This window comes from Antennarius striatus, chromosome 18 (genome assembly GCF_040054535.1).
Source record: "Antennarius striatus isolate MH-2024 chromosome 18, ASM4005453v1, whole genome shotgun sequence".
Classification (NCBI taxonomy): domain Eukaryota; kingdom Metazoa; phylum Chordata; class Actinopteri; order Lophiiformes; family Antennariidae; genus Antennarius; species Antennarius striatus.
This window is the reverse complement of record NC_090793.1, coordinates 9,644,022-9,715,135: the sequence shown is the minus strand read 5'-3', so window position 1 is coordinate 9,715,135 and position 71,114 is coordinate 9,644,022. Positions and strand designations below refer to the sequence as shown.

Sequence of the window (71,114 nt, the reverse complement as noted above, 5' to 3'; positions counted from 1 at the left end):
AAGATTCGTAAGGCTTTTTCAGCTGGTTTAGCCAAACATCCACAGAAAAAGAGATGAGCAGGAAAACGAGACGAACAAAATGAGAATAATGTATTCTACGCTACGAAAACATCGACCGAATTAAAAATCAATTTGGGTAGGTAATCCGTTTTTCAAGCTTCACACAAAATTCGTTTTTAAATTACCTTGTTATTTTTTAAATTGACTATTGGGAGAAATACAGCGTTAGCAAACAATTGGCTGGTCGCTGGGTAGCATGTTAGCCAACATTAGCTTCTAACAGGCTCTGTCAGGCAAATACCACAGTGGCTAGCTGGTAGGTTTTAAACTGGAGCTAGCTGTTTATCGGGCTCCCTAGCTATCCACACACTACCGTACCTCAATATTGTTGTGGTGTTTTCTGAAACTGTTTTATTTGGGTTATTTTCAGTTTCTCCACTCGGCTTGTCACTATGAAGCTAACGTTGTCAAGCTACACTGAGGTCATGCACTCGCACACAAACTACTGCGGCCTATACACAACTTCCTGCGTTACTTCGCTAACTTGGTAGTTTGATGTGCACAGTGTATCGTTCGATATTCCAAAACAGGCAAATAACTTGCATGAAACACCGACTTAGTTTTCAGGGTCTGCTTGCCCACTGTTGGAGTCGACTACGGTCGTATAATTTACCGTTAGCTCCATTTGCAAACTCGAGCACATTTGGTCATATAGCTAATTACCTTAACATTTCTTCAAAATTTTGGAATGATGACAGCCGGTGAGAAACTTAAAGAACGGTGTTGTTTAGTCTGTTAATGTAACTTTAAAGTATTCAGTGGTCGCGTTTAAAAATGACGAAAAAGTAGTGCAGCTTAATTATTGGAGTGCGAGTGGTAAGACAAGGCCATCTTGGTATAGCAAAACAGATTGAAACTAACTTTATTTTTAAAGACAACAGGGAGCTTTGCCTTAGAAAGGAAAATAGTTATGATTAATTTCCATGTCCCAGTGAGAGACAGTCTTTTTTTTTTTTTTTTTTGGTGCTATAGAACTTGATTTTATGAAATGTAAAAGGTTTTCAACTTGTTGTCACAAGTTGAAAACCTTGTTGCATAGATATCCCCAGCTTATAAATAATCTCCACTCATAAAGAAGTATGATTTAAATATTGAATTTCACTGTCAGTTACTCTCCTTGCATGAAACCACTTTTTTGTCTTTAAAAACACAACTTAAAACATATTTACAAACATGTGTTTGAGTTGCGGTTCTGTGGGCTTTTTAAATTAAGTAAATTTAAGAAGCATTTTATGTCATGCACAGTAATGGTAAACTGTTTTGTGGTTACTCAATCAGTAACTATAATGAGCCCTATCAGATGTGGGGCTTCATATTGGTTTGTGTTGCTGTAGGAATCAGAAAAGTTTCATTGCGTAAGTTGATGTACTCAGACAAGTCGTGACAGTTTATTCACTCAGTTTCTATACAAATGCTATTTTCGATATCTAGAGAACTCAAATTTTTTACATGTTGCATTTACAGATACCCTGAAAAGTTTCATATCCTGAAATTGTTTTCACATTTTGTGCAGATATCCTGAAATTTGTGGTGTGTCCGTACTCTTGACTGGCATATTATATTCAGACACCATCAGTCATGTGATGTTAGGTTGACATCCAGTGATGAAGAAATGAATGTCCTGGGGTCAAGATGCCCCTGATCATTTGTATACAGGTCAATGAAATTAAATACTGGTATCAGCCTGAAATCAATATTTCTGTGATGGCTGATATGAAAATTGAACTTTGTATAAGCAATACAAACCAAAGACTAAGTGGTTTTCCTTTGCATTCGGATAACTGGAGAAACTTGTTACTCTGTCCAATTTGGTGGGATATGGGTTGCATGGACCGAAATATCAGAAAACTGTGAATATACAATAATGTCCATCTTTTGTAGTTCATGTGTCCTTTAAGAAATACAGTTTTGAGTTGCTTTTTACCTAGCTGTAGTAGAATGTGTTTTCTAATTAGCCACATGATTTTAATGGCAGTTGTAATGAAGAATGTTGAATTAGGGTAATAAATTGTCAACCTAATATTTGTTGAAAATTTTAATTTGACGCACATGCAGAAATACTGCATAATGAAATAAAAATGATACAGTAAGTACATTTTTCACTAATTATTAAATCACATGTTTGTGTAAAATCCTCAGTTCAAGTTTTAGTTTCCAGTTGTAAAATCGTGTTTTAGCTGAGGCCAAAGATGGTGTGTGGGTAGATGCTGCCTCTTGTGTTGTGCAGGTCTAAAGCTTTCTCATATGTAGCCTATACAACAGGATCGATTTCTGCTCTGAGTTGCTCATTGTGACTGAGGACTCTGGGTGAGGAAAAAAAACACGTTTGACATGTTTCAGCGGATGTTGTTAAATGAACAAAGCTAACTTCCGTCAGGACAACATTGTTTAATTTTATTACAGAATCTATATTTGGTGAGTGTTGCATCTGCTTATTAAGTTTGGAGAAATGTAATTCATTTGTTTGTGTCAGATGATACCATTTATACAACAAGATAAGTTCTCAGGCAAAGACTTGATTTAGCTGAACTCAAAGAAAGTTGTCATACACAGGTCAGATATATTTGTGAGTCCAGTGGTTGTTGTAGATTACTGTCAGTGTTTGCCATTTTTCGATAGTCATCAATTTTTATTGACATCAGATATCCCGTGTGGAATGCCTCTAATTATAGTGGTTGACTGAAATCAAAAGACCAGTGTCTGACCAGACTTCAAGAGACCTTTGTATTTGTTTGCTAAGCCACAGTGGTACTGTGACATTGATGGTGAAATTTGAAATATTCTTATAAAATTCAAAGGAAAAATAGTGTGAACTGAATTAGGGATGTTTTATGTGAAAGTAAATTTGAAACACAGTAAAACCCGCTAAGATTTTTCATGGATATGGGCCATTTTGTCAACTTTCAAAGTTCATGTGTTTCCCATCCTTTATTAATGACAGCAGGAGACATTTGTGTAAATACTCTGCAAAGTCAGACATTTCCACAATCTTCACCATTATCTTTTCCTCTGTCTTGTGTGCCAGTATCATCAGTCAGTGTTAACTCACTTATTTATTCTAGGGTGGTTTATTTTAGACTGTTAACTTTGTTTTTACTGCTGGTATTTCATTTTTAGTTATCGTTTCAGGTTTTGATGGTCTTAGATGTATTCATTTTTTTCTGCTTTTTCTAGCGGGTTTTCCTTTCTCATTGACCACAGGAATGTTAGCAAACATGTTGTGGAAACTAATGGCAAAATAGAGAAAAAAGCATCAATGAGTTATCACCGGTTAAGAATTGGTCATTAAACCCTTGAACGGTGAATTACTTTTCTGAAGGTAATTGATACCAGAGAGCCAAGCGACAGTGTGAACATGCAGAATGTACATAAGAAGCCTTTGTTGTACCTCTACTTCTTATATTGGTATTGTATTATCACATCGAGAGAAACGAAAATTGTCTTGAATACTTTGTTTGAAGAAGTCGCTAGGTTGGTCTCTGAAGAAAAAGAGTTTGTTGGGTAGTGGCGCTGTCATCAAATATAGTACTGACTTAACCAGTTCAAATTTGGCCAGATTGGTGGAAAAAACATTGTTATAAATTTCATGCCTACCAGCACAGAATCCTTGGATTGAACAGAAAAATAACAAAACCCTGTTAAAGTTTGTAAATTGGTTGTGATGTAATCTGTTGCCATAGTTTTGTCTTACTATAATTTTCAGGCAGGCACAACAAATGTAATAATTTATTACAGTAGTCCAACGATACTCGAGGTTAATGCGTTCTGGGGCTAGCCGCGAAAAACAAAATTCCGCAACAAATTCCTCTACTTAAATTATAGCAACCAAATATTTTTTTTATTATTTACGGTAATTTAAACTTTAATGAACCATCCCCATTCTGATATTAAACCACCTTATATCTGTATTAGCTTTTATCACAGTCTTATAAACTGTTTAAAACACTTTTGTATTGAAGAAAAGTTGCAGGCGGAATCGTGAGTCTCAGAACGCAGTGCACACACGGATGCTGTCACCCAATAGCATGCGCATGCAGTACCATGTGACTACCGACTAAAAAACTGTGATGTAATGAAGCCATGCATCTTGAAGCGTGAACAAGCGAGGCATAACTGTATTTTGCAATGAAATCAATTTTTTTCTGCTTTTAAAAATTAAGAATCATAGCTCAGCGGGATCTGTGTCTAAACAACCAAGATGGTGTGATTCTTTTTCAATGAGGTGAAAATGGACTGGAAGGAAAACAATGAAGTGCAGAGCAGTGAAGGAATGGATTTGAATAGATATGGTAGTTGCAGCTTTATTTGTAGCTGAGGAAATCAGAAACTCCAGAGAGCATATCCTTTCCTGAGGAAGGTCAGCCTGGTTTTAGGCTAGATAGGTTGAATGTTGTGGATTGGTATGGTACTGGTACAGTTAACAAAAAATACTTCTAGATTTACAAAACAAGTTACTTAAAACCTGATAGCAACACCCTAACTATAATAAAAGTTTGTTTTCCACTCACAGTCTCACTTGTTTTTGACTTTCTGATTATTTTGGTAACAACTGGTCATAGTTAACTGAACTTATTTTGACATCAATTTGTCTTGTCTGAAATGTTGCTCTGTTAATTTAAAATTGAAAAAATAATTTCAATCAAATAATCATCTACTGTTTTTTTCTGTGTAATTTTTTCAGGTATTACATTGAGAGTTTGACACACATCGGTCCTCACGTCCAATGGCAAAATCTTCACCAGGTGTTGAACTGGAACAAGTTTCTGCATGACATTGGACAAATATAGAGGCTCCGCCTATACAGGCTATCAGATATAAAAGGAAAACCTCTTAACTTTTTTACGCTTTGATAAACTCCTTCGTGCCGTTATAGCCTACATTGGTTTGGTGTATATGGGTTTTGATCTGACAGCAGACTGTACTGTTGGTGGGCTGCTATGTATGAGCCTAAAACCAGCATAGCTTTCAAGTTTCATTTAGCATGTTAGCGTATGGTTAGCTTCATATGGTGACAGGGTATTATTCTCTACTCCATCACCATCTCTGGCCCCTACAAGGGGGTGAATACTAATTGGTAGTAGTGCCCCCTGAACCTTACCATCTTTTCATTCCTTGTTTATTCCTTGTCCATTCTTCCACCCAACAATCATCAGTTTCTGCTTTTGCTCCACTTTCCACTGCATGATATCTACTTCATCTCATATCTGTCCCAGCTCTAATATACAGTGGTCCCTCGCTTTAACACGGTTCACCTTTTGCAGCCTCACAGTTTCACGGATTTTTTAGTGCAATTTTGGATGCCTTTTTTTTTTAACACCACATCGTTTTCTGTGTGTTTAAACGAGAGAAAAGTATAAAAATGTTATTGCCTGTCTGAGAAAGGTGTATAAGGTGTGTAGTGAGGGGTTTTACAGCCTTAAAACATCTATAATACAATTGTAAAAAATAAAGTTGACTACTTCTCGGTTTTGGCCTATTACGGCTTATTTTTAGAACGTAACTCTTGCATTTAACGAGGGACCACTGTTTTGGCACAGCTCAGTCTGTCAAGTCAAACTCCAACTCCAGTGTAATCCATATTTTGGCCAAGCTTAAACTGTACAAACTTCTAACGCCAAGCCGCCAGGCAGTTGTTTTGGTAGTTTCTTTGGTTGCATGGAATCAGCTTAAACGTGGAGAGACCAGGCTACCACAAACTGATGGACTTTGATAAGCGAGGTATAGGAGGGGGTGGGGGTGGTGGAGGGAAAGGGGAGACAGAGGAGGGAAAGCGGATGTCTGGGAAAACGGGAAGTCGAGCGGCGCATGGTGGTCGAGGTACCAGCTCCAACTCCGGGGTTCTCATGGTCGGACCTAACTTCCGGGTCGGAAAGAAGATTGGCTGTGGGAACTTCGGAGAGCTACGCCTTGGGAAGAATCTGTACACCAATGAATATGTGGCTATCAAACTGGTAAAACTCATCTCTCTTTGTAGTCTGTAATATTGTAAGACAGCACCCTTAATTTGTTTAATAACAAAGAACAGCAACAGTTTCACATCATATCACTAGACTATTACATATCATTAAAGGTTAGATTAGACAGTCCTGCATAAAACAGCTTTGTCAGACAAATGTGTATTCATTTTATGTATATTATCTCAAACAATTGTAACTCAAACATTAACCTCATTTTTAGGAGCCTATCAAATCACGCGCACCCCAGCTCCACCTAGAATATCGTTTCTACAAACAGCTGGGGAGTTCAGGTAAGATTTACAAGAAAAAACTGCTTCCACACTAATGCAGGAGGTTCCATTTTTTTCTCTTCATCTATCATTTTAACCTACGTTGGTACAATATGAATTTTCTCTGTCGTTTGACTTGTTTTTACCGTAAATCAGTAGTGCTGTAACATTCTCAAAATGACTTGGTGTTCAACTTTACCAATTTTTTCAAGAGTTTCAAACAACCAAGCCAGGGGAAAAGCTGCATTCTGTAGTATGTTAATCATATAGGATAAACTCAAATAGCCGAGCTAGCTTGCTTGGGTTCGATAGTCCACATAAATAAGACAATGTCTGTATTTAGTTGACGAATGATGAATAAATCAAAGAAATTGGCAATGAAATGTGAAATTGAGCTTCATGTTTAAAGAACTCCAATTGTGGACTAAAATTGCTGGGCTTGCACAAGAGTTTAGGCCACACCAGGAACATGATGAATAAACAGCATGAAAATGTTATTTGCTGTTCACACGAGATACCTCTATAACAGTTTTAACATTATGTTTCTGTGTGCAAAGCATAATACAGTTTTATTATGAAATTGATTTGGAAAAAAAAAGTATAAATTCCTTACATCTATGGAAAGGACCAAGCTGGACAAAAATGAAGAGGATTTACTAAGATGTTCCGGGGGTTTTTTAAATATAGAGATGACAATCAAAATCAATTAACAGATTCACCACTGACATTAGGAGTTGTGATATGACAGCCTTATTGAAGAGCATGACTGGTTTATGGCTACAGTGAATAAGTGAGAGCTTGTTCAGTGTAGGTTCTAAAATGCCAATATCCTTTTTGACTATGTACACGATTGTTACCTGATATGAATGCACAGATGACTATGCAGTAAGTAGGAGCCATATGAACTAGGCTGGCATTGGTCCTTTATCTTGCCACACTTGCGTTGTACGCAGTGATGTCGCTCTCAAGGGAATACATCCCTTCAGACTGACCTGCACCAGACCTGTAAACTGGCAACCACGATACTACAAAAACAGAACTGAACAAATTATCTTCCTTAATCAAAGACACATAACAGAACAAATTGTTTGCCTGTAAAGGAAAAATGGCAAAATTGTTGTTGCAACAATCCAAGAAATTTTGTCTATTATAAGTTCAAGAATAGTAATAAATAGAAGGTGACAATACATGAAATTGGAAAGAACTTCATAAAATGTCCCACAAAATGTATCGTCATAAAGTCAGAGATTACTGGCAGGGCTTTGTAGGCATCAATGAAGAGGCTGCATTGTTTTGACTGAACATGTCATGAAAGTTTAGAAACATGACAGCAGTTTCTGTTTGCAAAACTAATAATTGATTTGGCATTCTGTGTCCTGCCATTGACATCAAATTGTTCAATGTCAGAACTAAATAACAAAGGTCACTAGAGCACTCTTCAACTGCTGTGGAAATACTTTACTACTATAAATGGTTATTCAAAATTTTTGATGTATTACCTTTTTTCTGACATGCTCTATTACATTTTTTTATTTTTACCTGTCACTCCATGGTCGGTAATTTGGGGTTGAAAATGTTTTCCCTTCTTGCGATTTTGTTCTGCTTTCAAATCTTTTTTGTCCAATTTGCGTGTAATGGAAAAAATTATGGAAACAGTAATTATTTTTGTTTGCAACTCAACATGTGTTTGTTTTATTCAGAGGGTGTACCACAGGTGTTTTACTTTGGACCATGTGGGAAATACAACGCTATGGTTCTGGAACTGCTAGGACCTAGCTTAGAAGATTTGTTTGACCTGTGTGACCGGACATTCTCTCTAAAAACTGTACTCATGATAGCTATTCAACTGGTAAGACAAATGCATTGAAATCCTTTCATCTGTTTTAAAAACCGTTGCAGTTTATTGTTGGATGTCTTTCATTTTGTGTGTTCTTCAGATAACTCGCATGGAATTTGTTCACACAAAAAGCTTGATCTACAGAGATGTAAAACCAGAGAACTTCCTGGTGGGCCGACCTGGTTCCAAACGGCAACACACCATCCACATCATAGACTTTGGCCTGGCGAAAGAATACATAGACCCAGAGACCAAGAAACACATCCCATACAGGGAACACAAGAGTTTGACTGGAACTGCAAGATATATGAGCATCAATACACACCTGGGGAAGGGTGAGCTGCTCCTGTGGTGCACTTACCAATCATAGATGGCTTTTTATAATCTGTAGGATCTGAACACACACACAACTTTTGTCGAGCGTAATCTAAAACATAAATAATATATGTATCATAAAGGATTCTGAGTTGGAAGTACCAGACTGGCTGTATAATCCTAGTTTTATGTCATGATTTTGCTCTGTTACATTAGAACAAAGCCGGCGGGATGACCTGGAAGCTCTTGGCCACATGTTCATGTATTTTCTCCGAGGGAGTTTACCTTGGCAGGGACTCAAGGTGAGCTTACAGCCGACCAGCTGTCCTGTGTGTTCATCAGTCATTTGAATTTCTTCTCCTTTAAAGTATGGAGTTGAATAACTTCCTCCTTGTTTCTGTGTCATCAGGCTGACACTCTGAAAGAACGTTATCAGAAGATAGGAGACACAAAGAGAGACACACCTATTGAGGTCCTCTGTGAAAGCTTCCCAGGTTTGAACACACAGACACAGAAGAGTGTAACCTTAGAACGGTTGTCTATATGCTCAGGCTAACGTTTGTTGATAAAATTATGTGTCTCTTTGTATGGATGTGTGTATGTAACAGAAGAGATGGCCACCTATCTGCGGTATGTGCGTCGGCTTGACTTTTTTGAGAAGCCAGACTATGATTATTTGAGAAAACTCTTTACGGACCTCTTCGACAGAAATGGATACATCTTTGACTACCACTATGACTGGACTGGAAAGCCACTGGTTAGTGTGCAATGTTTTTTTACATTCACACTTGAAGATGTTTGAGTTAAACTAACAGCTATGTTTAGGATGAAGCAATGAAGAGACCAGTTAAATTAGTGGCACCTCCCACCATTACCCAAAAATGTCACACATGAAGTCAATATGAAGAAACATTAAGTAGCCATTTGTGTGTTTTATGTATCTCTGTTCCCATGTTGACCTCACTGCTCGTAGCCCACTCCTATTGGTCCCGTGGCCAGTGAAACGCCACTACAGACGAGCAACCGAGAGAAGGCACCACAGACCAAAAATCAGGTACTCACATTTGTTGAACATCTTGTCTGTTTAGTGTTGTAATTCACCACGTGTCATAGAGCCTGTACATTTGGAACAAATCCAGTAAATCAACTTCAATAACAGCCATTATTCCGTTCGAGTGAAAAGGTAAATCTCTGTCTCTCTCATCCCTACTGTATTCCTTAAGAACAACTGCTTGGTTAACCATAACTATAAAAGCTGTATTCATCATAAAATATGTTTTAACTGAAGGGGTCTAGTGTCTCCCACAAAAGGAAAGAAAAGATCTATGTTGTGCCTTTTTACTTCCATTATTTCCTGGCTGGTTGGCCTTTTGCATTGTTGACTTCCTGCTTTCTTTGGCAGTTGTCATGAAAGACGGCAGACAAACAGAGATGCAGTGACCCAGACTAGGGTTACCTGAACCAAAAGTTAACATACTGAAGTCTAGTCATCCATTATGACGTCATTTTCTTATTAGTCTTTGAACTGTTGATGAATTGGAGGACAGTTCAGTGTTTGTTGCCCATGTAGGCTCAATATATAATATAAATGGAAGTGTCTATGATGGCTTGGATCCACTGCAGTTATTTTGGATTTTGCTTTTACAGTGTCTGATTCTGCACTGAGCTCATAACTAACAGCTTTTGATTTTTGTGTTTCACAAGATATTTTCTCAGATAAGACATGGTGTCCTCACCAGCTTTATTTTCTTTACAGGTATTGCATCAGGATAGTTGATGAGCTCAATGTCAGAATTTGGCGCTTCATTTTCTTTTGAGATATCCTAAAATTGAAGGATGTGTGCATACGTAGTCTTGCTGTAACACCACACATGACGTCCATTAGAAAAAACTCTTATGAGTAAGGAACTGGCGCAGGTTAATGTTGACCGTTATGGTGCACATTACCATACTTTAAATATAAATCCTTATTTTGATTCAATGCTGTTTGCCCTGAAGTTGTTACAAAATGTTATTAATACAATAAAACCCTGTAGTATTTCATTGGAGAGGAACTTTTGGATATTTGGTTATCTTTGTATAACTGGAAAAAGGTATGGCAAATTCATTGATTTACAAGTTTCCCATAGAAGCCCAAAAATGTAACGGTTTCCATAGTTTCAGTATGAAGCCTTCTGTTATTTATCCTTTTGATGTTAAAGTGTACAAAAAGAAAAGTTTATTAAATGGTTGTTGTAAGGAATACAAATGTGATTATGGATAGTGAAGCTGCTACAATTCCATTTATAGTCTCAGTGAGAGGAGCTGCTGGCCTGGTCCCGTGTTTGATTTTAATATTGAATAGTTTTGAAGTATTGAACCCTGGCGTGACCGACTTGCCTATTTTACAGATTGTGATGATACTCTATCCAGCCCACCCATTATGTAAAATCACAACAGCGCAGTTTTAATTGTTTAACAATTGTAAGGTTGCATTGTTGGCCTGTTAGGAAGATACTCAAGTGCACCTGAGTGCTCACCCTCCTGTTTACTGCTCCACCAAATAGTTTTTACTTACTATTTCGTTTCTCTTTCTTTTTTCACTCTTTGTTCATGATGTCATCACTGTACCTGACCTTTTCACTCCTCTTATCTGTATTCTTGTCTTCCTATGGCTCTTTCTTGTCTCACTTTATTCTACCCTGCTTCATACCCTTTCCTTGACCACCCTCCCCTTAAACATCTCACCTGTCATAATCTTTTCCCTTGTTCACCACCACCACCTCTTTCTACTATTCCTGCCTTTTTGTTTCTCTTGTGATTGGTTTCCTGTCTCTTAGTCTCCAGAGGGGAAAGGCAGTGAATCCCAGCCCACTCCAGTGACCAATCGAGTGCTGCTGGGCTCCCATCTCACTGCTGATAGGCTGGGCGGGTCTGTCCAGGTACTGAGAGGATGAGTTAGCTCTGGTGGCTTTCAGTGCATTTTCCAATTATTTATCTCAATGCCTGCATGGGCATCATTTTCTCTGTAGTAGGGTAGACCAAAAGACTGTTTCCTCACAGTGTCAGTAATTCCCACATGTGGGACTGTTGTGATACAAAGTCCAAATTAACATTTCTAGTAAATACAAGACCTGAGGCTCCAAAATGTAATTCACTTCAAGCTATTGTGAAAGATATTCAGATGTGCAGCAGTATGTACAGTATTGGCCCGAGTATAAGACGGTGTTTTTTGCATTGAAGTAAGACTGAAAAAGTGGGGTTTGTCTTACATTCGGGGTCTAGACATTATACCCATTCACAACGCTAGATGGCGCCAAATATCTTTAAAGTGAATGCTGAATTTAAGTCCCCAGGCCAAAGTGAACCCCTGTCACGAAGAAGAAAAATAGCGGCAAGAAAGAAAAGAGAAGAAATTAGAGAAGAGATAACAGAAAATGGAGAAACGTAGCGACAATCTGGAGAAAAGTGGGTCAAAGATCGGCCAGGTTAACCGGCAGCTGAAGAGAAGTTATGATGCAAACAATGTTTTTCCTTATTCAGATTTATTTCAAGACTACAGTTACAGTTAGACTTCACTTTGATGGTTAATGCAGTTATTGCAATTTTGTTGTTTTATCACAGAAGATTGGTTATTTACATTTCACACACCAGAAGCCATTCATTTACAGATGTGATCGCACTTTAATTTACATATTTAAATACTCAGATATTAAGATGTGATAGACAGTTTTTGCATGATTTGAATGAGGCAAAATAACATGCTTTTTCTCTCGAATATATTGTTATAATCATTTGTTTCAGATGTACTGTAATTATTTTCAGTATAAAAATTAAATTTGGTGTTCAAAAAGTCTTTTTTCAAACTTGGGTCTTGAAAAAGACGGGGGTTGTCTTATAATCAGGGTCGTCTTTTATTCGGGCCAATATGGTAATTTGAGGTGAAACTGAGGCATTCTTAAGCTTTTGGATGACATTATTGTTACTTTATTCTTGCTAAAAGATGAGACTGTCTTTAAATAGGAAACAATACTTTAGGTGGTAAGAGTGTCAGAGTGATGACTCTGAAGCTAGAAATCAAAGGTGTGATGTTCAATGTTGTTAGTGGGTATGCTCCACAGGTAGGATGTGGGCTGGAGGAGGAGAAATTCTGGTTGGACTTTGGTGAAGTGATGCAGAGCATACCTAGAAGTGAGAGAGTTGTCATTGGTGCAGACTTCAATGGACATGTTGGTGCACAAAACAGAGGTGATGAGGAGGTAATGGGCAGGTTTGGTGGTTGAGTTTGCAAAAAGGATGGAAATGACTATAGAGAATACTATAGGGTGATCTATAAGAGTGGAGGTAGGAGCACACAGGTAGACTACTGCCCCTAGCAAAAAGTATGGAATTACCAGTCTTGGACGAGCACTCACTCCGACATTTTATTGTGTAGAAAAAACTCAGATAAAAAGCATGAAAAAACTCCTTGGCGTTCAGAAAAACTAAACGAAATGAAGAAAAAACATTGTGGTGGTCGTTAAATGTTACTTTTATAGAGCAAGTTCAGGCACAGTCCATGCCGGCGTAGTCCTGCCCTCCCCCCCGTTGTCCTGTGTGACACTCCAGTGACCCCTGTAGAGTCCTTCAGCTTCCTAGGCACCACCATCTCCCGGGAGCTCAAATGGGAGCAGAACATCAGCTCCCTTACCAAGAAGCCTGAGCAGAGGATGCATTTCTTGCGGCAGCTGAAGAAATTTCCTTGTATATACCAACCATATACCTCACCTTGAATGTAAATTGTAAATAGTGTTTTTTTTAAATATTTTTTATATTTTTATTCTTTATTGCTTCTTGCCACCTTTTAATGCACCCGACACCGAGTCAAGTTCTTTACCTGGCAATAAACTATTTTCTGATTCTGATTCAGATTCAGCAGTGTATACAGAGACAGACATTAGTTATTGAGAAGTGGGACACTGAGAGGACTGAGGAGAGTAGGCAGGACCCCAGGGAGATGCCACATAAGGTGAAAGTAGAGGTAGCAAAGGCCAAACAAGGGGCGTATGATGACTTGTATGCTAGGTTGGACAGTAAGGAGGGAGAGACTGATCTATAAAGGTCGGTAAGACAGAGAGACAGAGATGGGAAGGACGTGCAGCAGGTTAAGGTGATTAAGGATAGGGATGGAAGTCTATTGACAGGTGCCAGTAGTGTGATGGGAAGATAGAAAGAGTACTTTGAAGAGTTGATGAACAAGGAAAATGAGAGAGAACAAAGCCAAGAAGAGGTGACTGTTGTGGACCAGGACGCAGCAAAGACTAGTCAAGATGAAGTGAGGAAGGCATTGAAGAGGATGAAGAGTGGAAAGGCAGTCGGTCCTGATAATGTACCTGTGTAGGTATGGAAGTGTCTAGGAGAGGTGGCAGTAGAGTTTCTGACTGGGTTGTTCAACAGGATCTTAGATAGTGAGAAGATGCCTGAGGAATGGAGGAGAAGTGTGCTGTTGCCCATTTTTAAGAACAAGGGAGATGTGCAGAGTTGTGGCAACTACAGAGGAATAAAGCTGATGAGCCATACAATGAAGTTATGGAAAAGAGTAGTTAAAGCTAGACTAAGGGCAGAAGTGAGCATTTGTAAGGAGTAGTATGGTTTCTTACCAAAAAGAGTACTACAGATGCAGTATTTGCTTTGAGGATGTTAATAGAAAAGCACAGAGAAGGCCAGAGGGAGCTGCATTGTGTTTTTGTAGATCTAGAGAAAGCTTATGACGGGTGCCCAGAGAGGAACTGTGGTATTGTATGAGGAAGTCTGGTGTGGCAGAGAAGTACGTTAGAGCGGTGCAGGACATGTATGAGGACTGTAAGACAGTGGTGAGGTGTGTGTAGGTGTGACAGAGGAGTTCAAGGTGGAGGTGGGACGGCATCAGGGATCGGCTCTGAGCCCCTCCTTGTTCACTATGGTGATGGACAGGCTGACAGACGAGGTTAGACAGGAATGTCCATGGACCATGATGTTTGCAGATGACATTGTGATCTGCAGTGAGAGCAGGGAACAGGTGGAGGAGAAACTAGAGAGGTGGAGGTTTGTCCTGGAAAGGAGAGGAAGGAAGGTTAGCTGCAGTAAGACAGAGTACATGTGTGTGAATGACAGGGACCCAATTGGAAGAGTGAGGTTACAGGGAGAATAGGTCAAGAAGGTGGAGGATTTTAAGTACTTAGAGTCAACAGTCCAGAGCAATGGAGAGTGTGGAAAAGAGGTGAAGAAGCGTGTACAGGCAGGATGGAACGGGTGGAGAAAAGTGTCAGGTGTGATAGAAGAGTTTCAGCTAAAATGAACGGAAAGGTGTACAAAACTGTGGTGAGACCAGCGATGTTGTTTGGCCTAGAGACAGTGTCACTGAGGAAGAAGACAGGAGGCAGAGCTGGAGTTAGCAGGGAGGAAGATGCTGAGGTTCTCTCTGGGAGTGACCAAGATGGATAGGATCAGGAATGAGTACATCAGAGGGACAGCACATGTTAGAGTTTTTGGAGATAAAGTCAGAGAGGCCAGACTGAGATGGTTTGTACATGTCCAGAGGAGAGATAGTGAATATATTGGTAGGAGGATGCTGAGTTTTGAACTGCCAGGTAGGAGACCTAGAGGAAGACCAAAGAGGAGGTTTATGGATGTAGTGATAGAGGACATGAAGGTAGTTGGTGTGGTAGTTTGGTTAGATGGAGGCAACTGATTCACTGTGGCGACCCCTGAAGGGAAAAGCCACAAGGAAAAGAAGAATGAATCATAAGAATAAAAAAAAATTATAAAACATATTCAACTAGTGTAGTGCCATCAGTGTTTCAACACACAATGATTTCATATTTGACTGCATGTCACTTTTCCTGCAGGTTGTAAGAGTAGTGTTGAGTTATCAGAACCCTGTAGTGTCAGATCAGTATTTTTTACTGAAGCATTTAGGTTGCAGCATACTGCTTTTATTTTGTACCTATCGTGAGCAGTTGAAAGGATGACTAACAAATGTGTGTTTGCATTTTTGTGAGGCAAATATGACTACTCAAATTATTTTCTCAGGTATGTCCCATCATTTAACTAAAGGAGAAATATAAAACATATCCTGATGAATAATGCTGTGATGACATTACTGTGAGTCCCAATGTTGGATGTCCATTTAAAATACTCAACAAGAATCAATGTAATCAGAGACTGCAAAATCCCGCAACACCCCTGTATTCAAAATTTTCCCCTGACCTACTTGCATAGGGCAAAGATTAAAGCTAGTGCTCTGACCTAATTTCATTGATCAGAGCAGTAGCTTTGATCTATGGTCTTACTCACACTGCCCTTTTCCCTCCCTTTTCTATTTTATCCAGTTTCTCAGTGTACAAAACTTGAAATTTTAAAGTTTTCTCAAGGTCATCATCTCATTTTCATCCCCTTTGTTGCCCGAGTAATGTGCTTTTTGTTTCATCTTTCTATCTGCAACGGTTGCGAAGATATTTTGGTGGACTAATGGACAAATGGACAGACACAAATGCTGACAATGAAAGAGGACATTACAATACATCACCACTTTGAAGCGGGATGTTAGCGGTGGCTGCCCTACAGATGTCAGTTGAGGTGTAAAAATGACTGGTGATGAAAATGAGTAGGATATAACAAGTTAAGACTGGATTCTGCTGTCTGTGCTCCAGTGTTCTCCTTTCCAAGGGTTGCACTAATCGTGTCTAGTTTATAAAGCTCGCAGAGCGTCACGTTGTCTCCTGTGTCTAAAATACCCTCCTCTCTTAAGACACATGAGAATGAAAATATTTTCCAGCAATATTAATTTGCGTCAAACAATGAATGAGGTGTTGTGGATTGGGCACAGTGATCTTGCTGAGGCACCTTAGTTAATAATTTCCTTTACATGAAAACATCCCCACTCCCACTTTTCCATAAAGCTCTGTTTGCCTGTTTATTCTAAATGTATTAGTGAAGAATGCACTTCTTTGGGACCCCAACAACTCACATGCCAAGATTCAAATGGATTAGATCAATGGTTCTTTTGATAGATGTATTACACACATTCACACATTGAATTATAGTAAGAAGAAAAATAATTTTAAGAATTACCTTACCGCACTAGTGTGGGGAATCACGTTTTCTCCTTATGGTGTGTTTTTCATTCTTCATAATGTGGATTTAACAACAAAATCTTCATAATTCTGATTTGATTGATCCATACTCACCCATCTAATCTTCAATTTTTCTTCTTCTAGGTGATGAGTTCCACCAATGGTGAGCTGAATACAGACGACCCCACTGCAGGACACTCCAACGCACCAATCACAGCCAATGCAGAGGTGGAAGTGGCTGATGATACTAAGTAAGGACACATGCACACAGACACATTAGAGCGGTATTTCTCAAGTATGAAGTCACTCCACAAAACCATTTCCTGAAAAGTTAGTGTAAAATGAAAATAGAAGCAAATAATAAAAATGCAAAACAGTGACATTATATTTAATTGAAACTAGCACAAAGACATTTCAAATGTTATGAAAGGGAAATTTCATCGTACCAGCAGTACATTTCAAAAAAGATTGGGAAAGTTAGGAAGAACTAAAAGAAGGCACCAGGTACAGCATCTCAAAATTGAAGTTAACAGACAACAGGTTCGTGACATGCCTTGATTTAAAAAGCAGCATTCTGAGAGACCAACTGTAAAGTGAAGATGTTGATCGGTTCACAACTCAGTGAAACACTGCACGAGAAAATAATACAGCATTTGAAGAATGTTTGGATTTGTAAATTACAGTATTATTTAAGTTTGTCTTCGCAATGGAACCATATTTGAGTTACAAAAAATGAATCTGATATTCTCATAGGAAATTATTACCTAAAAAAGCTCAAATGATGTTTGATGTCATTGTTTTCAGTGGTCAGGGGACAGAGTTTAATATAGGGGTTCTGGAGACCGAGGCATTTCAAACTTGTGATTCCTTTTCACAATTGTTTTGCTTTTCTAACAACCTTGTTCAGATTTCTAAGCCCAACAGCTATTTCTTCCAAAGTGGGATAGGATAAATATCACCTGCCTTTTGATATTTTGGTATATTTGAATAAGCTCACTTGAAAACCTCACGCTGTCAAGCTTTTTAACTCCACCCACCACCTGTCAACCTATGTGTGTGTGTGTGTGTGTGTGTGTGTGTGTGTGTGTGTGTGTGTGTGTGTGTGTGTGTGTGTGTGTATACTGTGTACGTGTGCAAGCATTTGGAGTTAAACAAAAATAACCCAGTGGACTGCCATCACTAATATATATGTGTTTTGCATACTTATTTGCTGACATTTTTATTCACAGGTTTTCCGCACAATGCCACACACTTCAAACTCATGCCAACTAATGTTTTAGCATCCAGTAGATGTCGTCCTAGAGCAAATGAAGCCTCATGAAGCTTCGAACCGCAGTGAACCAATTGGGATGAAAAGCTTCAATGCTTCATGGGGCTTCATCTGCCCATCACTAACTATACATGGACTTCCCAGTTAACATAATTTTAGAGTGTCATAACTGTCCCAACAATTTTCATGTTTTTGTGCAGAAAGTCCAAACAACAGGAACGACACACAAAACGATTTCTGAGTGAAACTAGCTGGCTAGCACGAACAGTCTGTCCAGCTATGGTTTCTGTTTGGAATGGGACAATCGATGTAATATCCAAAAAGCTCCTCAGGCATCTGACAAAAACGCTGTTTAAGTAACTACATACAGTTCTGTTCATCTAGTCAGCTAACAGAACTATCACTTCTCTAAAATTTCTTTTCCAATTGCTCCTTCGACAGGTGCCTTTTCCTTTAACGTTAACTCCTTCCCCAATCTCATGATTAGTTAGCTTTCTTTCTCCAGTTAGCCTGTTAACATTCATCTACGGCTTTGCAATACACGCCCAGCGCAATCCATGATTTGTGAACACAAAACTGTTACGTCACCACATTGATTTTTGACTACGTTGGGTGCGCTTGGTTTATAATACTTTACCTTATAGTACATTTGTTTTCATGTTTGGTATGAAGTCTGATATTGTTTTATCATGGAATTTCCACGGGTTCCACTTGTTTATTTTAGAAAATTATACAAAACAGGGACAACTTGACAACTTCAGTAATGTTCCTATCTTTCTGATAAAGATGGACCTGCATATTGGTTCATAAGCATTTCATGCTATTCATGATCTAAGTGCATGTTTGTGTTTGGCAGGTGCTGCTGTTTCTTCAAGAGGAGGAAGAGGAAAGCTCTCCAGAGACACAAATGAAGATGAAAATGCCTCATCTTCTTTTTGTCCTCTCTCTTTAGACATCTTCATGTAGGTTTTTTTTTCATCCCCAATCAAACATCTCTGCTTTCGGAGGTCCTGTAATATTCCTTGTGGCTGCTGAACTGAATGGACTACCAGGCAGCAGAAGAGTCTTTTTCAGCTGGTCTACTGCTTTCTTCTGCCCTGGACTGAGTAGGCAGAACATATTACCTTTAGATCTGGACTAACTGAAGCAGCTGTGATGTCCTCACGTATTTACCAACTCAAAATGGATCAACATAAACTGTGACAAATGTCAGCATTTGATGGACTGTAAAATCCAATCTGATTGGCTGACAGATAGTCAGCTGGTTTACTGGCAGATTGGTTGCAAAGCAAATGGAAAACAACCAAACGCGTGTAAACATGCTGCACAGTCTCTCAAAGCTAATCATAGAGACATCGTGGGCGCAATGAAGCAGCTCTTGCACATAGTATAGAATTTTTATTCCCTGCATTCAATAGAAATGTGCTGTCAGTGGCCTGGTCTATTTCCTGGAATAGACTGGGCTTGGTGTACCTCTGAGAATCACTCACTCTCAAAGGAAAACCTCACAGCAACCAGACTGAAAAGTTTAAAGGGATAATGATGACACACCCCCTATTTTGTAACTAAAAAGACTCTACAATTTCAAATGTCTTTTTCTGTATTTGAGTTGTTCAAAGAGTTTGCATTTTGTAGCTTTGATTGTGCTCTTCAAAATATTTTTTAATAATTTGTGTTTGTTTCTTTTATCCCTCTTTCTCTCTGGGTTGGAGGATGGAACGGCGGGTAACTCCATTAAAAACCAAAAAAAAAAAAATCTAAATAGATCCTTATTTATGGGATTGCTATGTAGATCAGCTGTGAACACATACTATACAGCGAATATCTGCTGCTTCTCTCATTTAACTTATCCACTACTAAAAGTATTCCACCTCTAGCTCACTGTTTATGTAAAGTTCGCGCCTTGAGTGATGATGTGATGAAATCCCTCTCAATCTTGTACCCTGTATGAATAGCATGTGAAAACAGTAGTGTTGACAACAGCAGCTACATACCCAGAATATTCGCTGTTCATCAGATTTCAATCCATCCATCTGGGTCACGGGGGCGACAGTCTGAACAAGGATGCCCATTAATCCCTCCTCCCAGATACTACATCCAGCTCTTCTGAGGGGATTCCGAGGTCTTCACCGAGGCCTCTTCTTGGTAGGACATCCCCGGAACACCTCCCCATGGTGGCGTCCAGGAAGCATCCGGAACAGATGCCCGGGATACCTCAGCTGGCTCCACTTGACGTGGAGGACCAGTGGCTCTACTCAGAGTTCGTCCCAGGTGACAGAGCTCCTCACCCTATCCCTAGAGTAAGAGACAACGGATTTCCACTGGTTTTAATTCACGCATTCGTTCATTCATCTTCTTGAAGACGAGATGACCTTGATTTTGTGTCAACTCCATTTTGCAACCTATTTTCGGCAAAGAGGAAAATCAAACAACTTAAACTCATTTATTATGCTCATTGGTATTTGGATCAATATGAAAATGATTTAGACCAGTAAGAATCCTTGCAGCATGCCATTCCTCAAATCCGCAGCAAACACACCAGAAATAAAGAGGAGGGCAGTGCAGAAGTGGCTGAACTTATTTCAAAGAAGAAGTTGTCAGAAGAACCAACTCTGAACCGTAAATGTAAATATAAACTACATTAAACAATTTTTGACCTGGAGAGAGATGTCAACTTTTCAGAAGACTTCTTATCAGAACAAATAAAGCATTGAAGACTGATTATATTTTCAAATAGTTGTCATTAAATATGTTTGAAATTCTGCGTGGGTTCCGTCCAGGCTCCCTGGTTTCTTCCTGTGTCCAAAAGTAGGCAACTTGGTTAATTGTTTGATTCAAAATTGTCTATTGGTATGAAGGCTTGTCTGTCTTTGCATGCGGCCCTGTAATGAGCTAGCATCTCATCCAGGATGTACCCCTCCATCTCCACATAGCTGGGATAAGATCCAGTATAACCCGTGACCCGTATATTCAGTGAGGATGATCATTACCGGTACCATCATCTAGTCTTCAAGAAATGAATGAAGAATCTCACTTCATGGGGTGCCCTTCAGCAAGGTGCTGTCCCCTTTGCAAGTTACTCACTGGCGGCGCACCATGAAGGAGTTGCCAGCCACTCTACTTCCCTCTCACCTGTATGCCTACAGGCCCCTTGTGTGTGTGCATGTGTGTTACAGGCCTGTACACACTATATGCATGAACCTACTAACTTGTGTGTAGAGTGGATTCTTAATTTCCCTTCGGGGATTAAATAGTTTAAAACAATTTAAATGTTCTGGACCACTGAACATGAAAGGTCATCATTTGACAATCATTAACATAAAAAGTAGACAGTACAAGAAGGAAAACTAGGAATATGGCCCCACAGATTAAGTCAAGTGATGTACTCAAAAGCATTTAAGCATATAGATATGGTTCATGCCTGCTGTGGTTCACACCGAGCTTCCAAATAGTGGAGAAATGGGAATTAAGTGTCTGAACATGGTGTGGTTGTTAGTACCAGACAGGCTGGTCTGAGTATTGGAGAAACTGTTGATCTACTGGGTTATTCACACACAACCATCTCTAGGCTTTATAGAGAACCATTCATAAAACAGATACAGGAAATATTCAGTGTGCTAAACTGACTGATGCCAGAGTTCAGAGGTTAATGGACAGACTGGTCCAAGCTGATAGAAAGGCAAACATAATGCTAATAATAACTTGTTATCCGAGATGTGCAGAAAAGAATGTCTCACGCACCACACCTCAAACATTGTAGATGGGCTACAGCAGCAGAGGATCACACCGGATACCACTCCTGTGGGCTAAAAATGGGAAACTGAGGATACATCTCAACCAGATTCACAAAACCTAGACAATAAAAATCGTGAAAATCTTTCCTATTCTAACGAGTCTCGAGTCGCAAAGTTCAATGGTTTCTTGGAACATGATCATGAGTGAATTCAGTGGACATAAATGGTCTCCACAGTCACCACATCCAATAGAGCACCTTATGAATCTGATGAACCGGGAGACACTCATGGATGTAGTGCCAACAAATTTGCAGTAACTCATGCTATCATGTCAGAATGGTATGTTTCCAGCACCTCCTTGAATCTATGCCACAAAGGGTTGAACCAGCTCTGATGGCAAAAAGGAGCCCAATCTGATACTAGCAAGGTGCACCTAATACAAACCTGAGAAACTATAACAATCTGGTCAGTAAGCAATAAAAGCCTGCAATACGGTAAAGCCAATAGCATAAGTTTACCCTATGAAGACTGCAGCAGTGGGTTACCATTGGCTGACTGTCATGAGAAATCACGAGGTTTGTATCACTGAATTTGTTTCTTTTGTTTGTTTAACATTACATATTACGCATGAAATAATTTATTTAATTAACCTTTCTCTTTTACAATTGAGTCATGGCAAAGATGATTTTCATGTCTGTTATTTCTATGATGGTCTATCTACATCAACCCAGTTTTTCCAGCAGAAATGGCATCTGTGTACTTCCATCCATCCATCCATCCACTCACCCACCCATCCAATTTTTTGTTTAGGAGACAATCATCTACAGCACGTGTGTCAAACTTAATACCCAGGGGCCAAATGTGGCCCACCACATCATTTGATGTGGCTCGCAAGAGCATTAAAGGTCAGAGTGCCTGAAAATAAACAGGTCAAAAGTGTGTTTTGTCCAAAACTACGTTTCCCACAATGCAGTAATTAAGCCCATTTTAACATCGTTCAAAACAAAAACGTTTTGAACAATGTTAATGTTCTAACTTGTGTTTGATGTTATTTTTCGTTATTCATTGGTTAGTTTGATTCTTGATTGATGGGAGTTCTGTGGCTTTCATAACCTGACAAATTAGCAGCAGTAGCAGAGTTACTATCTTGTACTTACATGAGTTGGTTCATCTTTGATTCGTCACGTGAGGAAAGTTTACAGACGAAGCTTCCGCTGATTCGCTGAGAGGCACAAACACAGCTGGTCATGGGTCATTCACGTTTTTTCTGTAGTCGTCAGCGGTAAATGTGTTGTATATATCCGTTCTTAACAGAGCTATTTAGTTGTTTTTTGTGATGCCGTAACACTAGACGACGCCGCCGTTGAGCAAAACATACAGCGGAACCTTCAGGAGGGTTTTCTTCCAGTTTCATTTTGGGACTTAGCTTTTTTTTTTTTTTTTTTTTTTTTTCAAAAAATAATTTGAAATGACAGCTTGCATAAAGGCGGTTAGGTTCCTGTGATGAAACCATTCCGTTTGTTATGGTTGTGCTTTTGTCTCTGTACCTCATTTCATGCTCCTCCTTGCTTTGACTCCGTTGTCACCTGATTATAAGAGGAACCAATGTGACATGGAGCGATGTGTTTAATAACAGCACGAGAATGGGTGGGTGAATAAGTTAGACATCACCCAGCTATGTTCGCAATCTCCCAGAGAAGAGAAACCAGTTCAAACATTTTTATTAACAGTCAGTCTAGTCCAACAAGGCGCAAGTTGTGTTATTTTTCCATTTGAGAACCACAATGTCGGATACAGAGAGATCGCTACCAGCCATCAAGAAGCTGAGCTATGCGGTGGGACACTTTCTCAACGATCTGTGTGCCTCCATGTGGTTCACATACCTGCTGGTTTTCTACCACTCAGTACTGGGATTTCAAAGCACGTATGCAGGTTAGTCTGGGGTAACGTTGTCTTCTGTCTGATATTGTTCAATTTACATCCATGCCAGTATCCCATGGCATGGTTTTTTGTTTATTATTGCCCATGATTGTTAAAAAACTTCCTGTAAATAATCAGTGGCCATCCTCCTTTGCCTGCTCTCATCTGTTGTTCTAAATATCCACCGGTGGTCCAGGTATGTTGCTGCTCATCGGGCAGATAGCTGATGCTGTCTCCACACCTCTCATTGGGTATGAGTCTGATCAAACCCCTGGCTGTGGCACTTATGGCAAGAGGAAGACATGGCATTTAACGGGTGAGTTAAATCTACCCCCTGACAGAGTGGTAGCATGAGTCTGTGGCTACTGTGTCCTCCCCCTCCTCCCTGAGATTCAAAAACAGTGTCACCTTCAGTGATGGTGTGCATTCAAAGGTGAAATCAACGTACATGTGTGAGAGGGAAATGTCTTTAACATACAAATTTATTGCAGCTTGATGCATGTAAAAACAAACAAGAACCAATGCCGTCAGAGACTGCAACATCCCGCGACACCCCTGAATTGAAAATTTTACCCTGACCTACTTGTAGAGGTCAAAGATTGAAGCTACTGCTTTGATCAATGGTCTTACACTGCCCTTCTCCCTCGTCTTCCTATCTTATCCAGTTCCTGAGTGTACAAAAGTTGAAATTTGTCCTTGACCTAGTTTTCTCAAGGTCAAGTTCATCATCTTATTTTCATCCCCTTTGCCACCCGAGTAAAGTGCTTTTTGTTTCATCTTTCCATCTGCAACGGTTGCGAAGATATTTGGTGGACTAACAAACGGACGAACACACAAACACTGACAATTACAATACGTCACTGCTTTGAAGCAGGATGTAATTAAAACGAGTAATGTAAGTATCAGTACGTCAACATTAGTGATGACATCTACAAATCATAAGGTACATAAGGTATTTGTGCTTTTTCTAAATCACAGGAAAACTTATTTTACAGTAGCTAGGCCATGCCCTCTGCTTATGTAAAGTGTTTCCTAAAATGCTGTCTGCTGTTTCTTGATTCTCCAATAGAACAATGGATCTTCAGTTTTTGTCTTATCAGAGTGATTACACTGAATAACCCGCCTGCGTCATGACACTGTTTGAATGAGTGAATCAGTCTAACAACAGAAAATCCCTTCGCATGTACAAATTACCATACAAGAGACATTGTATTCATACCGTTTTTAGCATCCCAAACTATTTATATCAATTCTGTAGCTGTTTTGTAGCTGTTGTAGCTGAAGAAAATAAGATTTGATCTTTAAAAGCATGTTTATTAACAAAAACCAAATTACAAGATAATTACGTTGACACATAATCCAAAAGAGATTCATGCAGAAGAAATTCACATTTCAAAGGAAAACAATAGTAGGAAAATAGTGCAGTCATTAAACCAACCACTGACTGAACATAAGCTTCTCACACAACACAGAACATACGACACCTTTGACACACCACAAGTGCATAAAAGTGTCTAAATCAGTCGTAGCTCTGAAATAGTTAAGATCGATACTGATTCTTGTTCTGACACATTCTTTTTAAAATGGCTTCTGCACTGCAATCAGACGAATCTTCAACTTTTTCTTTCCTGCTTAGATAAATCGCCATCTTTGCTTGGTCCACAAGGAAGTTTTCAATCTGCCACTCCTTTTTTTTTTAATTCTTCCTGCATTTCAAACCAATTAAGTATACCTGTTTGTCGAAAAAGACAGAATGAGAGAAAGATTCTTGCTAAAAACAGGAACAGATTGTCGAGTCTCTGACAGTCTAGGAAGCAGTGAAAAACCCTCCGTGGTGTGTCAACCCGATCTTTAATTTTATCATTGTTTAAAATCTTTACCATCAATTGATGCATGTTTTTCCCATTACTGTCATTGGAGCTGATCGGGTCTGACACAGAGTTGTTAGAGCAAAGAGACAAACTTTCTACAAGGAAGGATCAGCATGATTTGGGTTTAAAAGGCATTACGTACAATAAGAATTTATCAAAGTCAGTTGCTGTGGAGTGATTTGGCTTTTCCAGCCCCTCAACAGGCTGCTGATGAGCCTCACTGAGGTCACACCCACAGCAGCATCATCCAGGGTGGGTCCACAAATCTCCACCACACATGCATCCATCCACTCATTCATTCATTCATTTTCCTGACCGCTTCATCCGCTTGCGTGGGTCATGGGAGGACACTTTGAGGGGCCCATTGACGGCAGTCCAAAAAAAAATCCACCATCACCACCTGGATTCGTGTCGGCAACATTGGTGGGGGTTCATCGAAGGACAGCCGGTACCACAGCATTGATGCAACCAAATTATTTATACTTAAAACTCGACTTCTAAAAGACAGTTTTGATTAAGTCTGTTTCCATTTTTTTAGCCTCCCTTCCACTTTCTCTAAAACATGTTCCCAGTTTTTTTTCCATAATAGTCTGGTCTCCAAGATAAACTCCAAGAAGTTTTTACCCGTTTCTTTTCCATTGGAGTCTATCTGGAAGTTTGATCTCCTCCAAGAAGAAGAAGAAGAATACCTTTGGTCAAATTATTTTTTTTTGGTGGTGTGTAGCGTGTGAGCTTCTACTTATTGTAATCCTGCAGCTCTCTAGTGGTAAAAGTTTAAAGAGGAGGACTCTGCTCCTTGTTTCCAGTATTACTCAGCTGTTATCCACACCTTTCACGCTCATGATGCCGTGAGTGGGTCGACTGTTTGAACTCTGCTCACAGAAGATCTATCGTAAACCTGTGTTGATCTAGTCCAGGTTGGATTATGTGTTGCTGTAAAATAAATTGTCAGAGGAGGATACAGAAGGACCCACAAGCCATTCAGTGTAATGACACAAGCGCAGGCCATGTGAAGGTATTTGGTGGACTAACTAACGGACGGACAGACGAACACTGACAATTACAATACATCAGCACTTTGAAGCGAAATGTAATCATTTTGGTCGCACCTTAACAGCTCATTAACTGCAGATTTTTAGTTACTGAGAATATGTTGGTGAAGCAAACAATGGCTAATATTTAGTTCACTTAGAGATTAGAGAGAAAAGAAAGATTAAATATACTGTATGTCTGCAGTCCACTGTAAAATCTGGATTAAGAGTAGGATTTTTAAGGAGAGGTTTCATTCCAGCCTATTTAAAGGACCATGACACATAGTCTGTTGATTAAAACAGATTGGTCACATGTAACAGTGCTGACTAATATTTTCTTGAAGCAGTTTACGTGGGGTGGGATCTAGGAGACTTTTTAAGTGAATTTGAGAGAAGTCCGGGTATGCAATTGTCTTATTTGGCAACACAGTTTTGATGCCAAGTACTTTGTTTTTTTTTATTACTATTCATATTTGCTTTACTGTGCAGGTTTTGGTGTCACACCATGTAGCAAATCTCCTGAGCTCTGACTCTTATTTTTTAGGAAGAAATGGAGTCCAGAGTTTCTTTTAGTGAGCCTGCAGCACTATCAGATACATGATCTTTAAAGCAGAACTGAATTCTTTGAAATGTCTAACAGCATCTTCAGATAGACTCGTAGCATTGTTTCCTATTTCTGCATGATATCTACAATAAGTGCTTTATCTGTTTGAAGGACTACACTTGAAAAGAGGTCTGAGAACTCAAACCAAAAACTGTAAATGTGGACCAGGATTGCTGGAGAGATAGAATTGTCTGTAAAGTTGTATAGGTTGGTTGTGTAAAATTGGTGGCTTTGAAATGGCTTGTATTAAGATTGAAGTTTTCATTGACTGACTCAATATCCATAAAAGCAATCCAGAATGTCTTTTTAAAGTTAAGTACTTCTTAAATTCTACTTCTTCCCTTTGTGGTTTGGATGGTTGAGTTAATTTCATTTTACTGTACTTGATTCGCATGAACTGGAAACATTGAAGGGTTTGTTTCATGCTTGTGTTTTGCAGGTACGCTATGTGTGCTGCTGTCCTTTGCCTTCATCTTCAACCAGTGTCTGGGCTGCAGCTTTCTCACCCCGCAGTGGGTCAGTGTGATCTTCTTTGCTCCGTTCATCATCATTTTTCAGTTCGGCTGGGCCGCTGTTCAGATCTCACATCTGTCTCTAATCCCGGAGCTGGTCACCTGTGAGCACGCTAAAGTAGAATTAACTGCGTACAGGTTGGTTTTATATATACATACAAACAATTCTGTATTTTACAGATCCCAAATATGTAGCCCCTTCTGTGTGTGTGTGTGTGTGTATGCAGGTATGCATTCACAGTGTTAGCCAACATCACAGTATATGGTGTGGCTTGGCTGCTGTTCCACTTCCAGGCTGGAGACGAAAACAACCCAGTTATTGATGCACTTGGACCAGCAGATATCACCATCTTCAGAGTGAGTTGTAATTCCATGACACCTAACAATATTCACAGAGTGGATGCCCTTTAACTCAGCTGATGTGCTTGATAACAGAATCTGGCCTTGTCAGTGCTGGGCATCGGCACTCTTTTCTCCATCATCTTCCACGTTGGAACCACAGAGAAGAGAACCCTGACAGGAGATCAGGAGAGACAACAAGAGGAGGGCAAAGAGAGAGACGAGGAGCAGACTCCTCTACTTCATCAGCCTAAGACCTCATCAAGTGCTCTGCAGTGGAAGTGTTGGCTGCGGCAACCTTCTTTTTATCAGGTAGGAAGATAGCATAGTGTAAATAAACAGATGATCAAATATGTCTTATTCCCTGACTGATCAGTGTGTGTGTATTTCTCTGCAGGTGGCCTTACTGTACATGCTCACCAGGCTAATTGTCAATCTGTCACAGACCTACATGTCAATGTATCTTGTCAACACTTTACAGCTGCCTAAGGTAACACAAACTCAGTAACACAATGATGCTTCTTCATATCATACTATGTTTGCTACCTGACATTTTTTGTTATTGACTTGGTTCCTCTTCCTTCCTCCATCAGAACTTTATTGCAACAATCCCTTTGGTGATGTACCTGAGTGGCTTCTTTTCCTCTTTTATCATGAAGCCCCTCAGTAAACGAATAGGGAAATATGTAAGTAAAAACACACCCTACCGTCACACACCTCTGAGTTGGTGCCCAAAGTTTTACATTTTGTTTTTCTAATGAAGATAAAATGAGGGTTCAATCTGCTGATCTGGCTTGTTTCACTCTGAATGCTTTGGACAATTATTTGTCCAATGGCCTTCAGAAGAATGGCCTTCACTTCTAGACCACTTGTATAAATGGTACAAAGTGAATCATGCAACCAGAAGATCAGTTCATTATTGGCAAATGCATGTTAATCTTGTGCTCCCTATTTCCTGTCACATTCTCTGAGGTACAAAAAAGATGTCGAAGAAGATCATATTAAAACAAAGAGGTCAATATCGCCTATAAATGTATGTTTAAAGATTTAAAAGAGGTGACTGAGGCAACTGTCCTCTGATTGGTCCAGGTCACCTACTTTGTGGGCTTGTTGCTGATCCTGGCGTTTGCCAGCTGGGTGCTGCTGGACGAGCGTATGGGCCAGCGGGTGTATGGGGCTGCGTTGCTGCTGGGTGCCGGGTCTGCCACCATCCTCATCATGTCTCTTGCAATGACCGCCGAGCTCATCGCTGACCAGACAGTAAGATGATTTATTTGAGGTGTGATGTCATGTTCATTGATGACACGCTCTTACACTTGACATTTTTATCTGTTTGTCTCTGCAGCGAAGTGGAGCCTTCGTGTATGGAGCCATGAGTTTCACTGATAAGCTGGCCAATGGTGTGGCTGTGATGATCATTCAGGTCCTACATCCTTGCCGGTTAGTACACAAAGACAACCGGTCAGGCCTAAAATTTACTAAAAGTTTGTTTGCATGCGCCCAGACAATGACTCAGAGGTGTAAGATAAATATTTTTCTGTTATCAAGAAGTAATTATTATAATACTCTTTCTCTACAGAAAGAAGGTTATCTTGCTTGTCACTGTCCCTCATGTCCTAGTGAAAATTTTCCGTGAGTGTTTTGTAGTAAACTCATCATTATTGTAAAAAAAATCAAAGGTGCCGTCTGAATGCAGCGTAAAGCTACATTCACAGTTGTTATGGCCGGTTCGTGGACCGCAACAAAATAAAAGGAGATGTACGGCGGGTGGCTCCAAAAGTTAACAAAAGTTTATCACATAATTAACACAACTACGTGCACATCTGCAACCAAACTGAGGGAAAGTGATGCCACCCTGGTGAATTGGCAGGCGGAGAGCACAACGTCACTCATCGCTTAACCAGCAGAATATCTGTAATGAAAAACAGTGCCAATGCAATGCTGCCTTGTTTTAGTACTACGTTCATGCTGAACTATTTTTTGTTGCTGTTGCTCAGTGCTTCAGTGATTTTTCGCCCTGTCAAATTGCTACTGTTGCTTGTCAGTGTTGCTCAATTCACTAAAGTCACCTTTCAGGAATTCCCGAGGATTTTGTTGACGTCTTGTTGTTGTTTATAACAGCAGTCACTTCAGTGTCCAGCGGCAAGTGAATGGAGTAAGCAGAATTTATGCTGACGCTGTCGCTCAGCGTCCAAGAGTATTGTCACATGAGCGCTTTTTACCTTTTAACCATTTTGTATGAGCTTCTTGCTTTGTGACACAAAATGGTCTAGAATGTAAGCACATATCATAAAAGCTACAAGTTGACAGGTTACCAGTTACCAGTGGAGATGTAGAAACTAGTGTTCTCTGGTGTGAAGAGAAGCGTTTTAAAGCTGCGCCAGATCTTCCTGTGATGTCCCTCAGACGGTCAAGCAGACAGTCTGAAGTTTTTGTATTATATTGTCATAAATATACATTACATCTGTGTTAAAATGCTCTTTTTCTCTCACAGAACTGTGGCTTGCTGTCCTGCCTGTGTGTGGTTCTATCACTACACCATGGTCATAGTAACAGGAGGTGTAGCACTCATGGCAGCTTTGGCGATATGCTCCATCTTCATTTGGCCAATCAGGATTAGACCAAGTGAGCCTAACACTAATTGCTGCCTCACTCATTCTATGGTTAGAGCTGCTCTGGTCAGGTCTGCAACTCGACTTTCCTCTGTGTGTTTAGATGCCGCTCCAGCCATCACCGAGGTTGAAGGCAGATTGAACTAACACCCCCGTCCCCACAACATCCAACAGATGGCACTCAGGGAGGACAACAGTGAAAACAACCTCAATTGGATGGGAAGTCCAGTTCCATTTTATTTTCTCAGGGAAAAGCACTGGTGAATGGAATGTTCACTAGAATGCTGCACATTCAACATTTGTGAACTAGGTGGTAGCAGAAAGTGATGGGACATTTTTTATTTATGTATCGGAAGTTTTCTTGTTTTGTCATTATTTTCCAAAACGTATGTGGTGGATCTGCAACAGGTTCATGCGAGTGCAGCGATGTGATCGACAGTTGTCGTGAGTCCATCGCTCTTTAAACATTTATTAGAAGAAGAAAGATGAATGTTTCTGACCTGCCTGTTTAGCTTACTGCAGGAAACAATTAGAATCCATTAGAATAGATTAACGGATAAGTTTATATTTTTGAACATTTAAATTATTCATTTTAAACTATTTTAAAGATAAATTCATCTCATCCTGCTATTGTTGTGACCATTCAGGTTAAAACGGAGACATAAAAGCAAGTGGACAGGAGGCAGACTGCAGCAAACACAAGATTTGTTGGAAACCAGAGCAAACTGTTGGTCTGTATGGTTGCTATGGTTATGACTATGCAATGGACATTTACTTAGCGATAGTATGTTAAAACAACAACAAAAAAAATCTTGCATATTTATTAAATCCTTATTAGCAGTAGGATCAACGGTAAAGACATTGAAAATAAAAACAGACAAAATATAATATTGGACATTTGCAGTCTTGTCCCATGTAGAAATTTTGATGACAAGACATGACTGCACACTTCATATCATGCATATGCACTGCACCTGGTAGAATGTACAGAACAGATTTAAAGACCAAGGCAAAAGTCGATTGACTAAGCAGTGGGAGCAACTCCAGCTGGGCTGACATGTGGACCTTTAAAGCAGTGACATCGTTAAAGGAACTTTAGTGGCATTTATCCTCAGCTTTGTAAAATGATGAGAAGACATGATCATGATCCAGATCATGATAGTCTTGAATCAAGCATTACCTCATTCCATGTTTAATGGAAAACAGCCTAAGATGAAATATGACCTGTGACACATGTACCTAGGACACTTAGACTCATATGACCACAGATAATGGTTCATCTGCCTGCATCTAGATGAACAAAGGGATTAATTCAAGTGAGTAATCTCAAAAACACGAAAGAAGAAACTTGAACTATTTTAACTATCAACAAATATCCAGTCAGTAGTTGGTAATAACAGCTATGTGGTAACTAAATTATAAAAATGACTCCTGATGTTTGATTGCTTCCTGAGAGGGTCTTGCCACAACTTTGCTTTCACAGAATGACAAAGCACTACCATTCACACTTAACAGATTGACAAAACCTTAAAGGAAGCAAAGGAGAGCCAAGGACTTGCTGCAAATTACAGACAGCGTTTAACTCCTGATAATTGACCTTGTAAATATGCTCTGTTGTACACTTTTATCTCAGTGTGTGTCCAGAGGCAGTTCCCCACATTCTTGATGTGTTTTTCTTAGTTTTTTTTTTTTACATTACATTAATTAGGCTAACACTAACACTACTAAGCTGCTCAATGTGATAGTTTTACAAATCACAACAAAATGTGACCAAACAAATAGTAAAGCTTCCATACTACTTAAAACCAAAATAAACCTTCAAATGTTGCACTACATGCAAAAAAAGAGACAAAAAGCAATGGCTATGTAACAGATGTAATTACGGTTACATCTGTTACATAGTTACAGATGTATCTATGGTTACATATGTCATTAGGAATATGAACATTGATACTTGAGGATTATGGGGTTACATTTGGTTCTGGACACATCGCTGCTTGTATCACAGTGACGTGTCTTTCAGAGGAGCTGTGCAGTGTTCCTGTGTAGTATTTCTATTTTAATCAGTTTTACGTTCATGTGCAATCACAGACCAAATGGGGAAAAAATAATAATCAAAAGAAACTTGATATAAGTTAAAGGGAGCTGTGGTCTGTGTACAACTATATAAATACTTATATAAGGGAACCATACTGGTAAAGTACCGGTACAATGTTTACTAATGTTTTAATCAAATCCCTGCAAAAGCTGGTATAGAAACTTTCCTTTCAGCTTGTCCCGTTAGGGGTCACCTTCCTCTCGCGAACCTCTGCATTTATCTGGGTTTGGGATTGGCCTACAGTTGACACTGGCTGTGCTGCTGTAGTGCTAATCTCCGACTCCTCCAAAACCTGGCATTGACATAATCAACTGTGCTTTTTCTTACTTATGTCTTTGTAATTGTGTGTTGGGTCTGTTTTTATAGTCATTGATTAACCAGGTGTCATGTGGGAAGCAGAAATGTCCAACTTTATGGAGTAGGGATGTACATAATCCCATGAATGCTACATAACAAATGAGGCTACTCAAAGGGAATAACATGGATTAAGGCCATTATTTTGACATTTGACCATTTTTATTATTATTTTTTTGGGTGTATACAGCTGGAAACTGTGAGACTTAATGCTGTAAATGGATAAATAAATAAACCAAAGGTGTGAAACTCATCAAGCAGTGTTTTGTGAGGTCTGTTTATTATGGAGAACTTTCTTTGAAATCCACAAACCAACAGGACCCCACTTATCCCGTTATCAGACACTAAGATTATGTAGACCAACAATACTGGTATCATCATCGCTATTTTTTACCACAAAATATTTTTAAAAAAAAACCTTTTCAAATGAACAATAAACAGAAATATCATTGCACAAAAATGTACATTCTGCATACCTTGGCCCCTGCGATAAATTGGTAACTTAACCAGGGCCTCTGGCCAAAGTCAGCAGGGATAGGGTTTTATTGGTTGCAAAAGAAAAGTGACGTGAAAACCAGTTTCAGTCTAAGCAGCTGCAAACCATTTTGAGATCACGCTATTGACAAATTCTAAGAACACATTTCACATTTCTTGTTTGTTTCACAGTCATCACTGCTCCTGTCAGGGAGCGCTTGCGTTCATTTTTTCCTGGCAGCTGTCCCAGAGGTTCAGCAGTCTGTTGTCCTTGTTGGCACAGAAGTCGGTGAAGTCCCTGAGGAGACGGTCAGCGAGTCTCTCGTCACCCAGCACTCCTGTCCTCCAGGCCTTGGTCAGCATGGTGTTATACGCCCAGTAGTAACCAACTCGCTCCTCACCTCCCAACGCTCCCTGACTATTGGAGGTGGTGGAGTTCCTGCGTCGACGCTGCTGCCCGCTAGAGTACTTCCTCTTGGAGTATGGAAGCTGCATAAATACTGTGCCTGAAGAGAAGAGGACAAATTGAAATACTTCCACAACACAAGAGGAGTAGCTTGACTTTTTGATGGGACAAACCTGTTACGTGGATGTACTGGGGTTTATTCTCAGAGGGGAAGTTAAAGGCAGAAGCAGAAAACTTGTCATGAACAAAGCCAAATCTGCAGAGAGCACAGTCACACATTTCAGTGTCGTCAATGGATAAACAGCACATCAGAGATCAGACGTATAGCCTTGTCCCACTTAATACTTCATAAGTATTTGCAGGATGTAAACTCAGCAGTAGTTTAAGCTGGAAAAAAGGGGAAAGTGTTCTGACCATCAGTAGATAATATGTGACCAATTGGGGGATGCACACATTTAAGGCCTCTTACAAGGGCCTTAAAAGAAAGTGTAAATTTTCACTGAATCCTGTTCATCAGTTTCTGTATGGACTGTGTGGATGTAGATTCACCATTCCTTGTCACACAGATGGACAACAGTAACTGCACATGCCTTGGCAAGGGCATAACAAGGTCAAGGTTATGAGGAAATGAATGAACTGAAGGGCCAGATTTACAGTGAGGAGCATAAGTATTTACTCCCCTTATGATTTTGCAGTGTTAGAGACATTATCTAAAAAATAAAAAAAAATCCGGAAATCACGTTGTATGATTATTCAATGATTTATTTGTATGTTACCGGGGGTTCATAAGTACTGTATTTTCACCCAATGAGAATCAGCAATAATCATGACTCTCAAAGAGCTGTCAGTCCTCCTTAAAAAAAAAATCCACCTTCACCCCATGACTAACCACCCAAACACCACCCCTTTGAGCTCATTAATCTAATCTACCTAATTAAGCTAATCTACCTCGGACTGGGGCTCCATGTAAACTCTCTCCTCATCAGGCATCACTCACGATGAGGAAATCAGCCCAGAACTACACGACAGGAGCTGGTCAACGACCTGAAGAGAGCTGGAACCACAGTTTCAAGGGCTACTGTCGGTAGAACACTACGGCGTAATGGTTTAAAATCATTGCAAACAAAGGCTACTGCACTAAATATTAGCACTGATTTTCTCATGGGTACAAATACTTATGAACCCCCAGTTACATACAAATACATCATTGGAAAATCATACAATGTGATTTCCGGATTTTTAAAAAAATATTTTTTTAGATTATGTCTCTAACAGCGGAAATGCGTCTATGATGAACATTTCAGACCTCTCCCTATTTTCTAAGTGGGAGAACTTGCAAAATTGCAGGCGGTGTAAATACTTATGCTCCTCACTGTAGGTAGCTTGTTAAAATGCTTGGTTAAAACACGGTGACGTGTACAGTTGGTGTCTTGAAACTAGACGCTAAAAATAAAAAGAGAATTAAGGCTTATAAAACTATCACACTGTATGACAACAATAAAATAATAACAGGGGTGATAGATTCTCTACATAATGTCTCTTAGTATTCCCAATGACTGAGGTAAAAAAACGACTCCAAAGATTACTGGTCAAGATAGAAAACCCATCAAACAACACCAACCTGTAGAGTATGGCCTCCTGAAAGAGCTGCATCCTGTCCCAATAGGTCTCTGGTTCGAACCCTATTGGATGGATGAAGACAAACACAATTTAGCTGCTGGACATACCCACACATCAACTCATGAGATGAATTCTGTACCTTCAAACAGGTTGTCACTGCCATTCTTCAGCAGACACTGGATGTTCAGAGGAATGAAGAGTTGGGCCCTCAGTGGATCTCCATACAGGTAAGATGTCAGAGCGAAAGGGACCTCCAGCACGGGCACCAACAGGAAACCACATGATGCTGCCTTCCTGTGCCACCCTTGAACCTGAGGTGAGAGCTGGTTAAAAGCCGACCTCAAACATATTTTCCTGCCGTTTCCTTTTGCAAACCTACAAGATGAAACTGAGAAGGCACTGATTATTTTTATGCCTAGGCTTTAAAAAAGTGACTGATGACAGCTAAAGCCTCAAAGTGGAAGCCTCTGCATTAATATTAGCAGAACGTATCCATGTCTGTCCAGATTCATATGAAATACACCATCTATTGAAAGTAATGTATACTATCATAGTTAGAATGGAAGTTATCAGCAGGTTAACAGGTTCGAAGACGATCTATACAGTCTCAGTTTCAACATGAACATCCATTAATCCATCCATCAACAAGAACATAATAGCCTGATACTTTTCTGTGTCTTAAGGCCTCTGAAATCGGTGCGACCAGTTACCATCTCGAAGAGCACTGCAGCAGTGACAGCCATCCAATGCAGCTTGATCTCAAAGGCAGTGTTAGGGGAGAAGTTTCCGTGATAATAACAGCTGCACCATTCAGTTCGGTCGCTGCGGTTGTTCACGTCCACGTCCAGAGTCGCTGTTTTCTGCTCTGGGACTGTGGCAGCTGGAGGGCAAAATAGAGGGAGGGTGGAAGGTGGAGAGATAGGAAGACAAGAAGCACAGGAGGTAAAAAAAAAAGGAAAGATGGATGCAGGATGGGAAGGCAGACGGAGGAGTGACAGCAGAGTTGATGAGTGCGGACTGAGATTAGATGGGTTTTAGTAGGATGGAGGCTTTAGAAAGAGTCTGAATTATGAAACTGGATTTATTGTAAATCTGTGGGTCGATCTGGAGCAGGCCGTCTATGCTCGCAAGCCATCAAACCTGACTGAACTATAGATGTTTTATAAAGAGAAATGGTCCAAAATACCTCCATTCAGAAACTCATTAGAAGTTAAAGGAAGCGTGTCAGAGCTGCTATTTTTGCAAAAGGAGGCTCTACTAAATACTGACGTGATTTTTAATGTGCCGGGGTGCCAAACGTTCTGCACCTATCTAATTTTGTTTTCATACATATCGAACATCATCTGTACAATAAACTTGGTTTCACTACAGAAATATTACTGTGTCCATCAGTTTTTTGACGGATTAAAATGAAGATGCTGATCCCAGGGTTCCTATACATTTGAAATTTTAAAATTCCATATTTTTCCAGACCTAGAAATTTATAAAAATCAAATTCCATACATTCCCATATATGCATGGGAACCCTGTGCTCCAAAACCCAATTGTTTATAACTGAAAACCGTGGTAATTGCCAGGGGAGCCCAAACCCTTTCACACCACATTCATAGGTGAAACATCTTCAACCATCCTAAAGCAAGTCCAGCTGATTCTGTTCTGCTCTTCCTGATTGCTCTCATCTATCTATCATCTATCTTTCCCAATCACACGATCAGTTAGCTTTCTTTCTCCAGTTAGCCTGCTAACATTCATCTACGGCTTCACAATGCCCGCTCAGCGCAATCCATGATTGACCAACACAAAATAGCTACGTCACCACGTTGATTTTTGACTACTTCGGGTGCGCTTGGTTTATAATACCAATACATTTGTTTTCATATGTTTGGTATGAAGTCTGATTTTATTGTTTTATGGTGAAATTTCCACGGGTTCCTGATAGTAAAGGTTGAACGTGATAAATGAACTGTACAGCAGTGGCAGTAATGAGAAGCCAATGAAGCAACAGAGTGGCAACATACTTTGTACTGAAAGGCATGAAGGCATGGAGGAGGGCGACAGTTGAGGACACTGCACACCACAGCACCACTGACCCACAGCCACTAACGCCACAGCATGCACCGACACCACGTACCTACTGCTCCTGCATTATTTGCACAGCACTGATTGGATGGGGAAAAAACTCATGGCACCAATATGGTGGGATACAACTCTAGAGGAGACACTAGTCATGCACTACTCAGTAGGAAACACACAACCAGCCGTTTAATGCAGATCATCATTGCAGTGCATTGCCATGATAGCTGAATCCAGGATCTCTGTCACACAACATGAGACGAGGATGATGGATACAGATTATGTCATGAAACAGGAACAGTTCTTTGGTGTGAGATGGAAAATGATGGATTTATTTTAACTACAGTAGGAACAGCAAGCAGGATGCCTGAAAAGTTAGGGCTCATAATTTTCTGTTCAAACCCTATTTTAAAACTTTATGGACTCATGCTGCTTATTGCTCATTAGTGATTATCCATCCGATCGATTCACTTCACTTCATCTCAGAAACAGTGTTTCAAAAGTGAAGGCTCATATAAGGGTACCTTCAAATAATGAAACACACAAACGCATCCTCTCTGTTCTGTGTGACAAAACACTGGAGCCACACTACCCCCTGACAGAGACTGTTGTATGATCTGCATCAGACTGGATGCAGGAGGAGATTGTTGCTCCTCTGCTGTGCGAGCTGGGCTGGAAGGATTGGGTGCTGGGTGTACCTAGCAATGCAGCAGCCTGGCTGCGTCCTCCGAAGCTGCGGCTGAAGGAGCTGTGCCTACTTGCGTAGGAAGCTGGTCGACTAGGCAGCCAAGGCAGGAGGAAGGCCGGGAGATCGCAAGGTCGCTGCTCATCCAGCACGAAGGCCACTTCAAACCACTTCCTCTGAAAAAGGGCAAAGTCCTCCACGGCTGCAGTAGACCAGCCTCCGGATGCCACTGGAGGAGGCTGGGATGTCAGTCCTGCAGAGGACAGGATATCCAAGAACATCCAAGAATGTCATGGCAATGTCCCTGGAAATCTGTACTTGATTTACTTCAACATTAATTCTAGATATGTACTGTAGATATGGTCTAAGGAAGTGTGTGAATGGGTAATAACAAAAGAAATTGCATTGCCTTTGAATACATGTCAAAAGCATTTACCATCCTTCTCTCCCACAATCCTGTAGAAGTAGAATCCGTAGATGAAGGTGCGCATGGCATCTCCAGAGGCGTGGGCCACCAAACCTTCATCCAGCATTTTCTACCAAAAAAAGACAGGGGATAAAGACTTCCCTCGTTGTCTAGGATGATTATCGGGAGACACAGCTTTAATTATTTCCTCCTGTACTCATCCGCTGGCTACTCCACTGATTTTGTTTCCCATTTGCAAGCACTGTGCTTTTTTCTTCAAAAAAATGCTCTACGATGTCTACCGGCTGTTTTCAGTTCGATCAGCTGATTTCGTGTTTATACCATTTGGCCACGGAGTTACGTTCAGCTGACTGAGAAAGTGCGTCCATGACAAATTAAAAGTTATATATATATACAGTATATATATATATATGAAATATCAGGATGAAAAACATGAGAAAAATAAGAGAGAAATACGTCGTTACAAAGTCACAAATTTGGGGCAATGCATTTCAAATACAGTGTTGTTGGACATCTGCAAACTGTGTGAAATGAATTCAAGTTAACCTGCATGACATCTACAGCCATCCCCTTTGTGGCCACGCCCTCCACGCTGTTGACCAGCCAATGAACGACCTCTGCACTGATGAAGCAGTTGAGTGGCAGACCCTTCTGCTCTGGGAGCAGCTGTATACCTGTACTGCAATACCAGAGACACACAGTATAATTGTGTAGAATTCATTCCAAACCAAAAATATATCGAATGCATTCACATTTTACTCAAAATATTGTCAAAACATAAAAAGTTGAGGACAAAATTGACTGCCAGCATATCAAGACCACAAAACACACAAGAGTATATATTACACAGGATGTTTGATGGCCTCCAGGATCTCCAACAGTGATGAAGAACAGGACAGAGAAAGGGCCCCTGCTGCCGACTGCCCACTGCGAACAGATCAATGATCAGTATTTAACCACAGGTCACCGCTCATGCAGATCATCAGTGGTTTATTATTCCAAACAATGCCTTTGGAAAAATCAATGGTAAGCATACTTGCAGCAGCTTTCCTACCCTTGACAGCCAGAACAATTGCCTTTAACTTAAAAAAGCTGTATCATATGTGTTTCTTTGCATGTTTTCCATCATAAGCCGTGTGTGTCATGTCCAAAATATCCGTTCAAAACACAATCAGACTACAGTAGCGTCTTCCTTGACATATTACCCATCTCCTGTCTGCCTTGTGCTTGCGTGAGAAAGTAATAGCCCGGAAAATACAGTAATATATTTAATCTGTGTTAAAGCATCCAATTTCCATCATCACAAAAAAAAGTGAATTCAAATTTAATGTACAGTATATATGGGTGATTTTTGGAAATAAAAAGCAACAAGTCATACATGCTTGTATGACGCTGTGTTATATGGGACTCTCTCTGAGGCACATTACATTACCTGGTGTCTGTGCTGCTGCTGCTGCTGCTGCTGGCTGCAGTCTCTCCTGCAGGCTGCGCTGCAGCTCCAGATGTTCCTTTATCTGCAGCGTCACTGACTTCAGCAGACAACTACACAGTCAAAAGGATGGAACCACATGAACCATTCCAGGCCGCATTTTTAAGGATTTCATCCAACAACAAATGTCCAGTGCTCTACAGTTATGCAGACGGTTTTATTTGTCTAGTGTTGGGATACCTGAGATCTCTGCAAGCACATCAACCCGGTGGAGAGGGACGCTAACAGCAGTGGCAAGTTAAATCCTTTGTTGTGGTTTTGAGACTTCTACAACATAAGTTCTTTTTTTTAAATTAAAAGGTAACCTCTTTCCACTGATGTAGTTTCTAGTGACAAAGGAATTGTGTTTGATCACGAGTACGTAACATTTTTCAAACTGGAATTTTTTTATACTGTGAATAAAATGGACCGAGACCCTCAGAGACTGATATCTGACAACCTGGACTCAAAAGGTGTGACAAGTGACAGCATATGTTTGGCTACTTTTACCGACCCACTCCTGACATCATGCTCAGAGAAGGTTATCGGTTTCAATGAGTCCAGTTGTGACACTGATCTTGTTAGTTACACCAGGATCACACACACACACACACACACACACACACACACACAACACACACACTACAGGCAATTCCGAACGGCCAATTAACCTGAAGCACATTATTTGGACGTGGGAGGAAGCCGGAGAACCCGGATAGAACCCACACAGACACGGGGAGAACATGCAAATTCCACACAGCTGGACTCAAACCCGGGACTGCCTTGCTTCGCGGCGACAGCGTTACCCACTGTGCCGCCCGGCATGAACAATAAATCATTCAGTTTTTTTGTTTAAAGCATAATTACTATGTGTAAGTGGTAAAAGCAGTTACTGGAGCCTGTTAAATAAGCATGTGACTTGATCCTCAAACAAATATTGAAAACCATTAATAACTGGAACTGATTATACATTAAATCTGAAAGGCAAATAAATTCACTGTTTATATCTGAAAAGTTTAGTTGTGGGAAAGTGCAAACAGCATGAAGGCCATAGACGTATTATAGATCAAATGTGATGCTGGTGTATGAGCACAAAACGTCACTGCCTGTCAGCAGGAACTTAAGTAACGCATTCAATGAAATGGAAATGAATGGGATGATGAAAGTAAAAGCGCCATGTGGGTCCAACATAGACTTAATATGTTGCTAGACACCATGCTCATGCAGCAGTGCAGAGTAAGATGAGATAGAGCAAACACAAACAGCTTAAGGAACATTGTTACTGACCTGAGAGTGATACATGTAGGAGGAGCGAGGGCTACGTATAAAATCCAAAATAAAGGCAGCGTCCTGTCAGCATACAGGAAGAACATAATCCAGGATAAAACACCCAAAGCTCAGCAACAGGGAACAGTGGTGTGAAGGAAAGGCAGGAAGGAGAGAAAGAAGAGCCCCACACCAAAGCACTAGCATATAATAATTTTAACCTAATATTTATAGTTGATCATGATACATTCAGTGTCAGTTCATCATGAATTAAAGCACACAATGTATTCTCATGGACACATATGGAACGGACACTCACCTTACGGGGACTGTCTACATATGTGGGAGCTGTAGCAACGATTGAGGAATCACTGACAGCGGACAAGGGCTTAGCCAGCTGCTGCTCCTCCAGTGTTCTGAGAGGAAGGAGAAACGGTGTAGTTCACATTAAAAATTTATGGCTCCCAAGCAAACATCTGAGCCTGTAGTCCCAGGACAGACTCACTTTTGGTTCTGCTCCATTTCCAGTAGGACCGATAAGGCGGAAGTGCCTTTTTTGCCTTGTGGGGCCAAAACAGGCTCCATAGGATAGGAAGGGATAGGACTGGTGACCTGCAGCCCTTTAATTGTTGTGCCCTTCTGCTGTGGAAAAACAGAATATCCATTGTAGCATAAAAATGACGAAATACATTGTTTTCGTATGTACCTGTTGTTGTTTTTTGGCAGGATCAAGCAAAAAATTAATAAATTAACATTGCAGCCAGCAGTGGCAAATATCAAGCTAATTAATTTCCATCACAGGAAGATATAAGGCATAGTTGTCATGTGCTAATTCTGAACTTAACTCATTACAACAAAATTCAGTTTTGAGACATAATCACAGTTTTCATTAAATGATTTATTTACAAACATGATAAAAAACTAAGTGAGCCTCACCCTGATGATCCTGTCGGAGCGATGGCGACGTCGAATGCGGTTGAGGCCCTCCAGGAAGCGGATGAAGCCATCTAACAGGACCCAATCCCCACTGCCCATCACCCCAGTACCTGCCCCGTCCCCGTAAACATCCCAGCGCCCCTCTCCGTCCGCTACTTTTCGAGCTCCTCCGGCTGGCAGCAGGAGGAAACGAGTCCTCCAAAATTTCAGAGAGTCAATCAAGCTATGGGACAGAAGAAATAGTGTGATATCTGATAGTGGTACTCATTCCAATGTAATCGCGTTTAATACCTTACAACAATTATATCCATGTATGTCTCGTATAAAATGAGCCTGTACCTGAAGTCTTCAGAGCCAGCAGAGCAAATGTACTGGTCTAAGTAGTTCCACTTGTATTCTTCAAGTCTCTCGTGACCAAACTCCACCCAGCAGGACACAAACTGAGTGTCAGAGTGTGGAGGACAAAGGCTGTAGCTGTACTGAATCTGAGCAGACTCATATGGATACCTGAAATACCAACACACAGCTTTCAGGTTGCTGGAGCCGTATTAAATTGTACCGGTAGAATATATCTCACAGGGACTTTGTAAAATATACTTTACTTGATTCAGTCAGTGTGTTATCGTAAATAATGGTAAAATTATAAGCATTTATATATAACATTTAATACAAGCTACTGAAAAAACTTATTATCAAGATGGGGTAAATAGCCACTCATTCAAAGATATTTACATTTATGTGAGCAATTAAGTGGTTTCAACTTAAAAAAATTAAAATGCACAATCGTGAGTGAAGCAATCGTCACGTTGAATACTGAACATTAGAGGTACACCTGACTGCAGCTGGATAACTGACAGGACTGGTCTAACAACTTGGACTGTGTGCACAAGAAAGGGCAGAGTAGAAAATACTTCCTTAAGAGGAAGTGCTCTGAAAACCTTTGGATGTTCTACCAGTCCATAGCGTCAAGTGTGCTGTCCGACGCCATAGTGTGTTGGGGTGGTGTCGCAAGGAAAAGGAATATTGATCACCCGAACGGACTCATCTGTAGGGGTGGTTCTGTGGTAGTCAGACCCGAGTCTCTGTGGAGACGGTTCTGGAGAGGAGGACAATGTCCAAGTTGGGAGCAATTTTGGGAAACACCAGCCCCCTGAAGGGGGTGGGAGCAAAGTTATTGACCTGCAGATCCACTGTAGTGGAACTAGGGTGTCATTTGCTCTCTACTTATGTTTGCTTAGGTGTTTTGCACTCATATTTAGGAACAGTATATGCTTGGTCTTATGTGTTTGTCCAGCTATGAATTTATATGTTCTCGGTTGTGCATCTGTGCTGTGTATTTATCTTGTCTTTGTAGTGTAGTAGTTTTCTCTATATCTATCTATCTGCAAGGCACATCATTATGATGTTTCTCATGGACAGTAGCTTGGATTAAATGACCTGTAAGAGTCTGGTCTTCAGTATGGTCCTCTCTCTGGTGTTTAGCTTTGCTGGTCTTTTATTCACGTTCACATTTGTGTGGCAACCTGCTCCCCCATGTGCCTGAAAAGTATTCCACAGCCATAAATCTAATGGTGAAATAGAATCTTTGGAAACCACTGCTTTAGGTCATCCCATTGGCTTTTTAATAGGAGGATTTTTTTTTCTGTCTAGCAGTTTGACAGTAGACTTTTTGGTGCACCGAATTTTCATATGGGATGGGGCACTTACAGGTCACATTACAAAGTATGTTCCTCTGAAATGCTTTCACCTATCTGAGACGTTCAGTGTGACAAAAAAAAATATGATTATTACTCTGCAGCATTTGTGTTTCAACTTGCCAGTGTACTCACTTGGGCAGGTAGCGAGTAACGGTGATTATTTTGTCCTTCAGACAAACTTTATGAAAGGTCCGTCCCATGCTGAGCCAATAAACAGTCTCCTCCTCCTCTGCTCGACGCATAGACACTAGACCTGAAAACATCAGACGACACACAACCACCTTAGCTTGACGTGCTTGAGAAAAATATCTATTTAATAGACCCAGAAATGTATATTCTCAAATATTAAATATCAAATATCACAGTATCAAGTATCACAAATATGGATAGATTTCACAGTACATAGGCATACATGTAAATGCAGTTGGTGCTTTCTAGTTCCCATGGAAACTTGGTGGCAGACAAACAGCAACACTAATTGTCACAAACCATCTTCTTGATGCAGTCTGGGCCGTCACCCAGGATCTGTTTGCCAAAGGAGACCCTAGCAGGAGCATAAAGCCCCTGACAGCATAGCTCCTGGGATCATTCGAACACTCAGACTGCCCCACCACGATAAGGTGGCAGCTCTCAGGGGAGAAAAAGAAAATTAACATGATCCAATCTAACCTAACTCTGACTGAAAAGCTCACCAATGAAGGATGAGTCACACCTACTGATGATATGTGAAGCAGAGAGCTGAGCAGCCAATGGAATATGAAGTGAAATCCTATCCTATATCACATGTGTCAAACTTAAGGCCCGGGGGACACATGTGGCCCGCCACATTATTTTATGTGGCCCGCGAGAACATATAAGGTCAGAATGTCTAAAAAAAAAGTAGGTCAAAAGCATGCTTTGACCAAAAATCACATTACCCAAAATTCAGTACAGTAATTAAGCCCATTTTAACTTTGACAGAAAACAAAGTTAATGTCTTTATTTTTCTTTATTCGCTTGGATAATTTGATCCTTGATCGATGGAGTTCTGTGGGTTTCATAACCTGACTAATTAAAAGGATTTATGTTATAACAGAGAAACAAGAAACTTTTTTTTTTCTCAGTAACTGTAATGTTTATAACTTGAATAAGTAATAACTTTAGAGTTATTTAACTTTAAGGATTAGTTACATTTGTTTTACATTACTTTAAGTTACATTTAGTCACATTTATAAGTTACATCTGGCCCTTTGAGGACAGTCGTGATGCTGATGTGGCCCTTGGCAAAAATGAGTTTGACACCCCTGTCCTATATGATGACCCACACTATAACATATCATAACAACACTTTTTCAGATATAGTAGTAACATTCAAGTGTAAACACCATTCACTCCAATACAAGGAATATACGGACAATCAGAATGGAGTATAGTATGCCTTCTTTTACCTCTGGTGTACAGAGGACTGCTGCCAAGAGGAGTAGCCACTGAGGGCTGTGCTTTCTTGTTATGTGTTTGGACAATGATCTGATAGCCCTGCATCAACCTCTGACAGATAAACTCCTCAAACACCTGAGACGCACTCATCACTGGGGCTTCATCTTCCCTCCTAGGAACAAAAACAGAAGCATGAAAACTGATGAATTCATAAGTGGACTGAAGAAGGAGAGTTTGTTACTGACAACACATAATTAAATGAAATTCTGCCTGCATAGGAAATCAAAGAAATAAATCTCAATTATGTAATGTAACTGTAAATATTAGTTTTAAATTAAACTACGCCATATATACTTCTAGACCTTTTAAGAAACTTTGTTAAGTATCAAGCACATGCAAGACATTTATTTCAGTTATTTGGGGAGAAAGCTACATTTTGCTGTGACACTCCAGAAATGTTTGCCGAGACATACTCACCTAATTCAACGTTTCTTTATATTTTAATCAATGCCTTTCTCTTGTCAACTTTACAGGCGTGGACATGTGACTTTATGAGTAGTTGTCAGTTGCAAACACAATGTGACTAACTGTATTGACACTGCAGACATAATATTTCCTACCTTTCCATGTCGCTGTGTGGGAGCAGATCGTAGCAGCCCTCAGTGTAGTCATTCTGTAGGGTCTGGCGATCCGGGAAATAGTCAGTTGTGAGGGGAAGACAGGCTGGCGTGGTCAGTGACTTCCAGTCCACCCCCACTGTGCAGCAAAAGCTGGGCACTGTCGGGGGCGCAGACAGAAGCAGGGCTTCAGGGGCACACACACACACACACACACACACACACACACACACACACACACATACACACACACACAATCCCCACAGCAAAGACAAATGCAATGCATGTATCCAGAATATGGTGGTACATGATTGTGGGGGCAAGAATGGACACAGAAAGGAAAGGAAGATGTGGGGTGATAGGACAAATGGGGAGGGAAGGAAAGATGAAGATGTGAAAACATAAATACAAAAATAGGAGAGGGGGGGAAGAAAGAAATGAGAAAGGTGTTACTTTTACTGGCCTCATCACCCCTGCTGGTGATTCCTGAGGGGCTGTATTTGTGCAACATTGATCAGACATGCAGATTGTGGCTCTTTGGCAGTCAGTCTGTGATAACCGTTTCTCACAAGCAAATTAAAAACGTGTCATTAGCTCAGAATTGGTGAGAATTGTACAGTGACCAAATAGAGAAATCACATCATGCAAACTTTGAGAATCCATTAACTGATTTGCTCCAATGAATCACCAAATTAAAATCAAAAACACTAAATATACGATACACACCGTCATGCAAGAAAAAACATGTACAAATAAGAGTTATTGGAGGCATAAAATTGTAGGGGAGAGAAATCATTGGAGGGATAATAACTTTCATTTAATTGTGAGAATCAAGAAGAGACCAGGAGACAGAGAAGGAAAAGGCTTAGAGGGAGAAAGTGAGAATAAAAATAGAGGAGCCAAGGGGAAACCCCAAACCACACAACCTGTAAGAGTTAATACCTGTAACCATGGAGACAGGTACCCAATGGAGAAACCTGCTTGCCAAAGCTCAATAAGCCCTTACGAGTCAAAGACACAGCTGCTGGTTTATTGTGCTGATCAGTTTGGTGATTCATCCCACTGCCACAGTTTTTCAGTGTAATGTACGTGTTGCTATGGTAAAGACAAGATGAACTCACTCGGGTTGGCACTGCTGGAGGAAACATCTTCAGATGATGAGCCGCGGTTGGTGAGAGGACCTGCATATACATCACAGTTAAAACAAATAAAAAGACATTACCAATATTCTTAATCAAAAGTTTTATTTCAAATAGTGCTTTAAACTGTAAAAGTTAAAAGCTTTCGCAAATATTCTTGTCTGACAGTCCAAAGACTTTTTCATTGTCAAATATAACATTTTTGTTTCATTTGAGCATCTCACTATCGGAATAAACATCATACTGAGAGGGGAAAAACCATCTATGTTGTGTGTGTATGTGTGTGTGTGTGTGTGTGTGTGTGTGTGTGTGTGTGTGTGTGTGTGTGTGTGTGTGGTCGAGTGAGAGAAAAAGAGGAAGCGGAATCACAAATATTTAACATTTAACAGTATTTTTGGTGACAACTTTAAACAGATGTTCAGGTATATTTATTCTGCAAAACTACAGATTCTCAATTAGGGGGGTACACGCTCCAAGGAGGCGTGAAGAAGTGCCTGGGGGAGGCGATATTGTAAACGGTGAAAGTGCTTTTTGATTGGCGTACCAGAATAAAGTATAATTGTACATTTGCTACTGTAGGTGGTGGATTCTCTTTATCGTACACATGAGTGTTGTTTTGCTGAACATTGTTGATCATTTGTTGTTTGAGTGAATATTTGGCTGAAAGAATGGCAAAATATAACTGCAGATAATTGGAATATTAGTGAGTTGTCACATCACCACTGTTGCTGCTCCCTGGACTGCCAGTCAACTCCTCCATCCCTCCAACAGTGTAAAGTCCATTCTCTGCGATTTGTCTCGAGATTGTACGCCTTCAAGAGAAAGACAAACAAAAGCACTTAAATCAGAAGATTCTTCACGGGGAACTTTTATTTAGTGTGGTAGGTAAATCTAACCTTCCTGTGGCTTCATGATAGGCCAACTCCAGCAGCTCAGCAGAAGTGTGGGCAGGGTCTCTCAGCTGGCTGCCCTGCAGTTCAGTCATGTTCTGTCTGGTCTGGTGATGGATCTGGATTGCCTCTCCAGATGGTCCTGCACAGTAACATTGACAAATGCAGAAAATTTCATCATATACAACATTAATTATTTTATAGATTCTTTGGTTTAACTGCATGAAGCATCCCATTAGCTTTTGCTCAAGTGAATAGACTGAACTGATGGTGGTAATGTAGATGATGTCAGTCACAAAATATACTATGTCAGACAAAAGAATTTGCTAATCTGCTACAAATTTGAATAATTTCCTACCAAAGTAGAATGCAATCGAATAATGAAAGTACTGTAATTCCACAAAATTTAATTTCAATAAAGGTACGTAGTCTTTGTCAGAACAAAATTAATCAGCACAGTTGCAGCTTAGCTCTGATCTCAGTCCAGTCTGTATCAGTATTATTTGTTATCTCTAAAAAGAGCAATAATTTGCAAAAAATAAAACTTCAGCTACAAGCAAGATATATAACAGCAAATATTTAAACATAATAGTCTCTATGAAATGTATTTTCAGAATAATACAACTTCATGAAGCCAGACCCTCCACAAAGTGTGATCATAATGATTTTATTGCTCTTAACACAATCTTATCTCTTGACTTCTACTTTAAGCAACATTAAGTATTGCCCAAGTACAGAGAGTATATAGATATATTTGAGCTTTTTTAACTCTTTTCAAGATTTCCTAAATCTGTAGATAATGTTTGTCATTTAATTTACTTAAAAAATGTATTTTAAATATACAGACTTGTTAAAAATACATTGAAGAAAAAAAAAGTTCTCCATTACAATTAGAAAACAAAACATGCCATCCTTTTGTAACATGTTTCTGAAAACACTTCATTAAACTTGTGCTGCTCTGAAATTAGCTGTTTGTTTCAAATTTATTAATTTTTTGTGAGACTTTGCCCAAAGTCTTTCTTTCATGTGAACCTGATGCATCACCACTGTGATCTTATTGTTGGTGTTGAATTTACACCGGTCCATCACCACCTACTGTCCTGATGTGCTTCAGTATTTGCAGCCCTTTTTATTTGGGCGGCAGTGGCTCAGCGGCAGAGCTGGCGGTAGAGCGGGATGTCCAATGTTCCAAGATCGGCGGTTCAATTCCCGCTCCCACCCAAAAACACCCTGAGTGTGAGCTGACAGTCGGAGGTGTCCGCTCACCTCCAGAGCACTGTCGAGGCACCCTTGAGTGAGGCGCCCTTGAGCGAGGCGCCCTTGAGCAAAGCGCAGTCCCCCTCACAAGCTGCTCATTTGGATTCACTAACATACTAGAATATACATTCTTAATTTCCCTTTGGGGATCATAACAGTATGTTAAAAAAAAAAAAAGTTTTCACAAAAAACCATTGCTGTGCATAAATGATGCCAAAGTGTAGGCAAATATCACAAACTACATTAACAATAATTCAATGTACATGAATACACATACATAAATACATACAAAAATATTCTGACCGCATGAAGGAGTGTGTTCACACAGAACTGTGTGTCTTCTCACCAACAGGAAAGGTGTGCATCCAGCGCCTCCGGTTCGATGTGAGCTTCATGGGCATCCTGGATGGAGTAAAGGGATTGATGAGTGCCCTCTGAGGGGTGTAACCTCCTTGACGGATGTGCAACGTTGATTCAGCACTCCCAACTGTGAACCTTCCGGGCGCACTGGAGTCCCTCTGAGAGTCCATCATCTTCTCCAGCAACTCTGAACATCAAACAAGACAATGGAAAAGCAAAAGTTTTATTACAAATCCTTTGCATAAATGTATCCCCATGGCTCTGGACAAAGGACTTACCTCTGGTGCTGGTGTATCCTAGAGAGCTGCTGACTTCATACTGCGTGGGAGGAACACGGGGTATAAGCAGCATGTTGGACACAGGTCCCAGGCTGTCGTCAGAGGCCAGGCTACGCTGTTCCTCAGGGCCTCCAGAACGAACAGGCGGGGACATGCCTAAACCTCCGATGACGTCCACCGATCCCCAGCTCTTCCTCCCACTTGTCTCTTTGTCTCGACCCATCCTGAAAACACATTTAAGACTGTTAAATGAAAAAAAAAATGCTGAAAAATCTGTTCTCTGTATTTTAAGGGGAAAGTGCAATGGGATACCTGAAGTTGGTGCACCTCTGAATTCGTGAAGGACCAGGTAATCTGAAAACCTGAGCATCATAAGCTTCGTAGTCCACCTGTATAGGCAGGCTGTTCTCAGACTCCTTTGGAGCACAGAGAGCTGAGCAAGGTAGTGAGGAGGAGAGTTGAGGTAGAAGAAACAGTTACTGTGAAATGGTAACTTCAGCATGCTTACTACATCCCTGATGATCGATCACCACAATAAGATGTAATCGTACCATATCATGATAACCAGCAACCCAGCATGCTAATAATTGTTAACAAGCAGTAACAACAAGGGATTGCTGAGGCTGAATGTTAGCAGTTCTGCCATAATTATATGGTTATAAACTGTAAAATGATTATGGTCATAATCAACTTACTGTGCTCCTTGTTGCTTTTAAATTTCTCTGCGTGAAGCTAGGTAGAATGGTGACATAAATGATAAAATAAACATAAATCATTTAAAACCTCTTCAAATAAAACTGCAGTGCTGCTTAAAACACAAATGCACCTTGTGTCCAGCAAGTTTGATTCGAGGGGTGAAGGAGCTGCAAGAATTCTGACTCTTGGAGGTGTAGAAACTGTGAATGTTAAAAATGAAATACATCCAAGCACGTAACAGATCAATCACTTACACTTTCTCATATAATTTGAGACCATCTTTATACCCATCAGTCATTGCCTTGCCTGTGGTTGATCCAGTGAGGAAGGTTGTAGTCATCTCCTACACAAGAGTCTCCAGGGGTCACCCTGCTGTGCAGCTTCAGACAGAAAGACAAATCAGTAACCAAAAGGTGCACAGCCTGATGTGCTTATAGAGAGACTAAAACTATGTGTTTGTCACCTTGAATAGTGGTACCGCATGCAATGGCTGCTCTCCCATACACACCAGGTCTACCCCAATGCCTAAAGATGAAGATGCATCATGAGCATCATTACCACAAAACTTCTCCATTAAGAAGTAGACCAGGTCAGTTGAGCATGTGTTTGTGCTGTAACACTCACCGTTGTCAATCATACGCTGCTTGGTGAGAATCATAAGCAGGCGGTCAACTTCAAACACCCCCACGCCAGGAGTGATGACCACTGACATCTGGCCAGTGCGGTCAAAGTTCCGGTTGATGTAGTGTTTGTCAAATACTGAGGGAGAAGGGATTGTTGGAGTCAGTCAAAGACTTATTTAAAATGACTGATCATCTCTCTTGATTTGCTGGCTCAGCAAAGTCCTAAACTTAGCCAGACACCTGACCAAGAATGCCGTCTTTCTCTGAGAACAACTGTCCTCTGGCATTAGACTTACCATTGAAGGACAGATTAATGGCTTCCAGGTAGTTCCCTTGTGCAGCAGTTGAGTTATAACCAACAGGAAAACCATCTGGAATTGAAGTAAATAAACAATTGCATTACAAAAGGTACATGATCCACAGATTTTTTAGTCACCCAGACGCTGTGCTAGTTTTCTACCTGCTTCTTTTAGTCGCACCAGGACAGAATACTGGATGAAGAGTTTCTTAATTGTGACCAATAAAGTTGTCCACTCATCCCGTCTCTCATTCTGAGCCACAACCCTGATCCAAAGGACACGCAAGAGGCAACAGATTTCAAGTGTATTCAGAGGAGCTGGCGGTCAAGTAGATAATTCAAGATAGATAGAAACAATTACCGGTAGAAGTCTTCATAAAAACGTCCCTCATGATCCTGTCTGATCGATCCTCTCAGAATCTCAGGAAATTCATCTGAGAAATACACATTGATGATGATGAATGTGTTTACATGCACCATGATTTACTGTGTCGAAAAAAAAGCTCACCAATAGTTTTGGCATTGTAGAACGTGCGTGAGAAAAGTACGACAGTCACCTCATGACTGCAGTTCTTCTCCTGTTTAAACATTTGACGTGAAATCATTGTGACAACAACGGCTACAGCAAACACATAAATATGACCAATCACAAACCTTCCACTTGGCGAAGAGGTCAGACATGAAACCACTTACAGCTTTCTCAAAGTAGAGATCACCTGAGAGCACAGCGTTCAAATAACACCTTATCCTCCACACATCATGACAACAGCATGAATAACATGTAATGATTTAATAAATCATTAAGATTTATGTAATTTTTAAAATTATATAAATCATAGTGTTTCAACTAACCATAGATGTCAAAGTCCCACATCTCACAACTCATCTGGATAAAAATGTACACCATTGCAGATGTGGACCTGAACACCACCTGTGTCACAAATAATTTAAAAGAAATGGTCATGAAAAAAGACAAATAAATAAATTAAATAAATTATACAGGGTAATGGTGTCCCACCAAGCACTACATCTTTCTGTCTACCCATCTGTCTACCTATCACCCCAGACCAAGCTAGTCTACCAGCATTAGATGCCTTAGTAACTAAAACAGAACTATTCTGAACTCACTTCATGGAGTCAACTGGAAATCAGTCAAACCCCCTGGAATAAGTCTGGCTTATTTGATAAAGTCCCTTCTCTTACCCTGGTGTCTTCGCTGATGTAACCACATGTGACTTTCTCTCCTTTCACCCAGAGTTCACTGGCCTGGGCTCTAGAGAATGAAATATCATTAGAATTCTTACAGTGTCTACAGCTACTACATTAAAATGCAGTCTTAACATCATGGTGCACGGAAAAAACAAGGAGCTGCTGAAATATATCTTTCACAGAATACGAGCTACTCTGCCAGTCAGGGAAATGTCACCAGAAACAGTACAGAAGAACATTAAAATATCCACAAAACACCACAAATTTGAGGATTCGGGTCAGGTTTTACACCTATTTCTTTAATTGTGCTGAAAACATTGTCTCCCCTTTTCCCAGAGACGCATGCATTAATTTGCATTTTAAAGTGAGGCCCGAACAAAACTGATCAATAGAGTTGAAGGCGGAAAATTACAATGCCAAGTGTGAATTGAATTGAGAGCTGTCCACAGCCAGCACCATTGCTGGCAAGAGGCTCATAGATATCACATGGTCCCCATTCAAGTCACTCAAGCTGGCCCACTTCATGGCGGTCACAAACCATTTGATTTTCATTTGACAAAGGTCCAACCGTGCTTATCATCTTAACAATACATCTGGCTAATGATTCTCAAACGCAGGTGAGTGCTCTAAAGTAAAGATGTCTGTGTCAGCACTAAAAATGCCAATGAGTCCTACACTTTTACCCACGTCCGGACAAACAAAGAACTTCATTATTTAGATTAATGAACAGTGGCAATTAAAGAATATTACAATCTGATGCAGCAAAATGAAAAACACCAAACCTTCCAAACAAACGTTGAATAAATATTGCTTTGTTAATTGTCTTTTGTGTTCACTTAACTTTGGCATTACCAAATTAAAACAAGAACCAATGGAGTCACAGACTGCAACATCCCTCAAAACCCCTGAATTCAAAATTTTACCCCTTACCTACTTGCATAGGTCAAAGATCAAAGCTAGTACTCTGACCTACTAGCACTGATCAGAGCACTTTTATCTATGGTCTCACTCACTCTGGCCCCCCTCGTCTTTCTATCTCATCCGGTTCCTGAGTGCACAAAAGTTGAAATTTGACCTTGACCTAGTTTTCTCAAGGTCAAGGTCATCATCTCATTTCCATCCCCACTGCCGCAAGAGGAATTTGTTTCTTGTTTCATCTTTCTATCTGCAACGGTTGCGAAGATATTTGGTGAACATAGGAACGGACGAACGAACACACCAACACTGACAGTTACAATACATCACCGCTTTGAAGCAGGATGTAATAAAATAGCTCACTCCAGATTTCCTGGTTTTAAAATCAAGTTCAGTAGGAGCATCTATAATTGAATAGTTCAGCTTACAGAATAAAATGTATGCTTAGTACCTGATTCCTGCAAACTCCACTTTCTGCGTCACATAAGCACACGTGCTCACCTGGAATCAAGATTGAAACAGTTCAGTGCTCATGTGAATATTCTATTAAACATTATACCCAAACATAAACTTTCACATGCCCCACCAAACTCTTCTTCAGTCTCCACATATCTCCTCTGCCGATGTACTGGTCCTTGAAGGTCAGCTCCACCAAGTCCAGCGTTACATCCTGTCAGAAAACCCCCCCCCCAAAAAAAACCATAAGAGATGTTGTTCAACTGACAAAAGACAGAAGCAGACGAGTGGCAATGAATGTACCTTTGGATCAACAATGCCAACTGTGACATCCTGGTAAGCACGCAGTCTGAAGACTTGTGCTACAGTCTGGTCCACACTGATTGTCTCTGCATAAAACAAAATATCCTCAATAAGCAATGAAGTGAAAATTTGTTTAAAGGATTATATATGGCCTCAAACTTCTCAGCAGTTTTGAGGAGTGTTCTCTCTCGATAGAACCTGTTTATATCTATGAGTGTGTAGCGTGATGTCGATCCAGCTATTAATTTGTAGGACAATTTTCATTGGTTGCTGTGAGTGCTGCAGTGTTCTCGTTTGTGTGCGTCCTTGCGTCTTTGATGCACATTTTTTGACAGGGACGCACGATCGTCTGACAGCGTGTGTCCCTGGGATGCAAGCTTTAAATACACTTCCATTCAATAAAAATATTCGCAATTTTTCCATTTCTCCACTTCCATTTCGCACGAGTGTCTCGTCACGAGACTCACCTGCTTGATTCTGCCTTATTAAAATCGACCAAACAGTAACACGACGTCGCTGCATTGAGAGCGAGGAGTGAGCATAAGCTGTGCCTTATTCTTAGAGTCCTGTTGGGTTTGTTTGTCTATTAAAGCGCTTTGAAATGCCTGCTGATGTGATTACGCGTTATACAAATGAAAATTGATTGAATGATTAATACCATATCTAGATGCAAAAGTTAGAGAAAAACCAAGTGACAATGACATCACCTCTTTATTTCTAAAACAGTTTTTTAATGACTAGCAGGCTTTAACAATTTGATGAAAGTAATACATAATCTTCCTGTTTTTTCTTTTTACTTAGTTATGAAACCATTATTAATAAAATCATTTAAATTAGCAGTTTGTTTATGTTTAGTTTTTATATTGTACTATTGGCAAAACTCAATCCTTGCGTACGCTTCTTCCATATATTCTGCTATTAATTTTGGGATAGGATGCACACATTTTTCTTGAAGCGCCTCCCAGGGATGCACAACTTTCTTGAGGTAAAATGAACTCTGGTGCTACATAGGTGAGTGCCTTTTTTTTTTTTTTTTTAATGTTTGTGGATGTTTTCTTGCTCTTTTCTGTTAGAGTTAAACAATCACAAAATTGAGTAAGTAGGTTTTACTTGGCATACATGTCATTTGGGCCATCATATCTTTACTGGGCTAGGTAACGAATGAGAATTAGGATTTGGGTTCAATATACCGGTAAATATCATTACTGTAGTAGCAGTGGTCAACCCTTTGAGGTGACTGTGTTTTCTTTTAATCCAAACTGAAGTATTGAAATACAGTGAATATGTTATATTTGTATTTACCTTTCTGAAGATCCTCTTTTAGGCTTTTCACTTGCAGGAGGAGAGGACTGAGGATCACAAGAGACAATATTGAGGCTCAATAGAGGATCACTGAGAAAATATGAATGATTAATTAAAACGCTCTAAAAATACTGTACTCCTCACTGACACTTAAAAATGGATGCAAACTCACCTGTATTCATCTGTGGGGTGCGCAATCTCGATTATATCCCGTAGACTAATTTGAGGGAAGACTTTTGGGTTGACAACCAACTCATCATCTGCCCAAAGGAAACATTCACTTGAAATAATCTGACAGATTTCAAATCTTCGTCACTAATATCTCAATTTAGGATAAGTGAATTTAGATGTTTGTCTTACCGCTTCCACCGAAACCTTTCTTGTGCAGCACAAGTTTATAAGATCTATTAGGTTTCATGTTGAATCAGCTGTGGGGACTAAATGCATTTCAAACATAAGACCACCGATAGTTAGCTGATGTCTTGCACTCAATTCTATGAACTAGTGTGAAATACATTTGTTTAATCTGATATTAATTTTTATACTCTTGTAAAATTGCATAAAGCTTTCAATCTGTTGGACGAGATGAGCTAAATAACCCGACACTCGACGTGTAATATATCGTGTGACAACTTACTTGCAAGTCAGTCAATACATTGTAATGGTATGATAGCAAAAACTGTTCCTGTTCACATTCCGTTTGGAACAAATCGGCTGAAACTTCCCTGGGATGTTGGCATAAAGTTAATTTCCCTGACGGAACCTTCTTAAGGGATCAATAAAGTTCTACTCTACTCTACTGTAAAGCAGCTTTAGCATGTAGCTAACGAGAGAAACTAGCTATGCGGCTAGTGTTCGATAACCTTGAGCCTGATGTCACGATAACTATTGTAAAGCGACTAAATCCATATAACTGAAATATAGCGGAACCACTGTTCCAAAATATTGCTGATACAGCAAACAGCAGCTGGCTGTACTGTATAACTAGATCACACGACTCACACTTCCTTCTTTACATGGACATGTGTGACGTAATTGGTCCGTAGCAAATCAAAGAGTTTCGTTGTAGTGAAATGGTTCACTGGAGTAACATCCATGTTCGCTTCTCTGGAGCGAAAGGCATGTTTCCTTCTGTGCAACGACCTCTACATTTTCAAAATATTCTAAATCAGTGGTCCCCAACTCCCCCGGCACGTGGACCGGCACCGGTCCGTGGGTCATTTGGCACCGGGCAGAAAGAAAAATAATTTACATTACTTCCGTTTTATTTATTTCGGAGTCTGACAGATGTTTTATTTTGAAAAGTGACGTCTGTGCGGAATGACACAGAGACGAATGCATCCATCTGTATCTCTCTTGACTGGTCTCGGTCACGTGACAGGTTATCAATCCACACAATTAAGCGCCCACGACAGCGCCAGTGTTCTGGATTAAAATCAAGGCAGATTATCCTGAGATATCCCAAAAAGTATCGAAACGAGTAGACCGGACATCTGGAACTCACTTCAGGTGTCATTGTCTCCCGTTACCCCGACATCAGCGGTCCCCAACCACTAATTCTCATTATTATTATTAGATTGACTTGTTCACCCTTTTATTGGAAATGAGCAGTATTTGTCCTATGTTGAATGCACTGATTGTAAGTCGCTATATTTCAAAATAAACCTCATCAGTGCAGTCATTTTAATCGAGTTTTTAATATAATTATTTATTACAATTATTTCGTTTACAGAGATATTGATTATCAATTTCTGAAAAAAAGTTTGTTTATTGTCTGTTGATGTCTGCATTTTACATAAAACCACTGAGGAAGATTTATTATTAGACTACAGCTGTCCTGGCATCATTAACGATTATAGAGCAAATGAAGCAAAAAAGGTTGTGGACTGCTGCACTATACCATTAGGGCTGCTCTCCTTCTCTTTCGTCCTCATTGGGTTGTTCTCCTTTCTGGATCTTGTGCGAACCGTCACAAAAGTCCAGTCAGGATATCCATAGGTTTTCAGCGCCCCTTTCAGTTGTTGGTGTTCTTTTACCTGGTCTGAGTACTGGTTGGTAGCTTGTCAACCCTGTTTTACAGGGTCCTGATGACTCCAAGCTTGTGCTCCAGTGGATGGTGAGAGTCAAAAAACAGGTACTGGTCTGTGTGTGTTGGTTTCCTGTATACCCCAACATTCAGACTTCTGTCATCTTTTATGCAGACCTCACAATCCTCTCTGGTGAACTTCATGTTGCTGTCCACCGAGTTGATGTGTTGATGTGTATTTTACATCATTATGATTATTGTGTGTGGAGTTTGATTCTGATGATGATGACGATGGTGATGATGACGATGGTGATGATGACGATGAGGATGATTTATCATTAGGTTTGTGTTTTACAGATCATTGATTGTTACATTCAGGTTATTGCAAAGATTCTGGTGATGAAGGAAGAGATGCTGCTTTCATTATTATCATTATTATTGGATTTTTACTACTTTATTATTATTGTTATTACTATTATTATTACTACTTTATTATTATTTGCCAAAGTGGTGTTCTTACCACCTGTTTTCATCAGATGAGATGGGGAGAAATGGACCATAAGCGAAGTGGTTGAATGTACGGACAGACAATGTAGTCGAGATGTCAACAGATATGAAATGTGACTAAAAGCCAAGTGAATTTGAAAAATGTCTCTGATAAATTCCTTTGTTTCTTTTCTGTCACGCTTCTGTTGATTCTCAGAGATGTTAAGTTACAAATCTGAAAAGGAACAAACCTTCATGATGAATGTTTAGTTTTCCCATTTTGTCACTTGCACCTGAAATCAACCAAGATAGTTTGACCCTCCTTACATTTAGAATCTAAAACAAGATCCAAACCAACATGTTGTCATGGAAATGCATAAAATAAGAACTATCCAATCAAAAACTTTACACTGAGTGCAATGTACTGTAAAACTCCATAAAGGACCTCCTGGAAATGGAAATGAATCCTCTTTTTAGACTAAAGCTAATACCAAAGTGTTTCCATGGAAACTGAGTTCTGACAATTAGCAATTAGAAACAGATACATTTAACATCACGCCTGCTGTCCAAGCATATATTAAATTAAGAGCCTACTGTTTTCAAGATGTGGTCCAGAAGCAAACACACACTTTAGCTAAAATCATTGCCACGGAAACAAAAGACAAGAATTCTAAACATTTGTGAACAGTTGAAAGCGTCACTCAGTACTGAGATGAAGTAGTTCTTAAATAAAGAGAGTGTTGTGTTAATGGAGGACGCTGAAAAGATAAACAGAGGAAAGTCTTCTTTCAAAGGTTGATACTGTATTTAGAAACTATTGAAAAGATGAAAACACACATTTATACTAATATATATACAATATGTATAAAGTATATATATATATATATATATATATATATATATATATATACTGTATACTGTATATATACTGTACATACACATATACACGCACAGATAAATAGATACAACTCTCATACAACAGCAGAAATGAGAAGCACAGGAACACACAAACACACGCACATACACACACAGTGTGTGAGGCTGATTAATATTTTTAGTTCAGTGTGGATTTCCCATGTTTCATGAACTGCTGCAGCTACTAACGTTTAATTAAACAGATTAAATATATTAACTGGAAAAGGAGATGGGTGTCAATGAAATAGAAACAAGACATTTATATATCTCATCTTATTATATATACAGTATGTGTTTATAGTTAACTGAATTTTATGTCGTTCTTCTTTCAAAGTGCTCTTTAAACCGTTAGCTCAGCCTCCCACCAGCCGGAGGCAAAACTAACCAAAACTTGTCCAGAAATTTGACTGTGATTTTTTTAAGCATAATTTAAAACAATTTCTTCTTGGAACTCTCGTCCTCTCGTCCTCATTTTACTCTGTTTGCTGCAGACCTTAGTACTTTATAATAGACTCCAACACAAGACTACAACCATTAACCATGTGGTTGTAAATTAATGTCATTAAATGAGGCCGTTTGTCCTTAATACCACATTAAATTTGTCCTGAGCCACGCAGCGTAACATTTTATTAACGTCTCAGTTTGTCTTCATTGTTTTTATTTGTTGACATAAGATAGATATGAAAGAAAAGGACATTTTTACCATAAAGATTTGAACTGAACTCATTAATTTAATGTGTCTCCTTGACTCAGACGAAGCTCCAGGCCCACAATCCCCCCCAGCCGACTCATAAATGATATTTTTTCTGCAGATCATGGTTTTGTTTCATGTTTACGAGTCTGATATACTGTAAATCTACAGTGACAACTAAATGATTCAAGAGTGTCAGAAAAAACCAGAAGGAAAACTGTAGCATCTAAAACAGGTCTTTACTGGTCAATATACAGGAAGCAGTGGGAGGACCACTAAAGGGGAGAAATCCCAAACATTTGTTTACAAAAAGAAAAAGAAACATATATAAAATAATTTTTACAGGGTTTGACTTCATATGTAAAATCTCCATCTTTCAGAAGCACAATATGACAAAGGGATGAGGGAAACAAGGCAGTAGTTTCACAATGATGACTTCACAATAATAGGTGCTTAAAGGTCAAAGGTCAGAGATGGACAGGAGACAAACTGGTTAAGGAGCTCAGAGGGAGTAAAAGTCACCGCTGCTGTCTAAACAAGAGAGAACAGGTGAAGGAGTTTCACTTTGATGGAGTTACACTTTCTACTTCATCAAAACGATTAATATCAGTGGTTTCCTTCTACTCATTGTTCTGGGGGGGTTGTGCTGACTCGGTGAACAACAACACATCACACTGATTCCTCAGTTCTGTAGGTCTTCACCCGACCGTCTCACATACACCTGAACTTTACGTCCAGGTTAGTCTAAAAACAACTTTGAACTACAAGATCAACACGTGTGAAACGTTCGCCCTCCTCACCTGCAAACTAGCTGGGCTTGAAGTCATGCTAACAATCTGTCACTCGCTAACCAGAAACAACAAGTGATAAATGATTATTGTTAGCTAATAAATCTGCAGCGTACAACTTATTTTAGAACAAACAGCAAGGAGGAGTGGGGTCCCAGGGCTCAAACTATTCTCCGTTGGCTCAAGACTCGTTGGTAGAACTTTCACTGCTGGGGGAAGCAAACAGTTTGACACCAGTTTTTGTTTGAGAAGTCTAAAATGACCCCGAACTGAAATTTTACTCAGAAACCAGATAGCTTTCCAAAAAGGCAAGCTAGGTTAGCTCAATATAAACCCTAGTGAAAATCTGACTGGTGCATGTTGGGAAATACCGGACCCAGTGCGTTTGGAGCATGATCCAATCTGTTATCCAATCTGTCTCCCATGAGTCCATTATTGCATAGAAGACATCCTTTAACTATCAGATGAAAACAAATGGTGACACGGGTGCATCATGTGATCCACAGATGGAGGGACGATCACTGGAGAGGCTACATTAGTCCACAGGAATCCAGACCAGACTCCGGCTTTGACGGAGCAGTGCCTGGTCTGGTGGTAAAGGTGTGTGATGAGTGACAGGACAGCAATGGCATAGCTACTATTGTAAAATGGAAACAAATCTGTATCATCTACATGAATATATCTGTTAATTATCCCTCATATTGCAAGCTGTTAGAAAATAAACAACACAACTGAGGACACATGGACCTGCAAACATGAAACGTGGACAACAAACTCCTGTTTGTTGCAGAATTGGATTTTATCCACATAATGAGAGGAATGTGCTCATTTTAAAACTGTCTCAATTTTTCTTCTTCACTGATATTCATGTTAATATTAACTTGTTTTTGCAGCACTGGGGGCGAGCAGATGAACCTGCAGTTATAACTTCGTCCAGCAGAGGGAGATGTTTGAATAAAAATCAGCTCAAACTTCTAAAACGCAACAGATTGAGATCAAACGCGTGTGATATATCTGCGTGAAGGGTGATATATGTGTGTGTGTGTGTGTGTGTGTGTGTGTGTGTGTGTGTGTGTGTGTGTGTGTGTGTGTGTGTGTGTGTGAGTGTGTGCGTGTGTGTGCGTGAGCGCGTGTGCGTGTGCGTATGTGTGTGTGGCTTCTCAATGTGCGATTAGTACATCATGGAGGAACTGTCCCACACTAGTCTCCTCTTCTTCTTCTGTTCTTCCTCCTCCTCTTCGGCTTCATCGCTGTTGTCTGACTCAGTACTTGGAACCTGCTCTTCATCCTCCTCTTCTTCTTCTTCATCTTCATGTAGCGCTTCTTTCAGCTCTTCACGAAGTGCCTGGGCTCGTTCGATGTTCTAGAAAACAAAAGGTGATTTAGTGAAGGTCGCCACAGATCTCTGACACTGAGTCACATCATCTCCTATCCCATCCCCTTCCTGCACCGAACCCCTAAAACACCATGAAGTCCAAAAACGAACCTCCATGGGGTTGACGGTGATGGTGAGGGCAGAGTTGTCCCAGTCTTCCTCGGGGTCTTTGGCCCCGTCCTCATCTTCTCTGGAGCCCTCCTGGTGTGTGGCATGGATCCTGTACACGCCGATCACCACGATCACCACCAGCGCCGCGATGCAAACCACGATGACCACGGTGGCGGCTGGAGGTGCACCTCCTGCATGAACAAGAAGAGAACCGATAAAACGACCTCTGGCACTTGGTGTGAAGTTTTTAAGATGACAATGTCAAGACACAGCAATTCCTTTACCTGGCATGTGTGAGTTGAGCGTGTGCACCATTAGAGGGTGGTGGACGGGTCGCATGTACTGAGGCTGGGCGGCCACATGGTTGACGTGTTCTACCGGGGCTGAGCGGTGGAGAACACTGACCTACGGGGGAAAGTCAAGCCGTGATCCTCTGAGATACCATAATAGGAACGTTTAGATTTTATTGGCGGCGGACAGAAACTGTTTGAGACATCACCTCCACGTTGAACTCGTTGCTGGTGTAACGTCCGTTCAGTTCAGAGCAGGTGAGTCTGAACTTCCTCTCGCTCAGGGCGGCAGGCCTCCAGTTCCTGTAGTGCACCTGTCTCAAAGCCTGCTCGTAGTTGGCCATGGAGTCCACACCTGGTCACACAGCAGACACACACAGGTTAGTTATGAAGGCTGTGTGAAGGTCCGCTCATGCCCCCTCCGGTCTGACACTCGAGCATCTACCATAAATCGATATTCCAGATGTGGAGTTGGTGGCGTCCAGGTGTTTCCCCAGCAGGGCGCCGTGACGGATGTCCAGACTCTCTCTGTCAGGATTCAGCTCCTCCCCAATGACCAGCACGTCGCAGTAGTCCAGGTTGTGCATCGCCTCCGTCACACCTGGCCAGTGGGCTGCCGACACGACAGGAAGTTAAGCGTAGAAACAGGAAGTCAAATCAACTGAAGCTTCGCCCGCAAAAGCTGGAAGGACAGCGTCACTCACGTCCGCCCGGGACGTCTGCCTTCATCACTGTGCTGGTGATGCGGAGATCTTTGAAGGGGGCCACGCCCAGTGGGCCCCGCAGGTCGCCGGCAGGCCTGATGAGTCGATTGGAGCCTACGACTGTGATTCTGGGTTCGCTGGGCGACAGGACCATCACCACAGCCCGGATGTCTGGGATAGAGAGACACGTGTCCTCCCCGAAACACCTGAGCAGATACAGGCGTGGGGTGAGGGGAGGGCTGATCTGTCAAAGTAGTTTCATCATGATGGCTTAATTATAATAAAACAGTTCATTGTTGTGGTATCAGATTTAGGTCCACATGTTGTTTAGAATGAACCAAACACAATAATATAAAGCAGAACACAGAACCTAACCCAAACGGAGGAAACCGTTCAAGTCTGTTTTGATTCGACTTTCCTGTCAGGCTTGATGATTGATTACTTCTTGTTTTATGGACAACAGGCTGCTGATAAACTCTAATGGAAGAATGAATGAAGGCTCAGCTAATGAGACCCTTCTGTGCTTCATGCTACGATCATTAAATCATCCGTTTATGAGAAAGAATTCCAAACAAGTAGTCTGAGTTCTTCACATTTTCATTTTCTGTCAAAACGTGTCTCACTTTCATTGATAAAATTGATCGGATCCATCGTCTTGTATTGACGGATTGTTCTTCAGAAGAGGAATTCCTCCAAGAACATCTTCAGATCCGCATCAAATATCAAAAATATGACATCATCAGGGTTGTGACAGCTGCCACCATTGATCGATGAGTAGTTTTTGTATTAAAGTGGTCACAGAAGTCCAGTTATTATCAGTGATAGGAGAGAGTATGAAAGTTAGACGTGACGAGAAAAGTTTCATTTGCTTGGGAAGCTTAAATTTACTCTTTGAGTTAATGAAATGCATGAAGTGTGCAGCAGATTGTCTGCAGAGCTCAGACGATGTTTGTGTTCAGGCTGGACGTCGGCTGCTGTGTCAGCGTTTATCTAATTAGGTTGACTGTGGAGGTTATTATCACATTTATGCAAGACTGGCATAACCAGCTACACCTAGAAAAAAAACACCTCAGCACACCCTCAACAACACAGTTTAAAACATCACCTGGATTCAAATCTGTTCTCATTACCATGTGCTTGTCATCATTATGGGATATCATATCTTAACATCAACACACAGATTATTAACACCTTTAAATGCTATCTCAATGACACTCTGAGCTGTTAGAGATGATAAAGGCTGTGGATCTGTAGCGTGATTGATCATCGGTTCTTGTGATCAAAAATTCATTCAAAATTTAATCCACAGCAGATTTCAGCATCTTTACAGCGACTGTAGAACAAAGTGTTTGTAAATTTGTAATCCCACTTTTTAACAAAGCAGCAGTCAAGACAAAAGTTGGGCTGACGGGTTACTATTAGCCCCCCCCATGGATGGCCACTGGGTAACTTGAAAAAGACCTTTCAAATAAAACAACGTCCAGATATAAACAGGAGAGAAAAGGAAATAAACCAAAAGCGAGGGGGAAAAAAGATGCTGGCAGACGGTCTCTCCTTTCACCAGAAGGCTTAACGTCCTTAATGACCAGCCGTCTGTTCGCTGATCGGAGACAAAGACTAAGGCACACAGACACATCTGACTGAGCCCCCCCCCGTTGTGTTTTAAGCACAGATCCTCTGGCGCTCAGCAGCTTCTGTTGGCATCTACGGGTCCACCGACTTCTTCTGAATGCATCATTACGCGTTAGTGTTCCAGCGGCTGTCATAGCCTCAGTCTGCGTTTAACAACTGGGTACCTGCCTCAGACCACATACCTGCACCACTGCCAACACACACACACACACACACACACACACACACACACACACACACACACACACACACACACACACACACACACGCAAGAACACCCACTTACTGTACTGAGGTGGAGACGCGTAGTCGCCGAAGTCCTGGAGTGGGGAACTGACGAGAATTGATGTAGGAGACTTTGGTCATGGCGATGTTGATGCTTTCCACGTCTTCTCCTTCTACTACCAGCACAGACTGGGCAGGGTTAAAGTGGAACTGGGTGCACAAGAACAAGAACAAGATCCAGATCCAGGTATACATTCAGGTTCAGTGCTGAATCTTAAGAAGCAGCATCTACCTTAACATCCCGAGCAAGGCTCTCTAGGGAGTTGATGTCAAGGCCTTCTTTGCAGGCCTGCAAACAGGAGATGACCTTCTGGGTTTCAATGCGGCCGGGTCGGATTGTCAGACCCGACAGACTGCCGTGGAAATATTGGGTGAACCTTGGAGTGGCAACTTCACCGCCTAAGAGACAAGAGCAAGTTCTTCCATCAGATGTTGGTCTCATCAGCCTTCCTAGTTTGGATTTTCCTTAATCTTGAGTAAATGTTTTGGCTAACGACACAGCTCCTGGGTCCAAACATGTTTTTTCAGGGTAAAAGAGGCAACAAAATGAACCTTTTGTGTTTCCAAGGGAACACACACACACAAGTTGTTGGAAATAACTTGATTCAACTTGACAAAAAACACACACTGAGCTGTGTTTCATTAATGCAGTTTAGGATGAGAATAAAAGTAAAAACAATTCTGGAAAACAAGATGACAAAGAATAAGGAACATGAAAGAAAAGAATTGGCCAGCATGGAGTGTTGATAATCACATCAGTCAGTCCTGAGTAAATATTCTGCTGGAAGCAGAATGCAGAAACAATCTTGCACGATGAACATCCTGAGGTCACTTTTTAAGAGCTTTCTAATTCAAATTCCTGCTCCTCTCATGAGGTAAATCCTTCACCTTAAATTAAACAGAACACACTCAAAAACACAAATGATGTGAAAGTCTGCAGAGTTTCAGGGTGGCATTCAGTTCAAGCCTTCTTGAGGTGACATAAGAACAGCGCGGAATGTATGTCTACCAGAAAACTCCAGTCAACAGCAAACACAAATATGTCATAAATTGGATTATACTTTAACTCCTATAACTCCTGTTCACTCCAAATATAGAACTGGTGGTTAATTATCTCTGTTACTAATGTGCTGCTGAAAGATCTTCATCAAGGTAACGTCCCAGTGAGTCATTTGTTAAACACTTCCTGCCTGCTCCAGGAAGTGTGCACATTTTAATTGATTCACAAAGGAGAGAAATGAATGAAAGGATAGTGGAAGAAGAGGAGGAGGTATCGATGCTGCACAGCAGAGCCGATAGAACGCAGCACGAAGAGCCACCATCATTTGTGAGTTTGTGTTCACAGCCTGATTTAAATGAAACATGTTCATTGTGGTTGTTCTTTTGTGGTTTCCTTCAGGCCACAAGCTTCCACTTCCTTCTTTCTACGTGGTTGCAGCTCCTACCTCCTGAGCTGCAACCACTTTTTCTGCATTTGGATGTTGTATTCTTCTTACTAATCAGAAGAAACATCATTCTTTACACCTGTGTGCGCCCCGCTTCGAAAATGAGGAGGAAAATGAGTGGATTACTTTCCACGTGAAAACAGATTGCGCTCATGTTGGCGGCGGCGCGTTGGCATATTAAACGCTCTCATTTTTCTGTGTGCTAATGGTGTACTAACTACAACATTTGAGTCCAGATGCCCCTCATTCTGCAAAGAGTGGTGAAGGGAGTCACATGACCTGACACCAGTAGAATCTGAAAATATGAAGAAAAATCAACTTGAAGAAACCAATTATGAGCCACATCTAGAGCATGACATGTCAGTGAATTCCATCTGTGAGTTTTTCTACATAAACCCCATTTGGCATGTATAACAAGGAGTAAATATAGAGAAATATATATCTGACTTGTGCTTACATTTAAATAAGAAAACAACTACCGGTAACTGCAACTAACTTTGGTGGTGACTTATTTGTGTATTAGCGCTGTAAAGGTTGTTTTGACATTAAAAAACCTGAAATGTGATGGAAACAATCATTTCTCATCCAAATTTTAACACAAACATTTAATTTAATACACTGTTATAACCCCCAAAGGGAAATTAAGAACGCACACTCTAGTTTTTTGTTAGTCAATCAATCAATCAATCACACGCATGCATATTAGTGCGTACAGACCCCTGTAATACACACAACCACACACAAGGGGGTTTGTCAGCATGCAAGGGAGGTAGAGTGGCAGGCAGCTCCTTCTTGGTGCTCCTCAAATGAGCAATTTGTAAATGGGACGGCACCTTGCTCAAGGGTGCTTCGGCAGTGCTACGGAGGTGAGTTGACACCTCCCACTGTCAGCTCGCCTCCGGGTAATTTTTGGGCGGGAGCGGGAATCGAACCGCCGATCTTGAATCGTAGGACGACCCGCTCTACCGCCCACTTTACCACTGAGCCACTGCCGCCAAATATGAGCCCAAATATGGCCGCACACAACCTGTTACACACCAACAACAGCTAAACCGTTCTCTTGTTAACCTCATCTGATGACGACTCGCTTCTATCGGTTCGCTTTCATGGAATTGAGAGTACAGTCTTAACACCTTCATTCCACATGTCTCATCATTATTTTGTTGATTATGGGGAAAAGGGAACGGAGGAATGAGAGGCTGAAAGGCAATCTTGCTCGCTAATGGCCTGCAAAGTTATCAGTTGCAGCTTAGTGAAGCTTAAAGCGGCTTCATTGGGATGTAATAGATGGCAATGTTGTCCTCCATTCAGGCTAGCTAATCCTTCCTTCAGGGCTTTCTCTTACGGAAAGAGGCGAGAAGAGACGGCCGTATGAAGCACGGATGAAAATAATGATGACATAAAGAAAATTGCAGTCAGACACAGAATGAAAAGAAATGCAAACAAAACCATAGCAAGGCTTGGAAAGGCGCTGGAAAGGCGCTGGCAAGACTTAGTGTGATTTAGACAAGATGCAGAACGGATCGCTGCCGTCTCATTCTGCCTGACTGTAAAGCACTTCTGTATAATTATCCAAGTCATAAACATGGCAGCAGCGTGGTTACCATTCATCCCAGTGTAATCACTATTCACTCTCATTCCGGGCTACTGGAGTTTCCAGTTTGATGCCCACTCAGCTGGTGCCTCTTGAAGCGCTGGCAGCCCAGGGGCACGAATCTTAATCTCTTTATTTATCTTAACAGTCAGACTTCTCACTGTCATCATTTTGACTACTTCCTGTATATTTCCTGTCCTTTCCTAGTTTCCTTCCATTCACATAATAAGAACAAACATTAAACAGTATATATTTTATTGTTCTTCTAATTTATAATGCACATGTACTTCGTCATTTCAATCTACTCATTTTTTTAACGCCTTCCTACTTTGAGGTCGTTCTTCACACAAAATGAGGATCTAAGGAAAGAACATGTTTTACTGTGCAGAAAATAAAATCCTCTTAGGCAATCTGATATGTAATTTGGAATTATATAAATAAAATTGAGTTGACACTTAAATTAACTTATTATAAAATAAAAAGTGAATATATTGAGTGATTTGTTCTCAGCTCTGTTTACATGTCAGTAATTATTTTCTACATCCTGAAGTTTCTGTATTGCTTTAATGTCTTCTCTTTTACTGTTATCTTAAATTAGTACACCTATACAGTTTAATGTGTTATTTTTAATTTCGTATACTGACAATTAATACAGTTGAACTGTTTTATACTAAGAGAAAACTTGAACACAGTTTACACTTTCCAGAGTGTTTAATGTATCTAAAGTAAATTTACATTAATATATGTATTTGTATATTTATATAAACTCAAACATACATACACACACACTCGCACAGTAATGGTTGTCAATGCCTTTGCAATTCAAGAAAGGTGTCTTTCCGCATCCATCACAACAATTTGGCACAGAGAAGCGTTCCCTTGTTTTAAATCTTTTTCTTTTTTTTTGCGTTGTGTTTATCTGGTTTCACAGGGAGCATTTCCACTACCAGAACATGGTAACCATCACAATGCAGTGATAAACCAGTTACATAACACAACAAAATGAGGTGACAAAGACGATTTCTTCCGTACAGATATGATTCCTTTTGGTAGAAATAGCCATATAAATGTTTGGGGGGTTTTTTCATTTCATGTGAAGTGAATAAATACCTGCCCTCAGGCTGAAAACAGTGCTACATGTAGACCTACTGTCAGATTATAGTACAGCTGTAAATAATGTCAGCAACACAATATTATAACAGCTGAGTCCTTTTCAAGTCTAAAATCAACTTTTTTAATGGACAAACAAAAAATTTTAATTAAAGGACAGATAAAGGCAATTTTCTGCATTTGATGAACTGTAAATCAGATATAAGATATTTATAGATATAGGCCCTCAAGCTGATTTTCCTTTGCACAAAAAATGTTCAGACGTGCACACTGACCTTGCCAACAGGCGCCCACAGTCAGCTGTGTATCAATCTTGGAGGTGTGGATCGGCCAGTCATCTGTTACCAGGTAGGGTTCATACGTGACGCCGTCCACAAAGAGTGTCACAGCAGGAAACTCCACATTAATCACATAGTAGTGCCACTCCTTATCACAGATCTGTGAAGGGGACAGAAATGTTATTAAACTGCAGTACTTAGTGCAAATTGTCCACTGATTATACATTTTAAATGAGAACTTTTTATTTTTGGTTTGGTTAGACACAAAAACAGAACCGCTTTAAAAACACATTACTCCAGCAGCTACATCTAATTTTTGGGAGCGCTTAGATTAGCATTTTACCCCGTTGAGGTTCATGTTTACAGGGAAGCTGTTATGAAAACGATGATGTTTACTCCACTCACGCAGCCGCCACTGGAGGCGCGTCCCTGAACGCTGCCTGCCTTTCTACCTTCAGTGAGAGCATCTCAACAAATTCCTCTCCTCGTGCCCGCATCATTTGCTCCCTGTCGTTGGCAAGCTAATGAGGTTTCCGCATAATGAGCTGTTCATTAAACTCACAGGATAAGCGACAAGCACGGTTATGGAGGACGCCAGTATCTGGGATTCTTTTCTGAGAACTCATAAGGTCACATCCTGTTTGCTCACAACCCCATCCCACTTGTATTTATACAAATAAAGGCTATTTTGTTCTTGCTGATGGATTCAAACCCACAAACATACATTATCAGTAAATACCATCAGCTCCTACTGAGGAACGTATCCACAACACTTATCTGGAGGTGCATTAGTCAGTGGACGCTTGAGGGTATTTCTCCTCTGCAACATCTGAGCAATGAAACACTGAGCTCTAACCCAGTTACAGGCCTGCTTACGACAAACAGAACCAGAGAAACACAGCAGAACTCAAGAGAAACCAGGGCAGACACATGCAAACACAAACGCAATTTAATATACAGACGTGGCTCTGCCACTCCCAAACTCCACATGCAATTTGAATACAGTATTTTCCGCACTATAAGGCACACCGTAAAGCCCTTAATTTTCTCATAAACCGAGAGTGTGCCTTATAATCCAGTTTGCCTTATTTATGAATTATCGTTATTATTATTTTTTTTTTTTTTCTCTTAAATTTAATTTTATTTTTTTAGGCCATTCGCTGAAGGTGCGTCTTATACTGTAATCCGGTGTGCCTTATAGTGTGGAAAATACTATATATTTCTGGAAAAAAAAGCCTATTTTGAAACGATGCAAGAAAAAATGGTGACATTGTGAAGATGTGCAGCCAAACAGAACCGACTGCAGCTTGTTCCATCCTCCTCACAACATTGTTTTGGACAATGCTGAAAAGATTAAACAAAGCCCCACTCAGTGCTCAATGCTCCATGGTCTGACTATTTTAAAATGAGACTTAGACAAAATGTGGGGAGCGTGCCCTCACATGATAGAGGAACACTTTTCAGATATTTTGAATGAATTCAGTCCTCAGTGACCAAGGACTGCATAAGCAGTATATTCAGATACTTCATTATTCCTAAAGATTCACCTCACCATGCAATAGTAATGTTTTAATGATGCCACTTTGTATTTATAGGAAACTATTATATCTTAAACCTGAGTCAAAAGATGGAGATATTGGAGTGGAATGCAGAAAGTTAAATATGTTGGATGTTTTAAAGTCCTAGAAAAGGTTTTATTTTGAAAAGTTTGGCATCAG

General features: G+C 40.4%; 4 protein-coding genes across 12 annotated transcripts in view; 2 read left to right on the top strand and 2 right to left on the bottom strand.

The window, feature by feature from the left end:
- Nucleotides 1-19,451, top strand: part of LOC137611961 (casein kinase I-like) — a 19,459-nt gene extending 8 nt beyond the window's left edge. The window contains exons 1-12 of one of the 4 annotated variants that reach the window (XM_068340194.1): nt 1-136; nt 4,742-6,011; nt 6,238-6,307; nt 7,987-8,135; nt 8,224-8,458; nt 8,655-8,740; nt 8,848-8,932; nt 9,050-9,195; nt 9,412-9,492; nt 11,258-11,359; nt 16,655-16,761; nt 18,637-19,451. The exon at nt 1-136 is cut by the window's left edge and continues 8 nt beyond it. In XM_068340194.1, coding sequence (XP_068196295.1) covers nt 5,760-6,011; nt 6,238-6,307; nt 7,987-8,135; nt 8,224-8,458; nt 8,655-8,740; nt 8,848-8,932; nt 9,050-9,195; nt 9,412-9,492; nt 11,258-11,359; nt 16,655-16,761; nt 18,637-18,691 — 1,368 coding nt within the window. In that variant the 5' untranslated portion in view covers nt 1-136; nt 4,742-5,759 and the 3' untranslated portion in view covers nt 18,692-19,451. Of the gene's footprint in view, nt 137-4,741; nt 6,012-6,237; nt 6,308-7,986; nt 8,136-8,223; nt 8,459-8,654; nt 8,741-8,847; nt 8,933-9,046; nt 9,196-9,411; nt 9,493-11,257; nt 11,360-16,654; nt 16,762-18,636 lie in introns of all 4 variants that reach the window. The other 3 variants (XM_068340193.1, XM_068340196.1, XM_068340195.1) reach the window with 3 other exon arrangements.
- A 3,241-nt stretch (nt 19,452-22,692) lies between these two features.
- LOC137611758 (major facilitator superfamily domain-containing protein 12-like) lies at nt 22,693-33,115 on the top strand. 2 transcript variants are annotated; one of them, XR_011038780.1, is made up of 12 exons: nt 22,693-23,446; nt 23,631-23,750; nt 27,380-27,590; nt 27,680-27,809; nt 27,888-28,103; nt 28,189-28,281; nt 28,385-28,477; nt 28,881-29,051; nt 29,137-29,231; nt 30,286-30,416; nt 30,507-30,847; nt 31,051-33,115. XR_011038780.1 is itself a non-coding variant. In XM_068339848.1 (11 exons), the coding sequence occupies exons 1-11, from the start codon at nt 23,299-23,301 to the stop codon at nt 30,548-30,550; spliced, it is 1,452 nt and encodes a 483-aa protein (XP_068195949.1). In that variant the 5' UTR covers nt 22,693-23,298; the 3' UTR covers nt 30,551-33,115. The 2 variants fall into 2 exon arrangements, 1 of the variants encoding a protein (XP_068195949.1); XM_068339848.1 differs by having other exon boundaries at nt 30,507-33,115.
- A 403-nt stretch (nt 33,116-33,518) lies between these two features.
- depdc5 (DEP domain containing 5, GATOR1 subcomplex subunit) lies at nt 33,519-56,682 on the bottom strand. 5 transcript variants are annotated; one of them, XM_068339842.1, is made up of 43 exons: nt 56,304-56,682; nt 56,027-56,103; nt 55,839-55,926; nt 55,667-55,713; nt 54,365-54,450; nt 54,192-54,275; nt 54,057-54,106; nt 52,685-52,754; nt 52,334-52,412; nt 52,136-52,197; nt 51,990-52,059; nt 51,843-51,915; nt 51,644-51,747; nt 51,480-51,554; nt 51,185-51,319; nt 51,024-51,085; nt 50,867-50,940; nt 50,691-50,760; nt 50,560-50,596; nt 50,177-50,297; nt 49,865-50,088; nt 49,573-49,773; nt 47,976-48,111; nt 47,800-47,891; nt 47,062-47,121; nt 45,944-46,127; nt 45,335-45,495; nt 44,040-44,160; nt 42,550-42,717; nt 42,211-42,433; nt 41,780-41,916; nt 41,594-41,690; nt 41,296-41,358; nt 39,973-40,082; nt 39,387-39,467; nt 39,087-39,219; nt 38,550-38,649; nt 38,127-38,366; nt 36,066-36,235; nt 35,495-35,666; nt 35,357-35,417; nt 33,909-33,991; nt 33,519-33,835 (listed from the first exon to the last, which is right to left on the bottom strand). In XM_068339842.1, the coding sequence occupies exons 2-43, from the start codon at nt 56,082-56,084 to the stop codon at nt 33,537-33,539; spliced, it is 4,761 nt and encodes a 1,586-aa protein (XP_068195943.1). In that variant the 5' UTR covers nt 56,085-56,103; nt 56,304-56,682; the 3' UTR covers nt 33,519-33,536. The 5 variants fall into 5 exon arrangements, with proteins under 5 accessions (XP_068195943.1, XP_068195946.1, XP_068195944.1 ...); XM_068339845.1 differs by having other exon boundaries at nt 38,187-38,366; XM_068339843.1 differs by having other exon boundaries at nt 41,780-41,913.
- A 3,127-nt stretch (nt 56,683-59,809) lies between these two features.
- Nucleotides 59,810-71,114, bottom strand: part of clstn2a (calsyntenin 2a) — a 101,060-nt gene continuing 89,755 nt past the window's right edge. The window contains exons 10-18 of the mRNA XM_068340571.1: nt 69,394-69,556; nt 65,202-65,368; nt 64,971-65,119; nt 63,053-63,258; nt 62,794-62,961; nt 62,558-62,703; nt 62,343-62,463; nt 62,059-62,249; nt 59,810-61,935 (exon numbers count right to left, since the gene is read on the bottom strand). Coding sequence (XP_068196672.1) covers nt 61,744-61,935; nt 62,059-62,249; nt 62,343-62,463; nt 62,558-62,703; nt 62,794-62,961; nt 63,053-63,258; nt 64,971-65,119; nt 65,202-65,368; nt 69,394-69,556 — 1,503 coding nt within the window. The 3' untranslated portion in view covers nt 59,810-61,743. The remainder of the gene's footprint in view (nt 61,936-62,058; nt 62,250-62,342; nt 62,464-62,557; nt 62,704-62,793; nt 62,962-63,052; nt 63,259-64,970; nt 65,120-65,201; nt 65,369-69,393; nt 69,557-71,114) is intronic.

Bases quoted from the DNA above. Each gene is read 5' to 3' on its own strand.
- LOC137611758 (XM_068339848.1), top strand. From the start codon at position 23,299: ATGTCGGATACAGAGAGATCGCTACCAGCCATCAAGAAGCTGAGCTAT. The intron at 27,591-27,679 runs GTTGGTTTTATA...GTGTGTATGCAG, and splicing joins GTAGAATTAACTGCGTACAG to GTATGCATTCACAGTGTTAG. The intron at 29,052-29,136 runs GTAAGATGATTT...TTGTCTCTGCAG, and splicing joins AGCTCATCGCTGACCAGACA to CGAAGTGGAGCCTTCGTGTA.
- depdc5 (XM_068339842.1), bottom strand. From the start codon at position 56,084: ATGAAACCTAATAGATCTTATAAACTTGTGCTGCACAAGAAAGGTTTC. The intron at 55,927-56,026 runs GTAAGACAAACA...TCCTTTGGGCAG, and splicing joins GAAAGGTTTCGGTGGAAGCG to ATGATGAGTTGGTTGTCAAC. The intron at 48,112-49,572 runs GTGAGAAGACAC...GTTACTGTGCAG, and splicing joins GATGCACACCTTTCCTGTTG to GACCATCTGGAGAGGCAATC.